Raw genomic sequence first — 64,024 nt, 5'->3', positions numbered from 1 at the left:
TAGAAAAAGATGATTATGATTAGTCTCTCTTATGGTGGGTTTCAAATTATATAGAAATTAATAAATTATAAAGTTGGTTTATAGTCTAGTTATCCATAAGTAATCAAGAGACTCATTTATGTATTTTCGAATCGTATTAACATATACTTTGTATTTCAATAATATTATATTATAATTTAAGCTCTTGTTTTTGTAAATTTTGGTGAAAAATATTCTGAATCATTTGAAGAATAATATTTTTTTTAATAAAACACAATTATACACTTTTCTAATATAAAAATTTGCAAATTATATATCTGTAATTTTTTTAATTAACATATAATTTTATATTTTTCAAATCCAATGAGATTTCAATTGATTTTTTCAATAATATTTTAATAGCCCCAGAGAAGTCGAAATAAATAATAAAGAGTATATCTGAACTTCTTATAATTTCAGAAATCCACATAATCTGAAAATAGGTACTGTTCCTGTCTGGAAGCTGAGAAAACGAACCTGCCGGTGTGACGTGTCTGGAAGGTTGACCGCATCCCCATGACCCGGTTGATGATCTGTCCGCTGCGTTGACCAAGTCGTCTGAAGTCCTCCTCCACCCTCCTCCGGTCAACTACCTCGGTGCTCGAGGCGAATCCACAGATGCATAAATATCAGGATAATAATAGAATATTGAAATAAATGTAAAGAAGGTACGAGCGTGGCCTGGGGGCGCCCTCGGATGGATGAGTGAGTGGTCGGTGGCCGAGTCGTCGTGACCGGAAGGGTGGATGCCTCCAACCGATCAAGAGGAGGGTCCGGAGGTGACAGCGGAGCAATGTGGCATGAATCAAAGGTGACACACAATCGAATACAGCGACACGGCGTACGACATCAGCTCGCAGGCCGGAATGTGACAACGGCGCGTAGGCCGGAACACTAGGCAAAGTCGGCACCAGGACTGCCGGTAAGTGTCGGAGGAGGGTTGCTCTGCGTGTAGAGGCTGCCGGCGAGGGAGCTACTGTGCGCGCGGAGGCTGCCGGCGAGGGAGGAGAAGAAGGGAGCGCCGGCGGCTTCGTCGGCGCCGGCGGAGAGCTGGAGAAGGAGAGAAAGTCTCCTTGATGGCTGGCGGCGGCAAAAATCACGAACAGAACCCTCTTTTCTCTCTCCCTGGCGGCGCCCCCCCCTCAAAACGCGAGGCCTCCTCTCCCCTAAAGAAACCTAAACATTCAATTACCCAAATGCCCTTTGACCTCCCCTTAATTCCTCCCATGCCACATTCATATCCGGAACACAAGCCTCCCCTTCAAGTCTAGTCGAAGGAGGCGTGAGTCCGACTGACTGGACAAGTCTATCGCCCAGGGCTGAACCGCTCATGATATCAAAATCAAATCGCTGAACCCAAAGTATACTGTCTCCAGCGACCGGTCGCTATAATAATGGTGTCGCATGAGATAGTACTCGTGCTGAGCGGATCAAATCTGTAACCGGACCAATGCCTAGTACGCAGCCACGAAGATACCGACCGGACGATCGAAGTGATGCCGATCGGGTGGATAGACGCTGAGCGAACGACAACACGCTGAGTGCTCGATATGTAAACTGACAGCCAACCGAGCGACACGTGGGACGCTGAGTAGACCGGCACGAGGTCGGGCGTGCGACCTAGATCAAGCGGTGTGGCCGAACGGATGATCGGAAAGATGTCGATCGAGTGAGTAGACGGCGAGCGGACAACGCCGAACGGGCGACAGAGAAAATGACGATCAGTCGATCATGAAATGCTGGCCTGACGTGCTGAATGAGCAGCATCGAGAATGGTCAACGAGCGAACATAAAATGCTGGTCCGGCAGTCGAGTAGCGAGGAGTTGGCAATGCTAAACGAGTGATCGGAATGATGCCGATCGGATGGATAGATGCCGGACGAATGCTGTCGTGCGAACGATCGTAGTGCTGCCGATCGGATGTATAGATGCCGGATGGATGATGCCATGCGTGGTGACGTCGATCGGTCAGATAGATGCCGGGCGGACAATGCCGCGCGTGCGACTGCGATGACGTCGATCAGTCAGATAGATGCCGGGCGGATGATGTCGCGCGTGCGACCGCGGTGAAGTCGATCGGTCAAATAGATGTCGGGCGGACGATGCCGCGCGTGCGACTGCGATGACGTCGATCAGTCAGATAGATGCCGGGCGGACGATGCCGCGCGTGCGACCGCGGTGAAGTCGATCGGTCAAATAGATGCCGGGCGGACGATGCCGCGCGTGCGACTGCGATGACGTCGATCAGTCAGATAGATGCCGGGCGGACGATTGCTCGACCCCGAACGGGGGAGATAGATGATCATGAATCTGGTCCGTGACCAGTGAAGGCCGCTCAACCCCGAACGGGGGATATAGACATATGATGTGCTGGTCCGCTGAACTGGTCCGAAACCGGTGATGATCGCTTGAATATAATCCTCCCGGCCGATCGGCTCGGGGGTCTTCGCCATCGAGCCCCTGGCTCGTATATAATCCTCCCGGCCGAACGGCTCGGGGGCCTTCGTCTTCGAGCTTGTGGCTCGGATATAAACCTCCCGGCCGAACGGCTCGGGGGCCTTCGTCTTCGAGCTTGTGGCTCGGATATAAATCTCCCGGCCGAACGGCTCCGGAACGGCTCGGGGGCCTTCGTCTTCGAGCCTGTGGCTCGGATATAAACCTCCCGGCCGAACGGCTCGGGGGCCTTCGTCTTCGAGCCTGTGGCTCGGATATAAACCTCCCGGCCGAACGGCTCGGGGGCCTTCGGCATCGAGCCTGTGGCTCGGATATAAACCTCCCGGCCGAACGGCTCGGGGGCCTTCAGTGATAACTCGACCCCGAACAGGGGAGAGAATATATGATATGCTGGTCCGTGCAGAGGTCTTCAGCCCGGGAGGTTTATAGTCGCCGGCCCGACTGCATCCCGACTCTTGGTCGGTCGCCCGGGAGGTTTATAGTCGCCGCTTGGTCGGTCGCCCGGGAGGTTTATAGTCGCCGGCCCGACTCTCAATTTTTAACGACGGTGCTCGTCGGTCTCCTAGTGAGACTACACACCCGGCCGAACGGCTCGAGCCTTCGTCGTCGAGCGCTTGGCTCGGAAAACCATATACCCGGCCGACCGGCTCGGGCCTTCACATCGAGCGCTTGGCTCGTATATAATCCTCCCCGAGGTAGTCTCGGCTAAAATGTACTGGCGGCGGCTCGGGCCTGGGTTGAGCCCGGCTGGATATAAACCTCCGATCGGCTCGGGGCCTTGACCGAGCACCGTGGCTTGGATATAAACCTCCGGTGAGCGGCTCGGGGCCTTTCGAGCCCGTGGCTCGATATAAACCTCGGCGAGCGGCTCGGGGCCGCCTCTTGAGCCCGTGGCTCGATATAAACCTCCGGCGAGCGGCTCGGGGCCTTTCTTCGAGCCGTGGCTCGATATAAACCTCTCGGCCGAGCGGCTGGGGGCCTTCGACATCGAGCCTGTGGCTCGGATATAAACCTCTCGGCCGAGCGGCTCGGGGGCCTTGGTCTCGAAGAAATAATACAGATCATATAACTAACCGAGAACAGAAAAACTGACCGTGGTCATGAGGATGGCAGAACTATCCGGCGTCGTTCATCTTCACGTTCCAGATCAGGCGCGTTCCCACAGACGGCGCCAATTTGATCCTGTCTGGAAGCTGAGAAAACGAACCTGCCGGTGTGACGTGTCTGGAAGGTTGACCGCATCCCCATGACCCGGTTGATGATCTGTCCACTGCGTTGACCGGATCGTCAGAGGTCCTCCTCCGGTCAACTGTACCTGTATCCAGCGACCGAGTTCCCCCGGTCTCTGGTACCTCGGTGCTCGAGGCAAATCCACGAATGCATAAATATCCGGATAATAATAGAATATTGAAATAAATGCAAAGAAGGTACGAGAACGTACCCTGGCCCAGGGGGGCGCCCTCGGATGGATGAGTGAGCTGGTCGTGAAACTGACCGAGTCGTCGTGACCCGGAAGGGTGGATGCCTCTGAACCGACCGAAGAGGAGCTGGGTCCGGAGGTGACAACGCGGAGCCGAATGTGGCATGAATATGAAAGGTGACACACAATCGGAATACAACGGCGACACGACCGGCGTACGACATTGGCTCGCAGGCCGGAATGTGACAACGGCGCGTAGGCCGGAACACTAGGCAAAGGCGGCACCAGGACTGCCGGTAAGTGCCGGAGGAGGGTTGCTCTGCGCGCGGAGGCTGCCGGCGAGGGAGGCGCTGTGCGCGCGAAGGCTGCCGGCGAGGGAGGAGAAGAAGGGAGCGCCGGCGGCTTCGTCGGCGCCGGCGGAGAGCTGGAGAAGGAGAGAAAGTCTCCTTGATGGCTGGCGGCGGCAAAAATCACGAACAGAACCCTCTTTTCTCTCTCCCTGGCGGCGCCCCCCCCTCAAAACGCGAGGCCTCCTCTCCCCTAAAGAAACCTAAACATTCAATTACCCAAATGCCCTTTGACCTCCCCTTAATTCCTCCCATGCCACATTCATATCCGGAACAGGTACAATCAGAGCTCTCTAAATCAATTAGTGAAACTCGACCTAAATAAGCTAAAATCCTAAGTTAAGCCTTATAGGAATTCATATTAGGCTCACGTCTAGTCAAAACTCACTGATTAATCTAGAGAGTTTCGATTGCACCCATTTTAGATTCTATGAATTTATAAAATTACAAAGAATTCAAATATGTTATCCATTATTTATTTTGACTTCTCTAGATGTATTAAAATATTATTGAAAGAATCAGTTGAAATTCCATATTAGGCTTGATATGAGTTCATATCAAGCTCATGTTAGACCTTATATAAACTCATATCAAGCCAAATGCGGGATTTCAGTCAATTTATATCGAAATCCACTAATTGACATAAAGATCTCCGTTTATACCCATTTTAGGTCCTGTGAATTTTTGAGGTTACAAGATATCCAAATATACCATCTATTATTTATTTTGACTTTTCCGGATGTGTTAAAATATTATTGAAAGAATCATTTGAAATCCTATGTTGAGACAAATATGAGCTCATATCAGGTCCAACGTGGGCCTAATATGAGTTCATATCAGGTCCAATGTGAGATTTCAATCGATTTCGATAAAAATCTACTAATTGACCTAGAGAGCTCTGATTGTTCCCATTTCCAGTCTTGTAGCTTTTTGAGGTTGTAAGGAGTCCAAATATATCCTCCATTGTTTATTTCAACTTCTTTGGAGGTATTAAAATATTATTGAAAGAATCGGCTGAAATCCCACGTTAGACCTAATATGATAGATTTCAGCTGATTCTTTCAATAATATTTTAACATCTCTAGAGAAATCGAAATAAATAATCGAGGACATATTTGGACTCCTTGTAACCTCAGAAATCCATAGCACCTGAAATGGGAACAATCAGAACTCTCTAGGTTAATTAGTGGATTTCGACTGAAATCAACTCAAATTCCATGTTGGGCCTGATATGAATTCATATAAGGCTCAATGTGGGATTTCAATCATTTTTTTCAATAACATTTTAACACTTTCAAATACTTCGAAATAAACAATGGATAACATATTTGAACTTTGCAACCTCAGAAATTTACAGGATATAAAATAGATGCAATCCATTGATTGACCTAGAGAGTTACGATTACACCCATTTCTGGATCTTTAGCATCATCCATAACAACATTAACTATAGGTTTTGTCACTTCCTCAATTTCTCCATTTTCAGAAGGATTAGAGATATCTTCTATTGGCAAATGAATTGTTTGGTCTTTGGTGACATCTTTTGATGACAAATCATGATCATTAACAAATTTCTTCTTCATCATCATAAACTGACTCATTAATCTCTTTAATTTTGCGTTCTAAGTCTTCATCATATGGTCTATAATTAGTTTATTGATATAATTTAATAAAAGGTTATGAATTACTTTGCTAGATAGAACATGAATCTAGAATGAATAAAAGATCATCATCAAACACTTCATCCACTCTATAATATTCATAAACTGGATCATTAACCGCCTAGGTCTCGTCTCCCATGTTTTCCTCAATCAACAAACTCTCACGAATGATTAAAGTCTCGGGACCATCACCACCATAAAGTACCGCATTAACTTCTTTTTCCAAATCATCTTCAAACCCATCAAGGTCATTTTGGGCGTCGAAGCTATCATTCTCTACAGTAAAATCTAATAATTACTGGAATGAAGTTTGAGTGTAACCAAAGGGAAGAAAGTGATCTTTCATCTTTTTCTTCATCTTCTCCCAATCTCTAATCTTAGCTTTGCCCTGTCAGTCTTGTGAGCACCGTGAGTGCTCCCACCACATTGATACTTGACTCTTGAGTCTAATGGCAATCAATTTGACTTTCATTCGATATGGAACTTGCTTATAGTCGAAGATCCGCTCCACTTTGTTGATCAAATCAATAAAATTATTTGTCGATGACATATCAAAAAATTCAAGTAAATCAACTCGAAAATCGAGGTCTCTATGTATGATCGAAAGAGTGTGATAGAGGGGGGATATTGCGCTTTTAAAAAATTTTCTTTTAATCGTATAAATCAAAGTCATGCAACGAAAAGTAAAGAACAGGTTCGGTTACTTGGTTCGGAGCCTAGGTCGACTCATACTCCAAGACTCGCGATCCTTCATCGTACCGTTGGGCAATCCACTAAAACTCTTTTCTCCGAAAACCTCAGAAAGAAGCAGATCATACAATGAAATGAGTAAAATAGTAACAACCTACTATCTTACTTTAGATTAAGTACAAAACAAGCTAAATAAATATACCGCTTCCTTAGAAATGTTAGGGTCGAAATTATGGGGTGAATAGCTCATCGCGCGCTCGTTGCTTGCTTCGCCAATGATGATGTGCAGCGGAATACTCTCAAAGCAAGTTCCAAAGCTAACAACGTAGATTTACTTGGTATCCACCTCAAGATGAGGTGACTAATCCAAGGATCTACACACGACGCACTTCTCCACTAAGAAAATAGCTCATTCTCGACCGCAGACGGAGGCGAAGAACCCTCGTACAAGCTCACACACAAATACAAGAAGAGAGAAACAAGAAGCTAATACATAAGAAATCTTACAAGATTACATAACAAAACGTTAGCTTCATCTTCTTCTTGCTTGAGTACACCTCTTGAGATGCTTGGGAATGAAACAACACTCCTCTCTAAGCTTCTAAGGACTGGTGCGTGTCACTGAGCTCGGTGGAGAAGAATCGGTGAAGATTCGGGAGTAGAACTGCTGAAGAAAATGCTCGCAACGACTTTATTCAGCGCCAACGGTCGGATCCCAATCGATTGAATTACTTCCAATCGATTGGAGAGGCTTTGGATCAATCGGTTGATCGATCCAGAGTGCCTCTGTGCTCTCGGAAAGTGCCTGAATCGATTGCCCGATCGATTCAGCCTTTATCGCGCGATTTCCAGCTTCCCAATCGATCGGATGATCGATTAAAGGTTTCAATCGATCAACTGATCGATTCAAAAGCTCACTGTTCGCTCAGAAACTCTCTTAATCGATTGACCAATCGATTGGGGAAGTTTTGATCGATTACCCAATTGATCCAGACAATTTCTGCATGAAATCGTGTCAATCAATCGATTAACTAATCGATTGAACCCCCCAAATCGATTGGTCAATCGATTGGCAAGCTAAAAAATGTGTAGAGCTTGAAATGAGCTTCGTTTCGCATCTAAGATCACCTCATTCCGATATCCGAGTCAAAATTTATGGCCTTCAGAAGTTTACTACGTCCGAACTTTTTAGTTCCATGCCAACTCCCTATTGGACTTACGACCGCTAAGTGTTCGATCAACTTTTGACCCATCTGGACTTTTTCTCCTCGTGCCAAGTGTTCGGTCAACCTTGACCCACTTAGACTTACCATCTCGTGCCAAGTGTCCAGTTCTCCACGACCCACTTGGACTTCCTTCCACCAGATGTCCGATCACCCTTGACCCATCTGGATTTCCTCTTGCCAAGTATCCGGTTAATCATTTGACCTACTTGGACTTCCAAACACTAGGTATCCGGTCAACCTTGACCCACCTGGATTTCTACGTGTTTGTCTTCACTCACCAGGACTTCCCTTCTGCCTAACTTCACTCACTAGGACTTCCCATCTGCTTTGCTTCACTCACCAGGACTTTCACCTAGCTTCACTCACTAGGTCTTTAATCTGCCTAGCTTCACTCACCAGGACTTTAACAACTGCCTAACCTCCAGTTAGGACTTTTTCAGTCAAGTATCCGATTAACCCTTTAACCTACTTGACTCTTCTTCACTTCTAACTGGTCAACCTTGACCAGAGGGGAATTGTACCAACAATCTCCCCAAATGAACGATTGCATCTGCAATCTCCATGTATTGTCAGTCTCCATATATTGTCAAAAATCGAAACCCAAACATCAAAACTCAAGCTTGAACCTTCTCAATCTTAGTCAACCAGGTCAATGTTAACCTAGGGAATATTGCACCAATAATCTTCCCATTTTTGATGTTTGACAATACCTTTAAGTTAAGCTAATCCTATAGTCTTAACTTTCTTCATGTCAATGTATGAATGAGGGCTCCCTTCATTCTCCCCCTTTCCTAGAGGGCAAACTCCCTCTTTAAGTAATGAAGGTCTAACTTAAACCACACATTCTCCCCCTATTGGCGCATATCAAAAAGAACTCTCCCCCAAAGTATTAACCAATACTCACCCTTGAACATTAACCAATCCAACAATGAGGGTCACATACCCTTCACTGTATTAAATACTCACCCTGGAGCATTATTCCACATTATGATGCTCATCCTAGAGCATCCATAACCCCACAATGAAGATATCCACTCTCCATTGTTTTGCAACGCTCAACCTTGAGCATTGTTTTTCTAAATGAAGGTTTAACCACCTTCAATGGTTTTGGAAAATAAGTTCCATGTCCTTAAAGAGTAACTCTCTCTAAAGACATGCTTCAAACTTTTGTCATTGCACCAACAATGACTTGGAATCCCTAAATCTTTAGGAACCCCAAAATTTAGAAGTTTTGAGGTTCAAAAATTCAATAGTGAAACCAAATCTCAATCTAAACTTCTACTTAGTCTTCATTAACCAATCCAATCTTGTTTTCATCATGAAAACTCCCCCTAAATATAAACAAATATATTTTGAGGGGTTAGGAATGGTTATATGGACGTAAAATGGTTTAAATCGCTGAAATTAAGTTGTCCAGCCGAAATCAGCACTTCAATCAATCAATGGATCGATTTAAGCAGTGTGGATCGATCGGTAGATCGATCCACTAAGTTTCTGTTCGCGTAAAACACCTTCTCAATCGATCGCCCGATCAATTGAGACACTTCAATCGATCGGGTGATCAATTGAAGCACTGAAATTCTGAAATTTCATGTCAGTGAATTTCAGAAACTCCCCAAATATTCTACAAAATTCCAAAATTCATAAAAATTATTGTAGACTTAATTTAGGGTATATACTATCAAGGAAAAATAGTTTTCTATGAAAATACTTCCTATTTTCAAAGATTGACACAAACTTGAAAATTTGTAAAAACTTTAATGTTTTTTTCAAGTTTGTGTCGAACTTTTCAATGATTATTACTATCAAAAGATAGTTTTCACCGAGGTTTTCCAAAGTATATTTAAAATCATTTTCAAAACCAATATCCAACCATGTTCTTTGGCTCAATGCACATGACTTGTACATTAGCTTTCCCAATAATTGGAGTACACATAACTATGTGTTTTGATGAACCTAAAACTCAAAAGAATGCACTAAATCAACATCTTAAGTTTTGTTTATCATCCTAACATCTCACTTATATCTAATGTGTACTAAAACACATACAATTCACCTTATGGTTCTTTGTGAGATGTAGAGTTTGGTTTTGCCCTAAATTAGGGATCATGCATTTCTATCTAGGCATTTTAAAAAGTTATGAACATCCACCAAAGATGTCGCTTATTAATAAATATCATTTGTCCTTAATTGCAAGGAAATTAAATTAATGCATGATGATTTATGGCATACATCAAAATGAATAATTTTCAAAAGAAAATTTGCTATAACTACATGATGTATGTATGACATGACATGGTATTTTTGTTTATTTTTCATAATAAGCATGAATGCTAAACATGATGTCATGGCATGTGATGGGCAAACAAAGTATGGTAATTTAGCTTAAATAATATACATAGATTATCTATCCAAGTGTCCTTAAATCCTGAGCTAAACCTAAAAATAATCTTAGATTGCCCATATTCTCTTAAGAAAATGGTCAAACCCAACTTGTCATTTCTTTTACTTTTAATTTGTTGTGCCAATTAAAATTACACATAATTCCTCAAGGTTTGACACACTTTACTTTTTCAAAGAGTAATCATTTTAAATTAAGGGCTAACTTGCCCTAAGAAAATATCAAAATCCCAACTTGACATTTCTTATCCTATTCTAAATGTGTTAATTTAAATTATGTCCAATTCCTCAAATTTTGACATATTTTACTCTTCCAAAAAGTAAACAAATTTAAAATAAGGCTTAAATTTACTCTTAATTCCTTAAGAAAATACCAAAATCTCAACTTGACATTTCTTGTGCTCTTCTTATTTGTGCCAATCAAAATTTAATTTAATTCCTCAAAGCTTGGCACATTTTATTCTTCCAAAGAGTAAACAAGTAATCTATTTCATTTTCAAAGGTTAATACAAATCTTGAAAATGCTCTCCGAGTGTCAACTTCATCATCGTTGGATTAATTATCCTTCCAATTAGAGTTGACACTCTCTAACTCATCTAAGGGGTAGAAAAAATGCTCCTAGGAACCCAAAATTTATTGGTGCTCCTTAGATGCTCTAGGTACTCACTAGAGATAACTTCCCTAGATACCTTCCTAATGACCTTGTTAGGTTTCTTAGAAGTCTTGATCACCTTTTCTAGGTCAACTACAGGGATTGCTTCCCTTGTGACCTTCTTAGTGACTTTCTTAAACTTCTTAGAAGTCTTAGTCACATTTGTTGTTGCAAAGATACTCCTAGGGATAACTTCCCTTGTATCCTTGACTTAACCCTTAGACTTATAGTTGGTTCCATAGCTATATGGAACCCTATGGTAAGAAACTACATCCTTCTTAGTCTTAGATTTGTATCCCAAACTTTTACGACCATTGGATGACTTTTGTACTCCTAGCCCTAGGTTTTGATTCTTGGACCCTTGTGTTTCATTTGCGATTCTTCTAAGGGTCCTCTCCAATTTATCAAGTCTTGACCTCAAGACTTGATTTTCTCTCCATAATACCTCAACCTTAGATTTTTCACTAACACCTTGATTTTTCTTTGTCTTAGGCAAATACCTAGAATCCTTAGAGTTATTGCCTAAATTATTTTCTACCCTACTAACCTTAGGTTGAGTGGTTTTAGCATGATAGACTACATAATTTTTCTTAATTCTATCATGCTTCCTATTTTTATGGTAAATAACATTTAAATGATATAAACTAGAATTAGCATGCTTTTTACCAAAATTCAAGGGGATAGGCTCAATAAATGATACCTTGGATTTTACCTTTGAAGCTCCCCCTTGACTCGTGCTTCCTCTATTAGACTTGACCAATTTCTTTCCCTTTGGACATTGACTTCGATAATGTACTTTTTGATTGCACAAAAAGCACACTATGTGCTTCTTGCTCTTTTTCATTTTGGGGGTGGTTTCCTTGGGCATCTCCTTGCCCTTTAGTGCCACTTGGCCCTTCTTCTTGGCCAATCTAGGGCACTTACTCTTGTAGTGCCCATGTTCCCTACACTCAAAACATATAATATAATTTTTATTTTTGATTGAAATTGTTATACCTTTGCTTGTAGGGGTGGCATCTTCTCCTTTTGATCCGGATGTAGAGGCTTCCTCTTGATCCGACAATGATGATCCTCCAATTGATTTGACTTGACTTTTGGAGGTGAAAGCTTCTTCATCTTCATCCCTTCTTGATCCGGAGATGGAGGCTTCTTCTTCTTCTTCATCCTCTTGTACATGAAACAAGGAATATGCTCCCTCCTTGCCCTTCTCATTGCACTCCATTGAGGATGAAGTTTCTTCTTCTTCCGATGTTGAGTATCTCTCAACCTTGGTGTCCTCCTTCTTTTAGTCTTGCTCCAATGAGTTGTCCTCTTTGGACTTCTCTTGATTTGATGTAGTGGAGGGTTCTTCATGAAACTTGGCCAGTTTGCTCCACAATTCTTTTGCATTTTCAAATTCTCCAATTTTGCATAGAATTGTGCTAGTCAATAAACTAACCAATAATTTGTTACCTTATCATTCGCCTCGCACCTTTGGACTTGCTCTTGGCTCCACTTGCTCTTCATGAGAATTTTACCTTTGCTATTTGTTGGAGCTTGGAAACCTTCCATTAGAGCAAACTATTGCTCTATTTCCATCATCAAGAAATTTTCGATTCTTGATTTCCAAGAATCGAAGCTAGTCATTGTGAATGGTGGAGGCACCCTCGTGTCGAATCCGAGTTCATCTCGGAATTCGATTTGAAGTTGAGCTTTTGTTGAAGTCTTCGACTTTATGGATTTTGCTCCAACTTCTTCACCCTTTAGCTTTGTTTCCCCTTCCGGCGATGATTCTGGTGAAGAGCGACCTCGCTCTGATACCACTTGTTAGGGTCGAAATGTAGCTAGAGAGGGGGGGTGAATAGGTCGTCGCACGCTCGTTGCTTGCTTCGTCAATGATGATGTGCAGCGGAATACTCTCAAAGCAAGCTCTAATGCTAACAACGTAGATTTACTTGGTATCCATCTCAAGATGAGGTGACTAATCCAAGAATCCACACACGATGCACTTCTCCACTAAGAAAATAGCTCCTTCTCGGTCGTAGCCAGAGGCGGAGCACAAGAAATACAAGAAGAGAGAAACAAGAAGCTAATACATAAGAAATCTTACAAGATTACATAACGAAACCTTAGCTTCCTCTTCTTCTTGCTTGAGTACACCTCTTGAGATGCTTGGGAATGAAACAACACTCCTCTCTAAGCTTCCAAGGACTGGTGCATGTCACTGAGCTCGGTGGAGAAGAATCGATAAAGAATCAGGAGCAGAATTGTTAAAGAAAATTCTCGCAACGGCTTTATTCAGTGCCAACGGTCGAATTTCAATCGATTGAATTGCTCCCAATCGATTGGGGAGGCTTTGGATCAATCGGTTGATCGATCCAGAGCGCCTCTGTGCTCTCGGGAAGTGCCTGAATCGATTGACCGATCGATTCTGCCTTTATCATGCGATTTCCAGCTTCCCAATCGATCGACTGATCGATTCAAATGCTCACTGTTCGCTCAAAAACTCTCCCAATCAATTGATCAATCGATTGGGGAAGTTTTGATCGATTACCCAATCGATCCAGACCATTTCTGCATGAAATCATGTCAATCAATCGATTGATCAATCGATTGACAAGTAGAAAAATGTGTAGAGCTTGAAATGAGCTTCGTTTCACATCTGAGATCACCTCATTCCGATATCCGAGTCAAAAGTTATGACCTTCAGAATTTTACTACGTTCAAACTTCCTAATTCCATGCCAACTCCCTATTGGACTTACAACCGCTAAGTGTTCGATCAACTTTTGACCCATCTGGACTTTTTCTCCTCGCGCCAAGTGTTAGGTCAACCTTGACCCACTTGTACTTACCATCTCGTGCCAAGTGTCCGGTTCTCCATGACCCACTTGGACTTTCTTCCACTAGATGTCCGGTCACCCTTGACCCATCTGGATTTTCTCTTGCCAAGTATCCGGTCAATCCTTTGACCTACTTGGACTTCCAAACACCAGGTGTTCGGTCAACCTTGACCCACCTGGATTTCCACGTGCCTGGTTTCACTCACCAGGACTTCCCTTCTGCCTAACTTCACTCACTATGACTTCCCATCTGCCTAGCTTCAATCACCAGAACTTTCACCTAGCTTCACTCACTAGGATTTTCATACTGCCTAACTTCACTCACTAGGTCTTTAACCTGCCTGGCTTCACTCACCAAGACTTTAACAACTACCTAACCTCCAGTTAGGACTTTCCCAGTCAAGTATCCAATCAACCCTTTGACATACTTGACTCTTCTTCACTTCTAACTGGTTAACCTTGACCAGAGGGGAATTGTTCCAATAATTTCCATAAATGAACGATTGCACCTGCAATCTCCATGTATTGTCAGTATCCATGTATTATCAAATATCAAAAAAACATTAAGACTCAAGCTTGAACCTTCTCAAACTTAGTCAACTAGGTCAACCTTGACCTAGGAAATATTGCACCAACAAGAAAATGCAACTCGATCGGTACCTCTTGGATGGTACAACAGCTTGCTTAATGGATGCATAGAAGAGTAGTAGTACGAACATCAGCTTGCACAGAGAAAAACTTCGAACAGATCTTATTTTTCGTTACTCAGCCTCAGATCTCGAGCTCACTTTCATAAGAGTCGTCGACGTTTGGTTGACCGATCCCTAGGTTTAATCGATCGAACTAGCTCCCTTCCATCTTCGCTGAGATCTGATGCTGATTTGATCTTTGACATTTAATGACATTAAAGTGTTCAGTCGACCGATCCCCTTGTTGGATCAATCGAATAGAGATCTTTCCCTGTTCGTCGAGATATAGAATTAATGTACCATAAGTGATAATTGTTCGGTCGATTGATCCCCTGGTACGATCGACCGATCAGTCGCTCTTCTTTCTTTGCTTCTGCTCGATCTGAACTGTGTTGAGTAATCAGGGTTCGGTCAATCGATCCTCTAGTTCGGTTGATCGATCAAGCTTTGATCAGACCCTACTCTGTTTTGGTCTAAACTTGTGTCTGCTCTGAGTTAGCCTTGTTCGGTCCACCTATCCTTCTGTTCAATCGACCGATCAGGCCGAACCTGCAAAACAGTGTTAGACAGTATACTCTTGCAAAACAGAGATTAGCACAGTAATAATATATATGATGCATGAGTAGTATTAGACAGTAGAACTATCTTGATCTCAACTTGGAAACCTTCCCGGTTTCTTCAGTTGGATCAAAGACCTTAGGTTATTCCCTTTAGAAACACGACCTCACCATCACTCCTCCAGTTGTTTATCTCAACCTACCTACCAAACTTTGATCCTCCAGATCTGTTTGGACTTTTCACTTAGCCTTAATCGGCTCGCCAGGACTTTCTCTCGATCTTCGATCCTCTAGACCTCTCGATCTCACTGCCAAGTGTCGGGTCCTCTCGACCCACTTGGTCTTTCCACCTGGGTTTCACGATCTGTTTCATGATCTGCTAAGACTTTTCCTACCTAACCTCCAACTAGGTCTTTCCCAGTTGAGTAAACAGCCTGCACACTTAGTCAACTTGTTAGATCACAACAAGACTTAACTTGAACCTTTGACAACATCAAAACTTAGGTTTGATTTTAGTGCAACATGCACCAACAATCTCCCTCTTTTTGATGTTTGGCAACTAAGGTTCAAAGTTAAGTTAAAATATGTAAAAAAAAATACACAAGCATTTTTAATTTTAACTCTTCCCCTGAGTTAAACATATCCCCTTGAATTCACTATCTCTCCCCCTTTGACACACATCAAAAATAGGGGAAACAACCACACTTAAGTGAAATTTGATTTTGAAAATTTATAAAGGAAAATTTTGAGAATTATATAAAGGCAAACTTTTCAAATTTGTGTAAAGTAATAATAAGAGAAAATTTTGAAAATATAGTGAAGTAGAAAGCATTTGAAAAGTTTAGTGAAATTGAAAAAAAAATACATAAAGTAATTTATTTTTTAAATTTGAGAGTATTTGAAAAGATAAAATGTCGAAAAGAGTCTAAAGGAAAGAATTGAGAATATTTCAAAAGTTTTAGTTAAGTGTAAATTTTAGAAATTTTAGCAAAGTTAAAAGTTTGAAAGATTTTCAAAATTTGTAAAGGAAATAATTTTGAAAATATTTGAAAATATAAGTAAAGGTAAAATTTAAAAAATTACTAAGGAAACATTTAAAAAAATATTTTGAAAGTGTTTGAAAATTTTCAAAATTTTCAAAATTCAAAAGTAAATAACTTTCAAAATATTTGGTTAAAGGTTTCAAAAAAAATATAAAGGAAAGAGTTTTGAAAATTTGTAAAAAAAATTGTCTGAAGCTCCCTCTAAAATTGATAATTTTCTAAAAGTCCAAGCACGGTTTAAAAACTAAAAAAATGACCCTATGATGAAATGTCCAATCTTTGTACAAAACTAACTACCACAAGATAGTAGTTATTGACTCGAGTTGGTCAATTTGAACATTTGGGATTAACTAGGTTATTACTAGCTAGTAAACTCAAATTGATCAATGTATGTTGTTTAAAGCCCAAATTTATAGCGATGCATTGACATAAGCATTTGAAATCTCAGGTTAAGTCCTAATCATCTCATCCATTCTAAGTTTACAAGCAAGAAATCCTACTGTGCTTGTGGAATGCTGACTGCTAAATCTATAGGATCATGCAAATCTACGGTAAGATCTATGCTATTCCAAAAAGACAAAAGATTTGAAATAGTTTTTGAAAACAAAATTTTGAAGAGGGAATTTTTTACAAACATAAATTTTGAAAAACTAATAGTTATTATTTTTCAAAAATATGTGGAGAAATAAAGAAGCCTATTCTATGTAAAGAATAACTAAAAAATATTGAAGGAAGGTAATAACTAAAAAGTACCCAAAAGCATACATAGTCATAATGCAAAGTATCCAATAGGCACAATAAGTCAAAAGTAATAGTTCCTAGAGGTCACTCATCCTCATCCTTATCCCCATCATCAGCTTGAAGATAATCAAACATCCTTCGTTGCTCCCTCTCTAATGCATCAGTACAGTCAGTCATCTCCTGACGAAAATCTGCAATTTGTCCTTGGAGAGAGTTGTACTGATCATTCATCATCGTCTCTAAGGAGTTAAACCGACTAAAAATGTCATCTCGAAGATGGCTAATGAAATCACTAGGAGGAGGCGCATAGGAACTGCTCTGAGCATTATCAAAATAAGGTGTTAAGGTATATCCTGGATCAACAATCAGTGGAAGAGGCACTTCGACTGGAATCAGATCATCCTCGGCAACATCTTCCTCGGCTACAGGTGCAATAAACCATGGATGGTTGCGCTTATAAACAAGTCTTTCAGCACTAGTCCTAATTCCAACCAAGGGCAACTGACGAATCCCAACCAGATCAAAATTAGACAACTCAATTAATTCACCACGGTGAACTCCTACCCCTAAAGAAGCAATGTAAGCGGTGAGGACATGACACTGGATCATGTAAAGTTTGTTAATCAAGTTGGTTGAACCGTTTTTCTAATTGCTCCCCCTGAGTCATAGCTTAGATATGGTTTATCTAAGTAGTGAATCTAACTTTTAGGGATCAAGTAGATATTTGGTTTAATTGGTTTGATTAAATATTTTATTGAAACTCATACTTGGACTTGACTTCTAACATTTTGACTAATTAAGGACAAATATGGTTTGTTTGTTTTATTTGATTTATAGTCAAGTCTTGACTTATTGTACACGACTTGTTGCGATCCAAGTACCATGTTTAAACACTTGGATCCCAGTTTAAACTTTTCCAATATTTTCTTGAGTCGCTCGACTTGACCTTTCAAGTTGGAATTTTCTTCCTCAAGTTTTGCAACTTGAGTTGAAGTTCCGACTTGAACTTGGTTAGTCGAGTCACTCAAGTTAACTTGCTTCTTACGATGGTCTATTTCCTTAAGTAGCGAGTTATTTTGTTTTTCAAATTTTGATAAGTTTTTAAATAAACATGTAACTACTTTAAGTAAATTTGACTTTGAATAAATCGTTATCATATTTGGACCTTCGGAAATGGATGTGAATCTGTGGCTTTTCTCGGACTCGATGTCAGTCTTGGATTCATATTCTTCCTCGGATTCGGAATCTTCGTTTCTTGCCATAAATGCAAGATGGCTCAAGTGCTTCATTTGCTCTGTGTCAGATTCGTCGGAAGATGTCTCATCCCATGTTACTTGGAGGGCTTTCTTTCTTCTTGTCGACTTGGGCTTTTCTTCCTTCCAATTTGGGCATTCGTTTTTGAAATGTCCCTTCTTGTTGCATCCGTAACAAATTATTTCTGATTTGTTTTGCATTTGGTTGATTGGTATCCTTTTGATGCTTCTTTTGAATTTATTCTTTGTTAGCAATCTCCGGATCATGTTGACCAATTCTTCTTCATTTGTTGAATTAGAGTCTGACTCACTTTTTGATTTGATCTTTGTTCTTGATTTGGTTTCCTTCCTTGGACCTACATACAAAGCGACTCCTTTCTCGACTTGGCTCAAGTTGGATTGTTCATGTAATTCTAATTCGCAAAATAACTCATCTAGTTTAAGAATTGAAAGATTCTTAGAAACTTTGTAAGCATCTACTATTGATGCTCATAAAGCATTCCGCGGAAAAGCATTTAGTGTGTACCTTATTATGTTACGATTCTTCATATTGTGTCCGATCAGATGGAGGTCGTTGAAGATGTCCTTTAGTTGAGTGTATAGTTGCGAAGCCGTCTCTCCAGGAAGCATTTTAATATTAAATAAATTATTTAAAAGTAAGTCTCTTTTATTTACCTTAAACTCATCGGTCCCTTCGTGTAGCTTTACCAGACAGTCCCATAGTTCTTTAGCATTGTCGTATGAACCAACATGGTTCAACTCCTCCATTGTGAGCCCGCACTGAATGGTGTTGATCGCCTTGTAGTTTAGTTGTACCTTCTTAATCATTGGGGGAATCCAGTCTTCTGGTTCTAGTGGCATTCCATCTTTCGTTGGAGGTGTATAGTCTTTCAGTATTATGAATTAACCAAAGCTCGATGTTGAACTTAAGATAGCACTCCATTTTGTTCTTCCAATAACTGAAGTTCTCCCCTTTGAATAGTGGAGGCTGGACGGTATTGTATCCTTCTTGGTAGAAGTTCATCATCCTTGTATCAAAAAAATAAGACAAGCAAATTTCCAAGACTCTCGTCTTGGGATTAGTAGTGCTGGAAAAAGAATTAAGAAAAAGAATAAGGAAAAAGAAAATTTTTTTAAAAGTGCTCGAAAAACGATTAAGTACTTTCAGAACTACAGGGCTCTGATATCAATTGTAAGATCGAAAGAGTGCAATAGAGGGAGGGTGAATATCGTGCTTTTAAAAACTTTTCTTTTAATCGTTTAAATCAAAGTTGTGCAGCGGAAAGTAAAGAACATGTTCGGTTACTTGGTTCGGAGCCTAAGTCAACTCCTACTCCAAGGCTCGCGATCCTTGATCGCACCGTTGGACAATCTACTAAAACTCTTTTCTCCGAAAATCTCAGAGAGAAGCAGATCGTACAATGAAATGAGTAAGATAGTAACAACCTACTATCTTACTTTAGATTAAGTACAAAACAAGCTAAATAAATATACCGATTACTTAGATATAAGATGCAGCTCAATCGGTACTTCTTGGATGGTACAGCAGCTTGCTTGACGGATGTGTAGAAGAGTAGTAGCATGAACAACAGCTTGCACTGAGATGAACTTCGAACATATCTTATTTTTCGTTACTCAGCCTCGGACCTCGAGCTCACTTTTATAAGAGTTGTCGACGTTCGGTCGACCATTCCCTAGGTTCGATCGACCAAACCAGCTCCCTTCCATCTTCGTTGAGATATGATGTTGATTCGATCTTCAACATTTAATGACATTAAAGTGTTCGGTCGACTGATCCCCTTGTTGGGTCGACCGAACAAAGATCCTTCCCTGTTCACCGAGATCTAGAATTAATGCGCCATTAAGTGATGATTGTTCGATCGACCGATCCCCTGGTTCGGTCGACCGATCAATCACTCTTCCTTCTTTGCTTCTACTCGATCTGAACTGTGTTGAGTCATCAGGGTTCGGTCGACCGATCCTATGGTTTGGTCGACATATCAAACCTTGCTCTGTTTTGGTCTGAACTTGTGTCTACTCTAAGTTAGCCTTGTTCGGTCGACCGATCCTTCTATTCGGTCGACCGATCATGCTGAACCTACAAAACAGTGTTAGACGGTATACTCCTGCAAAAAAATATTAGCACAGTAATAATATATATGATGCATGAATAGTATTAGATAGTAGAATTATCTTGATCTCAACTTGGAAACCTTCCCAGTTTCTTCAGTTGGATCAACGATCTTAGGTTGTTCCCTTCAGGAACACGACCTCACCGTCGCTCCTCCAGTTGTTTACCTCAACTTACCTACCAAACTTTGATCCTCCAGATTTATTTGGACTTTTCACTTCGCCTTGATCGGCTCGCCAGGACTTTCTCTCGATCTCCGGTCCTCCAAACCTCTCGATCTCATTGCCAAGTGTCGGGTCCTCTTGACCCACTTGGTCTTTCCACCTGGGTTCCACGATTGGCTAAGACTTCTCCTGCCTAGCCTCCAACTAGGTCTTTCCTGGTTGAGTAAACAACCTGCATACTTAGTCAACTTGTTAGATCACAACAAGACTTAACTTGAATCTTTGACAACATCAAAACTTAAGTTTGATTCTAGTGCAACCTACACCAACACTCTCGACCATGTACCTCACGATCTTTAAGATTTTGCATCGGCCCCCAGGGCGTAGCGCAGACGGTGGACGCATAGTATCTCTGGCGTAATGACCAGGGGTCGATTCTCAAGAACTGACGACCTGGGGTTTACCCCGCCATGCGCCTATGGCCTGTGTACCTTCATGAACCTCCCTCTATATCCGTGGGGGCGGTACTAGGGGGGCCGCTAAGGTAGCGGATCTACCTTTTTTAAGATTTTACATCGCCACCGCTATACGTTGGGTTAAATTTGTGACTTACCTCTGTAAATCCTCAATTTTCACATGCTGGGTTAAATTTGTGACTTACCTCTGTAAATCCTCAATTTTCACATGCTGGGTTAAATCTGCAACTTGCCTCTGTAAATCCTCAATCACGTCTTGGGTGTTACGACCATGGTGCAAGACTTCCTCAACTAGAACTTGCCTAGCATGACCATGATTACTACCACGACGGTCTTGCATTGAATCTGATGCTCGACTTTCTCAATTGGATACTGCCAGCTCTGATATTAATTGACGTCGGGTAGGGTAGTAATTATCTTGCGGGTTGATGAAAAGGGAGTTTGAGGATAATGCAAGAAGAGGTAACCTCTGTCTTCTAAATTTTTTCAAAAAAAAATATTATTTAACAACCGAGGGTTATCCCTCAAACAACTAAACAAATACTTATATAGACTACAACCCTAAGACATAAAGAAAGAAAAGAACTTTTAAATTATAGACCTCAATTCCTAACTTATAAATAAAAGAATGAGATCCTAATGGAAAAAATAAATTTCTTAACCGACTCACAATTCTAAAAATTTTAAATAGATTCAAAATTCAAAAAATACCTTAAATATTTAAAAAATTATCAAAAATAATAATAAAAATTTTTAGATCCTCCTACATCAATATTTTAATAGCACTTGATATAAATACATACGGTAATTTACCAAAAGGTATACTTAGATTTTTGAATTTACTAAAAGACGTACGCTACTTTAGTATTTACCAAAGGGAGCACTTTTTTATAGTGCTCTTCCCATTCTATCCTCTTGACAAATTTGAGTGTTTTTCAATTTTCTTTTTCTCTTCCATTTCTCTCTTTCTTCTCTTTTCTCCTATGCATGCAACATCTCTTATCTTTCCTCTCCTATTTTCTCTTTCCTCTTTTTTGCATGCATGATAACGTGAGCTTAAAAAACCTCTTTAAAAGCTAATTTTTTAGTCGATTCTTCTAAAAATATTTTAACACTCCTGAGAAGTCAAAATAAACATTGGATAGCACTGTTTGACTCCTTGCAGTCTCAGAAATCTATAGGATCTAAAATGGATCCAATTGGACCTATGTAGGCTCATTAGTGGGTTTTAGTCAAAATCCACTGATAGACCTAAACATGTCTGATTGGACTCATTTCAGATCCTATGGATTTCTGAGGTTGTAAGGAGTTAAACGGTGTTATCAATTGCTTATTTTGGCTTCTCAGTAGTATTAAAATATTTTTAGAAGAATCAGCTAAAAAATCCCATATCATGCCCACACTGCGCCTAATATAGAATTATATCAGGTCCAATGTGGACTTGATATAGAATCATATCAGGCCCATGTTGGGCCTAATATAGAATCATATCAGGTCTATTGTGGACCTGATATGATTCTATATCAGGCCCACATTGGAATTTTTTTGGTTGATTGTTCCATTAATATTTAACACCTTTCGAGAAGCCGAAACAAGTAATGGATAACACCTTTTGACTCCTTGCAACCTCAGAAATCTACAAGATCTGAAATGGGTCCAATCAGACCTATTTAGGTCCATCATTGGGTTTCTGTCCGATTGGACCAATTTTATGTCAAAATCCATTGATGAAACTAGAAATGTCTGATTTGACACATTACTATTTTTGTCATTCCTAGTGGTCGTTCAAAAGTTTAAAAAAATAAATTCTTTTTTTTTTTAATTTTTTTTTCTCAAACCTATTATGGGAGATTAAGTCCGCATTGGACCTGATATCTCCCCATATCAGGCCTAATAAAAAGGGGGGGGGAAAAAATAGAGTGACACAGTGAGGGTGGAGAAGAGAGGGAGAAGCAAGCACAGGTCCAAGCAAAGGAGGAAGAAAAGAGGAAAATTAATTAATAAAATAGGGTAAATGATATCTATCTCTTTTAGTAGTATTTGGGCATTTTCCTTCCGTTTGAAATCGTCATTTTAATGTCCAATCCTTAATTAATTTAAATTGGGACACGATACTTAAACTTAGAAAACAATCTTTAAATCTCGAAGGGTCTGATTTATTTTATTGGATTTGATCTCCTGTAACAAGTTTAAGAAAAAAATTAAAAAAAATTTTAAAAAAAAAGAATTTATTTTTTTTCAAAACTTTTGAACTATCACTAGAAATGCAGAAAATAGTAATGGGTCCAATCAAACCTTTCTAACTCCATTAGTGGGTTTGGTCATAAAATTAGTCTAATCGGATCGAAACCTACTGATGGACCTAGATAGGTCAGATTTGACCCATTTTCAGATCTTGTAGATTTCTAAAGTTGTAAGGAGTCAAAACGTGTTATCCATTACTTGTTTCGACTTCTCAAAAGTTGTTAAATATTAATGGAACAATCAACAAAAAAATCTCAATATGGGCCTAATACAAAATCATATCAAGTCCACATTGAGCCTGATATGATTCTATATCAGGTTCAATATGAGACCCACGTTGGGTCTGATATAATTTCATATCAGGTCCAACATGGGCAATGAGATTTTTTAGCTGATTCTTCTAGAAATATTTTAACATCATTGAGAAGCCAAAATAAGCAATAGATAGTTATTTGACTCCTTGCAGTCTCAGAAATCCATATAACCTGAAATGAGTCCAATCGGACATATCTAAGTCCATTAGTGGATTTTGATCGAAATTCACTAATAGACCTCTGCACAGGTAAGATTAGACTCATTTCATATCCTATGGATTTCTAAGACTCAAAAGAGTCATATGGTGCTATTCATTGCTTATTTTGACTTCTCAAGAGCATTAAAATATTTTTAAAAGAATCAGCTAAAGCATTGGCTTCTCAAGAGGCTTTTTAAATTCACGTTATCATGCAAAAGAGAAGAAAGAGAAAATAAAAGAGGAAAGAGAAAAGACATTGTATGCATAGGAGGAAAAAGAAGAGAGAAAAATAAAAAATAATCAAATTTGTCAAGAACATAAAATGGAAAGAGCATTATAAAAAAAAAATACTTTCTTTAGTAAATATCAAAGTAGTATGTCTTTTAATAAATTCGAAAATCATGCCTTCTAATAAATTACTAAGATACATATGCAATGTCATGGCAGGCATAATTAAAAAACCAAATAGACGGTTTTTAGAAAGAACATGCTCCCTTTCTTACAAACAGCAAAAATTTAGTTCGGTAAGATCTTGTTTTATTTATTTTTTCAGAGAAAAAAACATTCAAAAACATAAAGTTGGTATGTGTGGGATAGTGCCACAATTATCATGGTGTGGCAGCAGGGCGAGGGGCTACTCCTCAATCACTGTTTTTTTTAATAATATAATTCAGGTTCCATATTGAGTCCGACTAATTTGGAGGTAAACGTTCTTGATTTGGTGTAGTGATAAAGCATTTAGGTGTATATCCATGATCTAAATATTTTCAGAGTTTCCCTTGATTCTTCCCACTGGACCTTGTCTAACTACATAATGATATTTATTAATTGTGCATTCCAGTCTTAAAACACTATCTTAGGGCAACCTATTGTGGCCTGCTTCATTGCTGCAGACATGCAACTCTGATCGGTTCTGTTCTCTAAGGAAACTGCACCATGAGGCCCTCAGTTCTGTTCATCAGGTATGGCGTAAACTATTGAATTCATTGATTTGAACACTTTGTGTTTAGAAATAATCTTCTAAGATTTAGTAGAATACCAAGAAAAAGGTAATAAAATTCGTCATTCGAGAAAAGAGAATGGCGTGGCTGAAAACTATTATGGATCATTATAATCCAAAACAAGATACCTTCATAATCTCTTGATCTCGAAATATGCTTATCTTTCTTACATTGTTCATTGTGAAAGAGATCGATAAATTCATTTTTTGCTATTGTGTTTCACAAAACTTTTGTTACGAGTTCTTGGATCAAATTTGTCACTAGCTCAATTGAAAAAGAAGCACACAATCTATTTCAGCTTCTTTGAACCTGCGTTTTCTTTCGATCCAACATGTATATTTTGTGAATTGTTTGACCTGATTTCTCCCTTTTATTTCGAAAAAAAAACAAACATAAAACTGATTTTCGAACCATCAAGATGACTCACAAGTGAGATCCTTTGTGTGGTCTCACTTGTTTCCACTAAATGCCACAATAATGTATGAATCGAAACCTAGCTACAAAATAACAATTTCAACAGATTTTAATTTCCTAGTGATCAAATGCTTTGCACATTACAACAAGCAACGCATGCAGTGGTAGAGAAAAACAGATTCCCAACTAGACATTTTTCTCGGCGGCCGTTGCTTTCGACAAGCTTCCAGACCTCCTCCTCAGCATCTGCTTCATGCCGTCGGCGACGCGGACGGCCGGGTTGGAGTTGTGCCTCCTGCAGAAGGCTATGTGAGCCTTCACGGCCTCCTCATGGCTCTTCCTCTCCCCCTTGCCGAACTCATATCTCACGGCTTCCGAGCAGAGGCCGCAGAGCCACTTACCGCCGAAGTCTGCCTTCACACTGCTTATGTAGTCGCAGGTGCAGTCTTCTTCCAGCCCACAGCACTCGCACCTGACTGACTCAACCTCCATCCTCAGGCTCGGATTTGTAGGAATAGATGCTGATGAAGGCATTATATATGTAGGACTTTGTGCCCTCCATTTTGCAAAGTGGGACACGGGACAAGGTCAGTTGGAGGGCCTCATGGTTGGCCATCGCCCTGCATTAAGGGGAGGATTAAGTGGGATAGGGCAGAGGGTGGGGGCTGGAAATGGATTCTCTAGGTTTTTGTTTTCTTGTTTTGGTGATTTGACGTTATTGTGTTAGTTACATGCTGTGCGATTGACAGTTTCCTCTGGTTTGATAATATCTTCTGAGGGACAAGTCCATGTGAAGTCACCGGGCACCAAGAATTGTTTCCTCTCATACTGCGTGCCATATGCAGTGGGTATACTATGTATAGCATCTCATCATGCACCGGATTGTTTGGGCTGATTGGCAAGCGTCGTCTCCATCTGCATTGATTGCCAATCGTTTCCTAACGAATCAGTGTGTCAATCAATCAGTAGTTGATTTTAGTGATCAGATGAGATTGCAAATTGTCGTCTGGCTTGCGGCCAAAGGGAGAAGAGATGGTCTGACAACCCGTTTGAATATGAAAGATAATTCAAATCATATATATATATCGAGCACAAGGAAGGGTAAACAAAATAACTCATAATTCAACTGCAGTGGACTGACTCTGAGTTTACTGAAGGAGACACGTGAAAACAGCGAGGAAGAGGACTGAAACAAACAGAGGACCAGTAGGCTTGTAAGAAACAGCTTTTGAGGTCGTCACCGGAGTTGCCTTCGATCCACCTCCTTCATCATTTAAAAAACAACATTTCCAATTTTTTTTATATGAATTTCTAAAACAGGGCGCAGATTAAGTATAGAAGGGGGCATTCATTAAGCACCTGCCGCCGGAGGTGATGGTGTCGAGGAGGGAGTCTCCGGCGCAGTTTTGGCGGGTGCCGCCGATGATCCTGCTCCATCTGTAATAAACACGCGCGCAACAAGCAATGGTTAACTCCGGGCTGCACATACCGCACTTTCGTAGGCTGCGAGTGAAACAGAGCACTCACCGTTGCACTCGCTCGCTGGCGGAGTTTGGACGCCGCATGCGCCGGGCATCGCCAAGGCCCGGGTCTGGTTCACGGTGACGCCGAGCGAGGAGGCGCCGCCGTCGAGCACCGAGCAGAGGCACGCCGGCTGGGACTGCACGACTCTGGCCAGCTGCGAGCAGCAAGAGGAGGAGGGCGTGGAGGCGTTGCCGCTGATGTAGTTGAGACAAGGCGCCAGGCTGATGATCACGCTGGTGCAACTGGATTGCGCGGAAGCCATCCCCAAGAGCATGCACATCGCGGCCGCCATTGCGAGGCAGCTGCCGGAAAACGACGCCGTCTTTTGGTCCGCCATGTCTATCTTCGTCGTCGTCGGAGTTCGATGGATGCGAGAGCGCATAAATAGTGTTGGTGACAATTATTTGGTGGCCAACTCTTACTATTGTATGTGTTTGGACCGTTGACCGTTGAGGATGTGGGACGTGAGTCGATGAAATTTGATGTTTGGGCCGTTAGAAAGTTCGGTATAGTCTGATGTGGTGCGTGTTATATGTGTAGGTCAGCTAACTCTTCTACTTTGATTATCTAATCAATTGATTGACCACAGGGTGATTTCATTTCTCAATTGATATTTGATTTAGGTTTCATCCATTAGTTGCCCTCGAAGGTGAAGGTGAGCTATAGGTGGACGGATTGGTACAGTAAGTTTATCAGATTGTGCAATTCAAATGAGCTGATCGGTTTAGTTAGTTGAGTGAGCTAATTGGTTCGAGTGAGCCAATAACTAAAAGCAATTTAGATTTAGTGAGACCGTGTGCATTGGAGTCCAAAGGGGTGAATTGGTTCAATAGTTTTATCAGATTGTGCAATTCAATTTAGATATCCTAATTAAGTTAGTTGAGTGAGCCAATAGGTTCAACTGAGCCAATAAATATAGTCAATTTAGCTTTAGTGAGACACCGTGTATGAATAAAAGCCGGAGTTCAATTTGGAGTTTTGTGGTGGTCAACTCTTCCCATCATCGATGTTTACGAGGGAGGAGCCACGTTTTGCCCTACCCGGCTTTAGCCCAGGGCAGATGATGTTGAGGAGGAGCTCGAGTTCGGATTTGCTACAGGAGAAAGAAAGAATGTAGGAGAGAAAGAGGAAGCTTATTCCGGCCTTTTTTTCGATTAGTCTGCTCGATCCGGATCGATCGAGGGCTATAAAATTTCTGATTCTGTCATTGGTCGTGCTTGAACTATCTGTAAATTTAAGAGACATCATTAAATCTAAAGAACAACATTTGAGCCCCGAGTGATGATGTAGATAGGGGCAGTCAAATCGAGCAACATATTTATTGTTGGATATTGGGACTTTAAATGGACCAAAATGATTTAGAGGAAGGAAGTCATCAATTGTTGAAAGTCGTAATTGACTTCAAAATTAAAATCTACGATTCGCGTAGATAGATTTAGAATATTAATTTGCTCAAAACCGATTAAGGGTGAATGAGAAATTAATGTTTAAAGTCAGCCCAAAATAACATTTATTATTCATTAATAAAGTACATGGGAGAATAGTCCCATATCGGAAATTCTCGATGTGTATTTTCTACTTATTAATGAAGATGTGTTAATGGAATTAACACAAAAATAAAAGGACAGGTTACCCCTTAGCCCAGGGCGAGCAGTTGCTCGCACCTGTGAGCCCGCCACCCGCCACGTGCACACGTGCGCAATGGGCGCAATGGGCGCTTTGTGGCACTCGGGTGACGTGTCAGGCTGGTACCTGACGTGGCAACACCTACGCACGTGCGCAATGGGCGCTTTGTGGCACTCGGGTGACGTGTCAGGCTGGTACCTGACGTGGCAGCACCTATGCGGCATCCTCGTGGGCAAAGGGAGATGACTGGACAGTTGACTTAGGGAATGGATGGCTACCGTTGATCAACGTTGATCAAATAGGTATGATGGATTGCTTGTGATGCGATCTAGAGCGTTGGATCGCAAAGAGTAACGATCTGACGGCTTGGGATGAGACTTGATCTGAAGCATCGAATCAATGGATCCAGATCCGATGGCCGATGACAATAGGCGGGATTTGAGGGTCACAACTCCTCAGATCTGATGGATGAGATTGAAGTGGGCTTGGTGAAGGGTTACAACCCTTCAGAATGGATGATCTAGATCGATCCAGCCCAAGGAGCACATCCACTCACCCAAAGGACAATCAACCTCTTCTTTCAGTATAAATAGAACCCTCCAGATGATGGAAAATTCACTTAATCTCTCAATCCTCTCTTCTCTTCCTCAAGCATTCATCTCATCTTGTGAATTCAAGAGTCCAAGAAGTCTACTAAAAGGTTCGCTGGTCTCGGAAGTCGGAGTACTACGATTCCGAGACGTTCGTCGTCGTTGTATCTTGGGAACGAATTGTAACAATCCCTTAAGCACCGTAGCGGAGCAATATCGTTTACGGAGATAGTGTCGAACACTAGCCTCGACGATCAGTTTGCATACTCCAGAAGCTACCCGGGGAATAACAGTCGTAAACGATATTCCGTGCAAACTGATATGGATACCAACGACATTCCGACGGCCGTTCCGACCATCGTTCCGACTGCCATTCCGACAACCATTCCGCACGGAGAAAAGCCGGAGAAATTCACCGGAACCAACTTCAAAAGATGGCAGCAGAAGATGTTGTTTTATCTAACAACGCTAAACCTTGTACGATTTTTGCACGAAGACACGCCAGCCGCTACGGAAGGTAGTAAGGCGGCTAGCGATGCGTGGTCTCACGGAGATTTTCTGTGCCGCAATTATATACTCAACGCCTTGGACAACACGTTATATAACGTATATTGTTCTCTGGAGACGGCACAATCTTTGTGGGAATCCCTTGAGAAGAAATACAAGACCGAAAATGCTGGATTGAAGAAATTCATCGTCGGTCGGTTTTTGGATTTCAAGATGGTGGACTCAAAAAGCGTCTCATCTCAAGTCCAAGATATGCAATTAATACTGCATGATATGGACGCCGAAGGCATGAAGCTGAACGAGACATTCGCAGTTGCTGCGGTAATTGAGAAGCTCCCTCCGTCATGGAAGGATTTCAAGAATTACCTAAAGCACAAGCACAAGGAGATAGGGCTGCAAGACCTGATCCTGAGGCTACGAATAGAGGAGGATAATCGAAAGTTATCCGACTCCAGAGGAACCAAACGGACTATAGACGAAATGTCCAACCTGGTCGAGCCGAACGCCAAAAAGCCAAAGCAGTTCAAAAAGAAGGCTCAAGCAAAGAAGTTCAAAGGCTCCTGCTACAACTGTGGAAAGGCAGGACACCTATCCAAGGACTACAGACGCCCAAAGAAGCCAACTAAGGGGCCAAAGGATGTTGCGAATCATGTCGCAACCTCTCTTGAGGACTTGGATCTCACTGCGGTTGTATTTGAAGCCAACTTGGTGGATACCAACCCGAAGCAGTGGTTCATTGATACTGGAGCAACTCGTCATATCTATTCCGATAAAGCGATGTTCTCCAAGTATACTCCAATAAATGACAGGAAACTCTATATGGGTAATTCCACGACGTCGCCAATTGTTGGACTCGGAAAGGTTGTTCTGAAGATGACGTCCGGAAAGGAGCTAACATTCATTGATGTACTCCATGTTCCCGACATCAGTAAGAACCTAGTTTCTGGAGCGGCATTGGTCAAGGCCAGATTTAGGCTAGTGTTCCAGTCAGACAACTTTGTACTTACGAAGAATGGTGTCTTCGTAGGAAAGGGGTACCTAGAAAAGGGTATATTCAAAATGGTTGTAATGCTTGTACTCCGAAATTTTGATGGTAATAAAATAAATGCTTCCAGCTATGTTGTTGAGTGTTTTAATTTATGGCATGATCGACTCGGACATGTGAATAATAATACTCTCAAACGTCTCGTCAAATTAAATTTATTACCAAACGTCAATGTTGACGGAACACACAAATGTGAAGTGTGCGTGGAAGCGAAAATGACGAAACTACCTTTTCATTCGGTGGAAAGGACAACAACTCCTCTAGAGTTAATACATAGTGATCTATGTGACTTGAAATTTGTACAAACTAGAGGAGGTAAAAAATATTTTATTACTTTTATAGATGACTGCACAAAGTTCTGTTATGTCTTTCTTTTAAGAAGTAAAGACGAAGCCCTAGAGGCGTTCAGAACCTATAAAACAGAAGTTGAAAACCAACTTGACAAACGAATTAAAATAATTCGAAGCGATAGAGGTGGAGAATATGGTGCACCGTTTGATGAATTTTGTACAGAATCTGGCATTATCCATCAAACAACGGCGCCTTACTCACCTCAATCAAACGGTGTTTCCGAACGTAAAAATCGGACACTAAAAGAAATGATGAATGCCTTGTTGATAAATTCAGGCTTACCTCAAAACTTGTGGAGGGAAGCAATATTATCGGCAAATCACATTCTCAATAGAATCCCTCATAAGAAAAATGATAAAACTCCATATGAACTATGGAAAGGCCGCGAGCCATCGTACAAATACCTGAAAGTGTGGGGGTGCTTGGCAAAGGTTGAAGTACCTAAACCAAAGCAAGTAAAGATCGGACCTAAAACGTTCGATGCGATATTTGTCGGATATGCCCATAATAGTAGTGCATATCATTTCCTAGTTCACAAATCAGACATTCCTGATATACATGTGGGAACAACTATAGAATCTCGGAATGTGATATTCTTTGAAAACGTATTCCCAAATAAAAAGGGAAACGTTGAAAGTGATAACAACGAAAGTTCAAACAAAAATGACGTTACCGAACTTAGCTGTTATAAAAGGACTATTGACGATCAAAGTGAAGAGCCACGTCGTAGCAAACGGGCTAGAGTTGAGAAATCGTTCGGGCCAGATTTCATGACTTTCATGTCAGAAATGGAACCAAGAACATTAAGTGAAGCTCTCTCTAGACCCGATGCTCCAATGTGGAAAGAAGCTGTCAATAGTGAAATTGAGTCTATCTTGAATAATCATACTTGGGAATTAGTAGACCTTCCTTCTGGTAATAAACCATTAGGTTGTAAGTGGATACTAAAACGTAAGTGTAAAGCTGATGGATCAATTGACAAGTATAAGGCCAGACTTGTAGCCAAGGGGTACAAGCAAGAGGAAGGCCTTAATTACTTCGATACATACTCACCGGTGACAAGGATTATGTCCATACGAGTGCTAATAGCCATTGCAGCACTGTATGACCTTGAAATACATCAAATGGATGTTAAGACTGCGTTCTTAAATGGTGAGTTGAAAGAAGAAATTTATATGGAGCAACCCGAAGGGTTCATGGCTCCTGGAAATGAGAAAAAGGTGTGTCGACTTGTTAAGTCGTTGTACGGACTTAAGCAAGCGTCTAAACAATGGCACGAAAAATTTGACAAAGTAATGCTGTCAAATGAATTCAGAATAAATGAATGTGACAAATGCATTTATGTCAAAAACACACCTGAAGGCTATGTAATTGTCTGTCTATACGTAGACGACATGCTAATAATGGGCAGTAATCATGATATAATCATGACTACAAAGAAAATGTTGACCAGAAATTTTGATATGAAAGATATGGGTCAAGCAGATGTTATATTGGGAATTAAAATTCTCAGGACATCAGAAGGGATAGTTTTAACACAATCCTATTATGTAGAATCTGTATTGAAAAAATTCAATGCGTACGATCTCTCTACAGTGAAAACACCTATGGATCTAAGTCAACACTTAGCGAAAAACCATGGTGAGACCATATTGCAGTTGGAATATTCTCGGATAATAGGCAGTTTGATGTATCTCACAAACTGTACACGTCCGGATATTGCCTGTACGGTCAACAAACTGAGTCGTTTTACGAGTAATCCAAACGACACCCATTGGAAAGCATTGATGCGAGTTCTCAGATATTTGAAATATACTATGAACTATGGATTACATTATGGAAAATATCCCGCTGTGTTGGAAGGATATTGTGATGCTAATTGGATATCAAATACAAAAGACTCCAAATCCACTAGTGGATATGTATTCACGATCGGTGGGGGAGCAGTATCTTGGAAATCCACTAAGCAGACTTGCATTGCTCGGTCAACTATGGAATCCGAGTTTATAGCACTAGACAAAGCAGCTGAGGAAGCTGAATGGCTGCGGAATTTCTTGGAAGATATTCCTAGCTGGGTGAAACCTGTGCCTGCCGTACTAATCCACTGTGATAGTCAATCGGCGATTGGAAGGGCACAGAGTAATATGTATAATGAGAAGTCACGACATATACGTCATAGACATAATGCCATTAGGCAGTTGATCTCGAATGGAGTGATTGCAATCGACTATGTTAAGTCCAAAGATAATTTGGCAGATCCTCTAACGAAGGGATTGAGTCGAGATCAAGTATACTGCTCATCAAGAGGAATGGGATTAAAAAATCTACAACTAAAAACGACTGTAGCGGTAACCCAACCTTGTTGACTGGAGATCCCAAGATCTTGGTTCAATGGGACAACGAAGTTACAGAAGTTGTGGTCCAGCATATTAGATAGTTTATCTCTATCCCAATCCTAGGATGAATTTGTGCTATCCTACCTCATGTAGTGAGGTTAAGCTTATGCTTTTAGTGACTTCTATACCTGATAAGGTGGAGTATGGTAGGATACTCTTGATAGAAGTGTCACCTATGTGAGTGTGAAGACAGGCCGCTTCAATGAAACACTCATGAATCCAAGATGGTATCCATGGCCGAAACGGAACCAACCATGAGAACCTAAAGTAGGTGAGATAGATCTCTGTGTTGGTGTTATTGTCTCAGTATACACCAACAGCTGAGCAGTTCAAGACATCACGTTCACTGCGCAGCCTAGTATACTCGATAGCATTTCACTACGGAAGGTTCAAAGCCACAAGCTACCTCTCCCGATGCAGTGACTTATCGATTGAACTCTTGTAAAATGTCAACATGCATACACGCATTGCATTAATTTCCATTCATGTGGGGGATTGTTGGATATTGGGGCCTTAAATGGACCAAAACGATTTAGAGGAAGGAAGCCATCAATTGTTGAAAGTCGTAATTGACTTCAAAATTGAAATCTACGATTCGCGTAGATAGATTTAGACTATTAATTTGCTTAAAACCGATTAAGGGTGAATGAGAAATTAATGTTTAAAGTCAGCCCAAAATAACATTTATTATTCATTAATAAAGTGCATGGGAGAATAGTCCCATATCGGAAATTCTCGATGTGTATTCTCTACTTATTAATGAAGATGTGTTAATGGAGTTAACACAAAAATAAAAGGACAGGTTACCCCTTAGCCCAGGGCGAGCAGGTGCTCGCACCTGTGAGCCCGCCACCCGCCACGTGCGCACGTGCATAATGGGCGCTTTGTGGCACTCGGGTGACGTGTCAGGCTGGTACCTGACGTGGCAGCACCTATGCGGCATCCTCGTGGGCAAAGGGAGATGACTGGACAATTGACTTAGGGAATGGATGGCTACCGTTGATCAACGTTGATCAAATAGGTATGATGGATCGCTTGTGATGCGATCTAGAGCGTTGGATCGCAAAGAGTAACGATCTGACGGCTTGGGATGAGACTTGATCTGAAGCATCGAATCAATGGATCCAGATCCGATAGCCGATGACAATAGGCGGGATCTGAGGGCCACAACTCCTCAGATCTGATGGATGAGATTGAAGTGGGCTTGGTGAAGGGTTACAACCCTTCAGCCTTCAGAATGGATGATCTAGATCGATCCAGCCCAAGGAACACATCCACTCACCCAAAGGACAATCAACCTCTTCTTTCAGTATAAATAGAACCCTCCAGATGATGGAAAATTCACTCAATCTCTCAATCCTCTCTTCTCTTCCTCAAGCATTCATCTCATCTTGTGAATTCAAGAGTCCAAGAAGTCTACTAAAAGGTTCGCTGGTCTCGGAAGTCGGAGTGCTACGATTCCGAGACGTTCGTCGTCGTTGTATCTTGGGAACGAATTGCAACAATCCGTTAAGCACCGTAGCGGAGCAATATCGTTTACGGAGATAGTGTCGAACACTAGCCTCGACGATCAGTTTGCATACTCCAGAAGCTACCCGGGGAATAACATTTATACCGATCCGAATCGAATCGAAAAAAAAAATCTCCCGGATATAGGATCGGATGTAGTGTCTTAATATTACATTATCCGATGTAATAGGGTCGGATAATTTTTTATCTCAATAACCGAACCAACCCGATTCGCGATCACCCTTACTTGTAACAACTACTGTCGATAAGTTGCTATATGTTATAGTAACTACTGCGGATAAACTGCTACACGTTGTAGTAGCTACTGTCAATAAGTTGTTACACGTTGTAGCAGCTATTGACGATTAACTACTACAACGTGTAATAAGTAATGTCTATTATCATTTTAAAATATTTTATTTTTTTATTGTTTTATATTTATATTTTATATTTCATTGACTATAGGGTCGGATATCCAAATAACTGACAATCCGTCGGATATCTGATACATAATAATCGCTGGATATAAGGCTGGATGTAGGTCTTAATATTATACTATCTAATCTAGTAGGACCGGATAATTTTTTATCCTAATAATCGAAACAATCCGATTCACGACCATCTCTAGATGTAGATAATTTTTATTGGACCGATTGATCATCTAGAATTAATCGACGTAAACAAATAAATAAGATACCAGCTACAAATTAAAAATAATAATAATAATAATAATAATAATAATAAAACATGACATTTGAGCAGATGTGTAAGTTATATAATTAACTATTAGGTATAAGATTATGAAATCAAATGTAGAGTTGATATGTTGTGTGACTTTGCATCTATGCTTATGTGACTTTCTCTGTAGCAGTGTTCCGTCATTTTTTTAATTTATTTTTTCTATTGTAGCACTGTCTCATCGTAAATTAAAAAAAAAATCCTAAACCCTTCGTCTCTCTTTCCCTCTAAAAAATCCAAGCATTTCAAACCCTTCGTCTCCCCTTTCCTCTCAAAAACTCAAACGCTACGAACCCTTCTCCTTTGAGCCCCCTCGTGCTGTTTTTCACCATTTTTGCTGATTAACTCTCTCGGTGCCAACTCACCTCGCCTTGCCTGCCTGTGTTGTTCATCTGCATGTACATGCCCATATTTTACTATATATCTTTTAACTCTTTGCTTCTGCCTTGTCTTAGGGTTTAGGGTTTAACACGTTGTAACAACTATGATTTGGTAGTTGCTACAACATTCTTGTTCTTGGAAGTTTTGGTGTAATCATGTTGTAGCAGCTACAATTTTATAGTTGTTATAACGTTCTTGTTCTGGTCAGCATGTTGTAATAGCTATCAAATCATAGCTGCTACAACGTTCTGGTCTAACCACATCATAGCAGTTATTAAACCGTAACTGTTACAATGTGATAGGACCACAAACAAGAACGTTATAGCTACTACAATGTTCAGATTTTAAATTCTTTAAATTTAAATGCTTAATAATATCTTTAATTTATAAGAACTTGCACATTTCCGTGATTATTGTGACTTTAGTCGTATAATAAATGTGATGTAACTTTAGTTGTATAATATATGAGATATGTTATTGTTGAGTCACCTATTGTCATGTAATGTTTAAAGCAGATTGATAATCTAGAGCAAAACATCTACTTCTAGTGTACAAGTTTGAATTTTTATGTTACAATAAGACCTAGTTCAAAACTTTAGATAATTAATTGAAGAATTTGAAATTCCCTAGCAATGGAAAAAAATGACGGTGAGGGGCAGTTATACATCTCCCAAGTTACAGATGATCGAAAGCTAGAAATTGGGATGAAATTCTTATTACTAGAGGATGCATTTTCATTCTATAACCAGCATGTACGAGAAGCCGAATTTAATGCAAGGATAAACAGTAGCAAGAAAAATAAGAAGACAAATGAAGTTGTCTGAAAAATATTTGTATGCTTTAAAGAAGGTGTTGGCGTAGTGGGGCCGGCAAAAGGGACATGAATTGCCTGTCAAAATAAAATAAACACCTTTCTCGTTCTTTCAACTCTAATTAAAAGCAACTATAATAACAAGTGAAAATAACAACTTAAAAGATAAGGCACAAGATGTACTAGGTTACAACCTAGGTGGTTGTTAATCCAAGACCAATGAAAGCACTAAAAGAAAATCTCCTTCGTTGAAGGCGAAAAAATCTCTTACACTCGTTAAAACAAGAGTTGATTATTTATTTCCTAGGTTCAGGGGCCTTTTTATAGCCCATGGAAAATCTTATCCGTAACTTGAGGACACCTTTCATAGAGCTGGAAGGTGCCTCCAGCGAGACGCGAGTGGATAAAAATTTATCCACTACCAACGGCAAAATCTGCCTAGTCGAAGGCGCATTCGATGACTGGCTGAAGGTGCCTTCTGCCTAAAGGTTGTTGAGGCGCCTTCCACTCTTGTTTAAGGCACCTCCAGCAACTCCATAGCTCTATTTTAACTCTTCTGCTGCTCTGATCGCTTAGGTGATATCGGTCAACTGAAATAGGGTTCACCCGAACCCAATTTTTGCCCTTCTTCCTCGAGCAGGCTTTTGCTCTAGTTTCTCATCCATCGAACGTTGTGTACATCCTTCTCATCCACCGATGTACTTTTCCGCAGCACCTCGTCCCTTGGATGTACCGATGCCATCAGTTCCCTTTCCGAGTCATCCTTCTCACTAGCTGCGTCTTCCGCTCGACTTCTTGTGTTCCTAAGCTCCTGCACACTTAGACACAAGGATCAAAATATAACAGAACCTAACTTAACTTGGTTGATCACATCAAAACTACCACAGGGTCCAACAGAAGGTCATACAAATTATCAACGGAATAAAAAGGCAAAAGGGGATCAATGAAAAAAAGAACACTTGGTGAAGTAAGAACTGATTATATGTCAAAGATTTCAATTGTCAAGGAACAAACTGAACCTAATTGGGTTGTCACTAACTTCAAGCAAGAACTGGTTATATGTGTATTTGCTACACTCACATCGTAATGTTTCAGCAGCAAAGAAATCATTGACTCAATAGTTTCAAATGCCAATGTGTTAACTTTTCAACAAATGTGATTATTAGAGATAGAGTTTAGAGGACCTAAGCGGGTAGGTTGCACAAAAAGATATATTAGAAACTTTTTAGAGGTCATAGTGTGTTAACTCACAACTCTTTCAAAGGTGCATTTGTTATGCTCACATCGTAATATTTTGGTAGCAAAGAAAGCATTGATTTAACAATTTTTATAGGTCAATGTGTTAACTTGTTAACAAATGTGATTATTAAAGATAGAGTTTGGAGAGCCTAAGCAAGTAAGTTGCATATAAAGATATATTAGAAACTTTGAGAAAGAGCAAAGGGATCAACAAAAGGGTATCGATATAGAAACATTGATTGAGTTATTTGTATATGAGAAAGAGAAGAATTCAATTTTTTTCTTTGATTACGAGATTGATTTAGATAACATATTTAGTAGAAATTTTTGGATGGATCATATATCAAGGATGACTGATAGTGTATTTGGTGATGTAGTTGTATTTGATATGACATATAACACCAACAAATATGTATGGGTTAATTTTTGCATCATTTGTAGAAGTTAATCATCATGATGAGATAATTATTTTTTGTTGCGGAGCAGAGAGATAAAAGATAGATAATAGAATATAAGCATGTACATACAAATGAACAACTGCAGGCATGCAAGATGAGGTTAGGTGAGGCGAGTTGATCAGTAAGACGGTGAATGGCAGCATGAGGGAGCTCGAAGGAGGAGGGTTCGTAGTATTTGAGTTTTTTAGAGGGAAAGGGGAGACGAAGTTTTTGAAATGTTTGGGTTTTTTAGATGAAAAGGGGAGACGAAGGGCTTAGGGTTTTAAATTTTTGACGTGGTGGTGCTATAATAGAAAAATAAAAGGAAAAAGTGACGGGGGTACTCTTATAATGAAAGTGGCGCAACATATATATATATATAGACACATAGAGAATTGATATACTAAGCGACGCTTCGTGCGCGACCGTGAATGACATCCAACGTGGGTGATCTGATACGACCAAAATTTAATTTTTTTTTAATCTCTCTCTCTCATCTGTATGCAATAACTTTTTTTTCCTCTTAAATTAAAATAAAATTTTATCTTCCTTACCCTATTATTACATGCAACAATCATTGTGGTACTGATGTTACAATGCTATAATAGCTATTATGCAGTAGCTGTTACAACTTTTAGTAGTTACTATGCAGTAGCAGCTATAACTGTACAGTAGCTACTACAACTAAACAATAGCTGCTACAACTTGTAGCAGTTACTATGTAGTAATTGCTACAATTTGTAGTCGTTACTATACAGTAGCTGCTACAACTTGTAGCAGTTACTATACAGTAGTTGCTACAACGGTGCAGTATATAAGTACCCCGTGATAGTTTTGATGTGATCAACCAAATAAAGTTAGGTCATGTTGGTATTTAACCCCTGTGTCTAAGTGTGCAGGAACTTAGCAGCACAGGAAGTTGAGCGAAAGACGCAGCTAGCAAAAAGGATGGCACGGGAGAGAGTCGACGGGCTTAGTACGTCCGAGATACGAGATGCTGCGAAAGAGTACGCGGACGAACAAGAAAGAAGCGCGCGATGTTTTCGAGGGACGAGAAGCCGAAGCAAAAATTTACTGGAATGTCGGAAGTTGAGTTTGGATGAGCCCTATTTTAGATGGTTAAGATCACTCAGCGGAGCTGAAGCCTGAGCGGAAGACTCGAACCAAAGCAAGCGGAGCCGGAGCGAAATAACCCGAACCAAATAGTTAACATGTTGTTAACTTGGGTCTGGGTGCCCAGAGCAAGCTTTTATCCGGAACGTGACGTGGTGTATTCCGTTGCTACAGGCATAAAAGTTTATCCCCTTCCAAGTGTCTGGAACCCTTCCAGGCACCCTGACCATGGCTATAAATACAGGCTTAGTCCCAGAAGCGAAGACACAACACTTGTAATTCATTTCTTTTCAATCTTGTTCTGTAACTGAATGCTTTAATTACTGTAAAGAGGTTTCTCCGTCTGAAGGAGAATTTAGTGCGCTTTCATCTTCCTTGGATTAACAACCTCCCCGGTTGTAACCAAGTAAATCCATTGTGCCTCTTATTTCTAGTTTCTTGTTTTTTTATGTAAGTGTTAAGTTTAATTAAGTTGTAAAAGTTAGAGGAAGGTTCATTTTTGTTTGCAGGGCTATTCACCCTCCTTTAGCCGGCGCCAAGGGAACAACAAGTGGTATCATAGCGGATTCGCTTCAGAAGGAGTAAACTGACTTCGTGGTAAACGACAAAGCATAGTTTCATCTGTTGAGCGTCTTACTATCACAAGAAGTCAACCAAATCAGAGCCTACGAGTTAGCCAAGGAGCTCTGGGAGAAATTCCTAGAACTACACGAAGGGACCTCAGAGGCAAAACTAGCGAGACGGGACCTGCTCAAAAACCATATCAGCAACCTCCAGTTAGAAGAAGGCGGAACCATCATACACTTCCACTCAAGAATCAAGGAGCTCATTACCGGACTCACGAATCTTAGAGAAAAGGTAACCAACCGAGATTCGCTAAGGTACGCACTTAACGCATTTCCTAGGACTCCGGAATGGTTGTCCTTAGTAGATGCGTATTTCATCTCTAAGGATTTAGAAGTAAGTACTTTGGAAAAACTTTTTTTAACTTTTGAAATTCATGAGTCAAAAAGTGCAGGTCTAAAGAAGGAATCAAGGCAAAACATTACCTTAAAAGCTAAAACTGACGAACCAGATTCTGAGACATCACTTGACGATGATGAAATGGTGCTAATGGTAAGAAAATTTAAAAAAAATATTTAAATCTAATAAATTTAATCAAGTGCAAGGTACAAAAAGAAAAAAAGAAAGTAAGATGCTACCACTACAATGAAGAAGCGTATGTCAAAGATAATTGCCTAAAGTTGAAGAGCAAAGACAAGAACAAGGAAAAGAACAAGAAGCCAGCCCGACTCAAGTATAATCTAAAGACGACGTGTGATGACACATCATCCGAATCAGAGATAGAAGCCCTTACCGAACTTGCTCTAGTAGCAAATCACCAAGAAGACGAAGATGAAGCAAGCTCATCTGAAATGAGCATGAGAGCATCGATGAAGGGGGAGCTGTTGGATCGTAAAGTTTGCTAGAGAGGGAGGTGAATAGTTATTGTCGAAAATCATAAATTAAATCAAGTACGCAGCAAAAGAAAAAAATAGAAGCAACGCTAACAAACCAATTTTACTTGGTTTGGAGCCTTCGTCAACTCCTACTCCAAGGCCTGTACGTGAGAGTACTTTTGTTCGGCAATCACTAATAATTCGCAAAAAATATCACACAATTTAGTACAAGAACTATAAAAAAAATACCAACAACAAGAAAAATGAAATTGAGTTGCAGGTTATCGGAGGAGCTTCGTAGCATCACAGGAGCGTCTTTGGAGCATCGCGTAAGAGAGCACTCGTAGAAGAAGTTGTGTTTGGCTCTTGGTGGAAGACTGCTTATATAAACAATTCCGGGTGCTCGGACCTTGACATTAACCCATCCAATCAGCGCGCTTCATGCTGGTAACGAGATAACTTTTGGCATTCCGAGCGCTTGGACCCCCTTTTCCAGCAACTTTTTTTCCTGCAAGAAAAGGTTAATCTGAGACAATAAAAAATTATACTACCCTACAAAATAAAGTTAGCACAGTATAACAAATAGAGTAGTAATTAGATTCTGTCTCTTCGATACCAGAATCTAGTCAAGATCTCAACATAGATTTCCAAAATGGATCTAAATTGGATCGACGCCTACTGTTCCCTCAAACGGGGAGCGCAACCTCACCAAGTCACTTTCCTCTAGTGACTTACCTTAACTTACCACTTTGCCAGATATCCGGTCAGCCCATCGACTTGTCCAGACTTCGTACCAACTATACAGTCAGCCCGTTGACCTAGCTGAACTTCGTGCCAAATATCCGGTCAGCCCGTCGACCTATCTGGACTTCGTGCCAGCTATCCGGTCAGCCCGTCGACCTAGCTGGATTTCTTGCCAGATATCCGGTCAGCCCGTCGACCTAGCTCGATTTCCTGCCAGATATCCGGTCATCCCGTCGACCTATCTGGATTTCTCCTGCATACCTAGTTAACTTGTTAGATCACAATAAACCTAACTTAACTTACTTTGTCATTCATCAAAACCTGAGTTAGACCGTTAGTGCAACCTGCACCAACAGGAGCGACATCAGAAGAAAGCAGTACTTCAAGGGAAGCTTCAGATTGCGGGATCGACAAGGTAAGTCAGATATGAACTCTTCCTCCTAATAAGTTATTTCAATTCATAAAAAATATTATCGAAAAACTGTTATAAGTTAGAAAAAGAAAAGAAAGAGCTAAAATCAATCTTAGCTATATCTTATCGAATAGAAGATTTCAATAAAATAAAAATAGAAAATGAAAATTTTTAAAAAGAAATAGAAAATTTGAAAAGTCATGCATGCTCAACTTTTATTCGTTTTAATTTTAGAAATTATTCAGGATTAACTAGTATCTCAAAGACTATAAGGGTCAAATTAGAAAAATAACCCAGAAATATATTCCCCAAAATTTTTTGATTAACCCTGGAGGAAGGAACCTATTTTGGGTTCTAAAATCATACTTAGATTAATTATTATTTAGTTTTCAGATAGAAAGTTAAATATTTAATTTTTTAAAAGGCTTTTGTCTAGAAAGTACTTGTTGCTCCAATATCCAAGAAGGTCCAGTGTCTCGTCATAGCCTGGAAGCCAATTATTAAAATAAGTATTTAATTAACTAACTGATAATTAATTAGTTGTTATAAAAATACTTTTTCAAAAAAAATTTAAAAATTATTTAGAAGTTAATTTTTTCGAGAAAAATAACTTTATCTATAAAAATATTAAATTTTTCTTAATGTTAAATTTGTTTTTGATAATTTCAACTTTATATTATATGACTTATATATGTTAATTTTTTTAATTGATAAATCCAAACTTTAATTTTTCCTTAGACTTTTGTGTTAGATTTTCCAAGTAATGTCTTTAAAGATATCCTATTTTTATGTGATTAAAAGGGAGAGTAGTAAAGTTTACATTTAGGAGAGGGTAGTACAATTTTTATAATTTTATAATTTTTGTACTTGCAATTTTTTTTTTACTTTCAAAATTTGAACTGTTATTTTATAACTATTAAATTTGTGGTTTACCATAACTTAACTTGGGGTTTGCTCACATCAAAAAGTGGAAGATTGTAAGTACCCCCTGGTAATTTTGATGTGATCAACCAAGTAAAGTTAGGTTCTGTTGGTATTTAACTCCTGTGTCTAAGTGTGCAGAAACTTAGCAGCATAGGAAGTCGAGCGAAAGACACAGCTAGCGAGAATGATGGCACAGGAGAGAGCCGATGTGCTTGGTGCGTCCGAGGTACGAGGTGCTGTGGAAGAGTATGCGGGCGGACGAGAAGGAGGCACGCGACGTTTCCAAAAGACGAGAAGTCGAAGCGGAAGTTGGGTTTGGGTGAGACCTATTACGAATGATAGAGATCACCCAAGCGGAGCCGGAGCGGAAGACCCAGACCCAAGCAAGTGGAGCCGGAGCGGAAGATCTGGACCCAAACAAGTGGAGCCGAAGCGGAAGAACCCGGACTAAATAGTTAACATGATGTTAACTTGGGTATGGGTGCCCAGAGCAAGCTTTTATCCGGAACCCGATGTGGTGCATTCCGTTGCGATAAGGATAAAAGTTTATCCCCTCCCAAGTGTCTGGAATCCTTCTAGGCTCCCCAACCAGAATTATAAATACAACCTTGGTCCCAGAAGCGAAGACACAACACTTATAATTCATTTCTTTTCAATTTTGTTCTGTAATTGAATGCTTTAATTACTGTAAAGAGACTTCTCTGCTTGAAGAAGAGTTTAATGCGCTTTCATCTTTCTTGGATTAACAATCTCCCTGGTTGTAACCAAGTAAATGCATTGTACCTCTTATTTCTAGTTTTTTAGTTTTTTTATGCAAGTGTTAAGTTTAATTAAATTAACGGTAAATTAGAGAAAAATCTCCCATCACAATGTTAACTTTGCATGCAATCCCCATGTTCAAAAAACCTTTGTTTCCACTCCCTGCATGCAAAGTATTACTTGCTTCAACTCCCTCATGTAAATATTATTACCTAAATTGCCCCTCAGATTTTTTAGGTACAAAAAGTCTAAAATTGAATACAAAAAATCCAAAAACGAGTATAATTCCTCTTAAATTCAGCACTTTATATTAAAATCGAGTATATTTTCTATCAAAATTGTCATTCTTATTTTTTAGGTATAAAAAATCTAAAAACAAGTATAATTCCTGTTAAATTCAGCACTTTACACTAGAATCCAACACTCTATACTAGGATCGAGTATATTTTTTCTATCGAAATTAACCCTCATATTTTTCAATACAAATAGTCTAAAAATGAGTATAATTCCTATTAAATTTAGCACATTAAATTAAAATTGAGTATATTTTGAGATGAAAAAAGAATCATACTCAATTTGATAGAAAATATACTAGATTCTAAGTTAATATACTCAATTTAAGAGGATTTATACTGATTTTTAGACTTTTTGTACCTAAAAATATCATGGCCAATTAGGTAAATATGTTTGACTGGGGAGTGAAAACAAAGATTTTCATGGATGGGGACTGCATGCAAAAATTTATTTACCAATAGGGACTGCATGCAAAATTACCCTTTAATTAAGCTGTAAAAATTGGAGGAAGGTTCGTTTTTGTTTGCAGGGCTATTCACCCCTCTAGCCGATCGCCAAGGGACCAACATAGTAGTTGTTATAACAGTGTAGTAGTTGCTACACAATAACTACTACATGTTGTTACAGTTATAATACAATAGCTGCTATAACACAGTAGCTATACAATAATTGCTACACATAGTAGCTACTACAACGTGTAACATTTATTGTGTAGTAATTGCTACAATATTGTAGTAGGATGTTGTAGTAGCTACACTACTTTTAAAAATCAACACTACAATAATTATTGTATGCAATCATATGAGAGAGAAATGTTGTTTATTTTAATTTAAAAGGAAAGAAAGAAAAGTTATCGTATGCAAATAAGAGAGGGATTAAAAAAATTAGATTTTGACCGTGTCAAATATCCTATATCGAATTTTACTCATGGGTCATACACGAAACGTTGCTTAACATATCAATTCTATATACACATACCTATCGTGTGTATTTTTTTATATTTGATTTTTTTTTTCCGTTTGCCAATTATTATCTATCAGATCAATCTAGCTAAATCTGGGCCCACACATGAGACCCAGGCTCATTCAATAGTGTTCCTCGCATTTGGCCCATTGACTAGGTTTTAAATCGACGTGCAGATACATTTCACCCACTCAGATGGGATGGGCCTTACTCAATCTATCCCGATCTATAAATATTTGAGTTAATTTTGCGCTTAAATATTAAAAATATTTTCTAATTTGTTTTACTATTTTTTAAAAAGAAATTTCATCACCTGAGCCTACCAATGTAAAAAAAAATTAAAAATTAAAAATGTTATTATAAGTTATGCCTAACCCGATCTATAAAACATCGTGTCATATCCAATCCAACAGGACATCCAAATTAGTAGGCCTAATCTAAATCTAGCCTCTAGGAATCTACTCTCGACCGGTGCGACCACTATCTAGGTGAAAAATATTCGAACAGAAACAAGCTAGTCATTGACCTTGTCCTTTAGTCTACGCATCTTTGCCTCCAAAACAAAATCTTTCAAAGATATCATCAATTTAGTCTGCTTGATATCCGAGAATAATGTGGCGTCGTGGTGTCATTCATTTGGCCCCCTTCGAGTGGAGGGCAGAAGATCGGTCAAGTGGCGCAATGAAAACATCCGTGCGCACGTGGATTCGATTATATCGCCGAGCAGGCGGGCCCACGGCTGGAAGCACCCACTAAATGCGTGGATGAATTGTCGTGATTGTATCGATGGCACGTCCAAATCTTATATCAGGCGGTCTGTCGTCCCTTGGCCTCTGTTTGGATGGGGTAAGATAAAATTCATTAATAGAAAGGGATGGAAGGGGATGGGAGAAAAAGGAAGGAAAAATAATATATTTATCTTATCCTTATTTAGAAGGGAGGGAAAATTTATGTGAGAGGAAATGGATGAAATGAAGGTTAAATATACAAATTTACAAAAATATCTTCTTATTTTTTTAATAAATCTGTATGTGAAAAAATAAATAAGGATATAATTGTAATAATTTCTCCTTACCCTTCCTTACACCCTAATTTGGGGTGTAAGGAATTTTGCTTATTCCCGAGCATGTAAGGGGAAGCTTTACCCTTCTCTCCCCTTCCCCTTCATAGCTCACTCTCTCCCAAACAAGGGTAAAAATTCATTTTACCCATATTTACCTTTCCCTCCCCTTTATTCACCTCCTCCCAAACAGAGGGTTAGATGAGTCTTGTAACTAACGCATGAATTATTATCATCATAAAATTTGAGATTCGAATTTTGATAAAATTAAAATAAATATTTTTTTATGTGTTAGTCATTATTCTAAAAATTAATATCATTTATATTTTACCTCCTCCGTATTGATCTTGACATGAATTGACGGTGCCACATGAGGTCGCGGGGTCGAAACTCGGGGTAATCGGAGCGTAAATCCCCGGTCCCTGTGCAACTTACCCCATCTGTCATATGCTCGCTCAGGATGCTATAATTTACCTCCCTCGTGATGGCCTTAGGTCGGGTGCGGCGAGAGCACTGGGAGCGAACGATTTCGCCTTTTGCCACTTGATATGAATTGACGGAAATATTAGGGATAAATGTATTTATCTTTTGTCACCATTACGAGGGTCTGTCACCGAAAATTTTGATTTAGTTGAAAAATAGATATTTTAAAAATTCAAATTAAAATTTTATATTGATTAAATGTGATCGGTTATTTCAATTTAATTAGAACTGACATCATACGATGAAACGGTCACTGGTCACTGGTCACTTCCAGCTCCAAGAGAAGTGTTGGAGGCCCACGAACTGACACATCATTATCGATATTAATCACCATTTTCCTCCTTAGCTTGCGAGATAACGCCCCATGGACGTGGAGGGAAGGCCCACCGTCACAGGCCAGTGCCCTGGCCTCCCTCGGACTGTTGCTCTCTGTTTTTTTTTATAATTTAAATATCTAATTTTTTAAAACGATTAATCATGGAGGGTACCCTTCTATTAATGGACAGTGAGCATTATAATCTCGTTTTTGACATTAAAACAACTATCGACTGGCCCCCTGCCCACTTCGCTAATTTGTGGCCTTAATTCCATGATTCGGACACCAATTCATTTTTGTTTTGTTTCAATATCTAATGGTAGAGCTCGCTCACATAAAATTTTCTTAAATGCCTTTTATCTTATGTGAAATTTTTTCTTTTATTTTTGTTATCGAATCTGAATTTACTACAATAATATTTTGTAAAATCCCATATCGAATATAAAGCCTAACTTTGATTATTAAAAGAGTTTTTTTTAAATATCTACAAAATCCAAAATTTAGTAGATAAATAGAGCCTGCTTTTTCTATAATGATTTTGATCCAAGTTTATACATTATGTACATTTATTACAAGATAAAGACCAGTGAAAGAGACAATAAAAATTAGAGGTGTCCTTTTAATAATAATAATTATTATTATAATAAGACATTTTTAATATTTTCAATAAAACATTCCTAAAGAAGCAATAATTCTATATAATTTTACTGAATATAATTTTTCAAAACATTGACCATGAACAGGGGGAAGATCAAGTTGGGAATGGTATTGGTGCAGGTTCTTTATTAGTGATGGGAGGCCATCACTTTTGCCATGGCCCGATGTTTTGCCACTGGAATCCATGTGTTTTCTCCTAATTGAGATGACTTAGTGCAATGTTTGCTGGCTAATCTTGAGTTTGGCACTGTTTGATGGCTCCAAGAACAGTCTTTAGCAATCAATTCGACTGTACTGATCATTGTTGAGAGTTCTGTAAACTGAATTCGGATTCAATTGTCGCTTAGAAGTTAATCTCAGCAGCAGAATTCACTGTCTGAGAGGATTGGCACTCAGAAGAAGAACATGGATTCCCCTGGGAACCCACCACCTACTTGATTCTAACACAGTTTTATTCATCTCGGAATTCCAGAAGCCAAAGCAAAGGATTGTCTTTATCTTTTTGTTCTTTGAACTGCTGCTTCCTTTTGCTACGGTGAGTCTCTCCTCCACGGAGAAGTGTACGTCAAGCTGACCTAGGACAGGGGCGTATGCCAATTTTTCTTCTATTTATATATTTTTGTTATTGTTTTTGTAATATTTTAGTGCATTTCCCTGTTTGGGTTAGCCTTGGATTTGGTCCGAAGATCGCCTAGAAAAGGAAGGACGCAAGGCACAATTTGTGCACTTTATTCTCTCGCTCGCTTGCTCGCTCGCAAATGGATGCTTTCTTTGCTGCGTTGTGAGATGGGTTGAAGGTTTTCAGCTTGAAGACGAGAGAGTGTCGTCCCGTTCATGCTTCTGCTGTTGCTGTTGCTGTTGCCTTCTCTTCCGCTCGTATTTCTGCTGCTGCTGCTGCTGTTTTGGCCCTTTAGCCTGCATTGTTCCATCGCCTTCCTCGTCGGATTTTGAGCTTATTTAACTTGGCCTTGGATCGAACCCCAGATTCTGGATTGCTTTGCTTCAGGCTCACGGTTTTAGATCCCAAACCTTGTGAAGAAGGGTCAAAAGTTCCCTTTGTTTCCCTTCTGATTTGAGTAGCCGACTGTGTTAATAATGTAGTACGTTCGGAAGATCATAGCACGGCTCCTTGTTCTAAGCTTATCCATAGCTTTGTCCTCTTCCTCCTTACAAGTTACTAGTGCTTCTCCCTCTTTCGCCCTGTGCCTTTTCAGCAGCAGAGACAGTGAAGGAATTTTTTTTCTGGGGAGTTTGTTTGCCTTATTTTGCTTCTACGAGATTCAGATTGCTGCAGATCCTTGGGGAAGTGTTTGGGGAGCTAACTCACCATAGCTGTATGAAGGAGTGCTGCAACGATGAGAGATTATGATTCAAAGAAAAGCAAGGTTTGATTTCTCTCCTAGAGTTCTGCTCTCTTCGTCTTTAAGATGGCTGATTTGGGCATGCTTTCTTTCCTCACTTTCTTGGGAGCAGCTGTCATGGTCTAAGGCCTTCGTCAAAAAATGGTTCAGCATCAAAAGCAAAGGTCAGGAGAGCCATGTCGACGAGATTGATAGCAAAGGTATGCCTGGTTTCTGCTTCTTGTTCAATTCCAGTTTCCTTGCAGAACTCTGCAAGAACCCTAAGCTCTGTGTTCTCTGCCAATTTAATTGCTATAAGCTCTTGAAGATGGTGCATTGAATTTAACTGTATCTGATTCTGTTCTTACATTCTGGATTTGGCCTAATAGGTAGTAGTCAATGGAAGGCCGACATTTCGGAGAGGGAAGCATGTATACTCAAGAAAAGTAGAACAGGTAATAGTATTCTTCATTTGGTTATAGATTTTGGACCACAACTACATACCTCATCTTTGTCTTCATGTCCTTTTCAACTTCCTTTCTAAATTGTTATCCTTTTCTCTTCAGATAGAGTACTGCAAGAGATCGATCAAGTTCAGAAAGGAAATTTTGATCCACATTCAGCTCAAATAACAGATATTCAGGATTACAAGTAAATCTGCACTACCTTTGCTATGAGATCCTTAACGAACGTGCTAAATGATCTTAAATTACCTTGATGTTTTGTCCTTTAGGATTTTCGCTGCAACTTGGAATGTGGGTGGGAGATCCCCACCAAAGAACTTGAATCTCTTGGATTGGATTCATGCATCTTCTCCTGCCGATATATATGTTTTAGGGTCGGTCTTTTGTATCATTCTTTTAGACATTAATCAAGAAGAAGTCGTAACACCAAAGAACCATTATACGAATACAATTCTCAGGTTTCAAGAGATTGTTCCACTCAATGCTGGAAATGTGCTTGGATCAGAAGATGATGGCCCGGCTAAGAAGTGGTTGTGGCTTATTAGAAAGGCTCTCAACAGTCCCGACACATGTGGCTCTGATAGCTTCCACACACCCTCTCCTGTTCCAGATCCTATCTTGGAATTAAATGCTGATTTTGAGAGGTCATCAGCAAGGCAGAAGAATTCAGCATTCCTCCACCGGCGTTCCTTCCATTCTCTCAGCCGTAGCATGAGGATGGAAGGGGATACCATGTTTCCTCACCCTGTGCTGGATCACCGATTCAGTGTTTGTGAAAGAGTTAGTGTTGGGAGCAGGCCAAGTGATTTTGATCCTAGTCCAAGGGGTGAAGGCCCCGAAGGATCATCTGATGGTGAAAACATCGGCGAGGAATCACCTTCTGAGCTCTTTGTTTCACCATTTTACGGTTATGGTGCTCCTCTTGATCCTGAAGAAAGATATAGGTTATCTGTAAATTCCGGGTATCCACTTTCTTAACTTTCACATAGATCTTATGTCTGTACAATTAGCCTTAATTCATTATAATCTGAATGACATCGATCGTTAACCTATGTCAGTCTCAGGTACTGTTTGGTTGCGAGTAAGCAAATGGTTGGAGTATTTCTTACAATTTGGGTACGCAACGATATTAGAGACGATGTCAGAGAATTGAAGGTTTCGTGCGTTGGTCGGGGGTTGATGGGTTATCTTGGAAACAAAGTAATGGCATACTTCTTCTTGGATTTTCATTTCTAGCATCTTGCATGATAAACATTCCTTTCTATACCTAACATGACTAGGAACATGACTAGGAGTACTTCTTACAGGGTTCTATATCGATAAGCATGTCTTTGCACAAAACAAGCTTCTGCTTCATCTGTAGTCACTTGACTTCTGGGCAGAAAGAGGGAGATGAATTACGCCGAAATTCAGATGTCATGGAGATTTTGAAGAAGACTAGGTTTCCCAAGGTCCAGAGAGGTGATAATGAAAAGTCACTCGAAACAATTTTTGATCATGAGTAAGTCCATTCCTCATGTTTCACTTGGATTCTTTCCATTTGTGATGACTGTGACAAAGGGATTTCGATGAACTTGCCTCCATTCCTTCTCTTATCTCAGTCGCATAATATGGCTTGGGGATTTGAATTACCGCATTGCTCTTTCTTATCGGTCAGTGAAGGCTCTAGTTGAAATGCGAAACTGGAGAGCATTACTGGAAAAAGATCAGGTCTTTTACCAAATACTTTCAAATCACCGTAATTGTTACTTGCACGGCTATGTTTAAGCTATTCGAAACTTGCTTACACTTTGATAGCTATAAATCAGGAAGGTTTAGTAACATAACTTCACATGCTGCATTAAACAGCTCCTAATAGAACAACGGTATGGCCGCGTGTTCAAGGGTTGGAAAGAAGGAAGAATTTATTTTCCTCCAACTTATAAATACTCAAACAACTCAGATCGATATGCCGGAGACGAAACAAACCCAAAGAAGAAGCAGCGAACGCCCGCATGGTAAAATTATGTCATGTGTAGTTATGAGTATTCTCAGATTACAAACTCTAACCTTTTACCAAATGTTTTATAAAGGTGTGACCGTGTATTATGGTTTGGAAGAGGTCTTAATCAGTTGGCTTATGTCCGAGGAGAGTCCAGGTTCTCCGACCACAGACCTGTTTTCAGCATTTTCACCGCAGAGGTCGAAATGAACAACTATAGTTGTAGCAAAAACATGGGTTTCTGTAGTTCTCGTGTCGAGTTGGAAGAACTTTTAGCATACTCACAAGGTTATAGAGGAGTAAACTAGTACTTAAATGTGTCAACGATCCATTCATAAATTCAGGTACAGTTCCATTTCCCTGAATTGCTTTTTGTTTCTTGATGTTGAGTTACCCGGTTATCGTCTTTTTCACGAAATTGTAGACTTGCAGTAACATTGGATAAATGATCTGATATCAAGCGGCAAGCAAGTTCTTCTGATCAAGCAAATAGGTATTCATTTTAGTTAATTGAACCACTAAATCATGCTCCAACATGCATATGATTAATTCCTTGCAAAAAAATTTCAGCTGGAGGGCATTGTAATTTTGATGCTGACCAGATTGTTGCCAAAGAAGCTTCAGAATTTGAACCCTTAAAAAACACACAAACATCTATTTAACCAGTTTTTTTTTTTTTTTGTTACTCAAAACACAAGCATCCTCACCATCAGTGGAACAAGAGTGATCCTGCAATAAAATCGACTCTCAACACTCCAAGAAGAGAAGAGAAGAGAAATGGTTCCATCAACAAGCTACAAAGTGGATGGACATTTTCTGCAGAGTGAGAAGTAAAATACACTCTGAATTCATTCATACTCATTACAGTGATGCAGAGAAGCAATTGTGTTGTTCAGAGAGCATGATGCCTGTTGTCTGCTGAGCAAAAAGCTTGTGCCACTCCTGTGATGGATCAGAGTTTTGTGTCCTGAGCATATTTTACATCTTAATTTATATAAAAGGAATTGTAGAGGACAAAAGACTGGCAGCCAGAGGAGGAACATGAATGATGATGCATTCTTGGGGATTAAGCATTGTCAGAAGGATCAAAGTATCATTATATTAATTTCATGCACAATAAATTATGCTTGGAATTTATGCATTTATTTATTTTTCTGAAACTAATTTTATAAATTATGCACAATAAATTATGCACAAGGAGGAGGAAGAGCATGAGCAAGCAGTGACTCATCTTTGTGGCAAAATGTTTTTGTAACTGAGATGGAATGCAAGAGGAAGCTTCTTTCTATATATAGCCATTAGGCTACAGAATTTGACTAGGAAAACTTTGTTGGCATTAAATTACGAGAAATTCCGATGCAACTTATCGAAAAGTTTCAATGAAATTTCTTACGGGAAATTCCGATGCAATTTATTGAAAGGTTTTGAAAGAAAATTCTTCATCAAGTACGTGTTATTTATATATTATATGCCTGATTCAAAGTTGGCCATAGGGCGGCATTATTTGATAGGGGAAATAAGTCCAATCAAGACGAGTCTATAATAAATCGAGTCATTAATACGATAGTTCAAATTTTATTTGGTTTCTTCTTTATAAATTTTATATACCATAGAGAACTCTAAATTAAAATTTATTTGATTGTTTGAAATTTTTATATTTTTAAATTTATTTGATTCGTAGTTGAATTTGATAATATAAATTTATTTTATTATTTTAAAAATTTCTTTATTTATTTAGTATATCAATAAGAATTTTGTTAATAAATATGATTTATAAATTTTATATATAAATATTATTCATGAATGAGCTGAACAAAATGTGACTTGAAATATGCTCGATTGAGATTACTGCTAGCGCATAGGATGAATCAAAAATCAATAGATGAAAAAAATATATGTAGGAGTAAAAGATATTTCGCTCAAGTGACTCAGCATCATTGATCCTATGATAAGATACAAGTAGATAAATCAGGAAGAATTTTATCCTAACATAACAACTCTTTATACCAAGAGGCTTGACATCCAATAATATATTTTATATTCATTCAAAATTAATTCAAGACTTATTAGAGTAAATATCAAAATATATATAATAATGCAAGATAATCATACTCATCGCAAACTTATGGATGAAAAAATATATATATTGATAACCGCACGGTACCATTTCAATTTATTTTATAACTTGAATGAGAGTATTACAACACGTAGACCTGTATAAATGAAACCCTAGCTACACAAAAGAAGGAACAATGCAATAATGAAGCTACAATGCAATAATTTGTCTTATTTATATTTATTTTCTAATATAATTATTTCTTTCCCTAATGATTATGAGAATCCTTCAAGTTGATAAATTGAATATCAATTCAACCAATGTTTACTTTGGTGGTTGCCTAGCTTGGCGGGGTAGGAGGGCACGGGCCACCTGGATTATTGGGAGTATTAGTACAGCCTGATGGACCTGAACCAGGTGCTGAAACTTTCTTAAGCTCAAATACCAGCGCACCAGCTTCCCCGACGACGTCGAGCGGCACCAACCGGCGTCCATGACTCGGTGCCGACGATGCCACGAGGAGAAGGAAGACCATGATCAAGCAGTGGTTCATCTTTGTGGTCTCTGTGGCAAGATGTTTTTGTGACTGGGATGGTTTCTGATCTGTGGAATGCATGAGGGAGGTTAAGGCCTTTGTATAGCCATTATAGGCTACAAAGGTTCTTAATTATCATTTGAGGGATTCAAACTTCAACCCGGCATTTTACGTGAAGAAGACTTGGACCGGACCAGAATGTCCGGTGCGATAAGCGGCATATTCCGTGAGCTCGAGAATTTGACTAGAAAAACATTTTGGCATTAAATTATGAGAAATTCCAATGCAATTTATTGCAAGGTTTCGAAGCAATTTCTTCATGGAGTGAGTGTTTTAAAGTTTAGAAGACTTTAAACTTTGAAGATACCTAGTATGATTTATATATTTTACATATAAAAAATACATTTTCTAGAATCGAACTTCGAAGGGATGAGTAACATTATAATTTTTACTAGCAAAATTTAATTGAAATAGCTAATAAAAGAAGAACATAATTAAAATAACACAACGGAAATGAAAACTAACTTAGTAGTTAAATCATAAATCGACACGCGCAATCATAAATCGACACGCAATAAGAAATTGGACTTGAAACTTCAACCCGGCATTCTACGTGAAGAAGACTTGGACCGGACCGGACCGGAATGTCCGATGCAATAAGAATTTGACTAGAAAAACATTTTGGCATTAAATTATGAGAAATTCCAATGCAACGTATTGCAAGGTTTCAAAGAAATTTCTTCATCGAGTGCGTGTTTTAAAGTTTCTAAATAGAACGCATTAAATTTTGAATATACCTATTATATGATTTATATATTTTATATACAAAAAGTGTAGTAAATTATATTATTTGTACACTTAATGTTTTACAAAAAATAATTTTATTATTGTTCTCATTAAAATTATATATATGAAATCTAATTAATTGGGTAGGTGAATAATAAGGAAAAAATATATATTAATAATACAAACTAAGTTAGCGGGAAGTCCGTCAATTTTTTGAATTGATGCAAGGAATAACGACTTCCCTCTATTTTTTTCTCTATTCAAAGTTGACCTTGAGAGGGGAATCGTTCGTGAAGTCGACGATTATTGGAAAATAATAAACAAAAGTTATTTAAAAGTGTCTGTGAAGAAGTTAAACGACTTGCCGTTTGTTCCGGAGTTCGTTGGTAGGGTAAAGTAAGAATAGGGACTGAGTCGGCTGCTCCGTCTCAATTTTTAAATATAAGAAATATATGAGATATAAAAATAGAGAAGGAAAGAAAGGTGAATAAGAGATAACGATATAATCATCTCCCTTCAATATAAATATATTTATTTTGCCCCTTGCCCCCTCGATATAAATTCTTGACTCTGTCCCTGAGTAAGAATAGGGAGATAGAAATGATATTTTGGGTGATTTATCTTGTATAACCATTGGCGACATCATATGTGGATCATCTGACGTGATTAAAATTTTAAAAAAAATTCTTTCATCTGCATGCAATTCTCTTCTCTCTCCTGTGTGCATATAAGTCTCTCTCATACATGCACATTGGTGTTGGCATTTATATGCTCTGTTTACCTAAAGAAGTTGATGATAGATGGATAAAATAAATCTAGGGGCAATAGCGAATCTAGAAATTCAAGTATGGAGAGGTGATTATTATGTAGAAAAAAGACAATATCCTCTATCTCCACCGGTGGAATCCCATAATACTTGGGATTTCATAGCCGGTAAAGGGGGGCAACCGCCGATGCCGCCCCCCCCCCGGCTGGATCCGCCCCTGTCGAGGGGCATAGGAAGAGAATGGAAAGGTAAAGAAATTTCTGACTCTGCATGCTTGTTTACCTTGATTAAGGAAGGTAGGTATATGTGGTATAATTTTTGTATCGGAGAAAGGGTATATGCATATTTTTTTTTAGATATATAGCATAAATATGTGAGTAAAAAATGGTACGTGCATTATTTTTTTTGAAATATGGTGTAATTTTGTGAATGAAAAGGGGTACCTGCATTATTTTTTTCCCATCTACTACTTTCCACCCAATTTTTAGATAATTGATTTTGGCTCCCAAAACTATCCGCTAATTGATTGTGTTTCTCTTTTTTCTTAAAATTTTAATAAAGTAAACGACGAAAACTTTTCACTATGAAAACTTTTCCTTAGTTTGTTTTCCGCTCTCCCAAGTAAACAGATCATTAAAGACCAGTACGAAGATGGAAATGATCTTTAAAGACCATCACCAAGGTGGAGCTGATCCTTAAAGACCAACTCCATGTTGGTGCGGGAAGCATCCAACGATCGAATCAGTATTTTGATAATGGCAAAGGATTCAAAGTTAAGGTTATGTTGTGATCTAACAGTTTGAATGAGCTTGTAGAAAAGTCCTAAGTGTACTTAGGCAAAAGTCCTAACTGAGGTTAGGCAGGTGGAAAACTCTAGGGGGTGGTAACCCTAGGTTATAGGGGTGGTAACCCTATACGGAAAGTCTTGGTGGGTCGGGCTTCAGGCAACAGTCCTAGGGGGTGGTAACCCTAGGTGGAAAGTCCTGGTGTCGCGAACTAAGTGAAAGACTGGACGGGCCGAGAAGCGGGCGTCCAACAGAAAGTCCGGAAGCATCGAATACTGAGCAAAAGTCCAGTCAATCTGGAGTATCGCACTGGCAACAGATAACTCTCCTAAGTGGAGTAGGTGAGGACGTGTTTCCCGCAGAGGGAACAGTAGGCGTCAGGTCGACCTAGGATTTCTGGTTTGAAAATCCGAAGTCAGACCCGGACAGTCCGTTAACTGTCGATATTTCCTTAAGTATACCTATTATGTGCTAACTTTGTTTTGCAAGGTATGTATTTGGGACTAACACATTTTGCAGGAACAAAGAAGCAACTCACACCTCGGATGAACAATGTCCGAGGCGCCTCCATGGAGCTTGAAGGCACCTCGGGTGCAAGCCGAAGCCAGCTGTCCAGAGGAGTTGGAGGCGCCTTCACTACTAGAAAACTAGGCTTTTGAGACACAACAAAATATGTCTTAAATTATAAATTTAATGTCTCAAAATGTTTTTGAGACGGTGATGAGACGGTAATGTAGTTGTCCCTAATACAAGCGTCTCAAAAAAATATTGAGACAGTTGTACTGTCTCAAATGCTATTTAAGACGGTAATGAGATAGTTATTCAATTGTCTCAAAAGTATTTAAGACAGTTATTGTTTTGTCTCAAATGTTATGTCTTATCCTGTGAAAAAACTAAAGACACTAAATCGAGATGGTAATGTGCTGTCTCAAATAGAAGTGAAGACAGTAAATTATTGTCCCTAATATTTCAACTTGTTAGATGCAATAATTATGACAAAAATTAATAATCTTTAAAGAACATTTATTATACAAATTAATCTAGATTAAATTTATTAAATTGTCATTTCAAAACAAAAGGAAAAATTCTCTTTTATAAATTAAAAATAATATCCATAATATAAAATTCTATAATCATTAATTGAAGTGCATCCAACATTCATCCAATAACAGAAATATCTACATATCTATCATTAATTTGATAATAAAAAAATAACTATTCCCATGAAAGTTACACAAAAGAAAGTCTAAAGAACAACTCCTCGTAATCTAGAGATAACTTCTATAATCCTTCTTCACCAGAATCCTGAACATAAAAAAAAAACTCTTATTAGAGGTAAAGATGATTTATAATATATACTGTTAAAAAAAAATCAAAACATTTCAATAAGAAATCTCATCATCTAACACATAATCTTCTTTCTTGCAACTATATATATATACAACATAAACAACCTCAAGTTAAACAAACCTCTTCATCTCGTAATAAGAAATGATGGTTTATGTGTTTGTCAATATCTTTGTGTCTTTCAAGTTGTTGCACCTGTAAAATAAATTTATCTACAGCTTAAAAATATGTACACTACTACATCACCAAAATTGTTAATAAAACTAAAAAAAATTCTTATGAAAACATAATATTAATATTATCCGCACTACTATAAGCTGAAGTGTGATATGAACTATGTAAAAGAGGAAACATCAGACCATTTAGAAAACCCCATTATATTAATATTATCCAACCTTGGTTGATGAAAAATTATTATTGGATAATGAGTATTATCTTGTTTGGTTAATGCTACTACAATTATCAGGAGGATTCATGTTGATTTATATAACACATAATAATAATAAAATAAAATAATAAAGAAAGGTGACAAACTAATATTGGTACTTTTTAAACTCACCACAAAATTATAGCTATTAGATCCGTTCTTAGTGTCTAGTAGGAAACACATGCACTTAGAGTATCTAGAATTTTCAACTGCTTTAACTTCTATTCTATTTGCTAATTTTGTTAATGGTCAATAGGTCTTTAAGAATCAAGCAAGTAAATGTACACAAATCTTTTGAAATCATTGTGGAGACTATTTCATGCATACCATTAGATAGAAATACACAAAATATATTACTAAAACAATAATTAATGCAACTATTGCAAATTGAAGCATATTACCAAAATAACAATTGATGATGAAATTATCTCAAAAAATTAATTATGATGTGAAGAATGGAATGATTGCTGCTCTAGGAAGTAAATGATTTCATTTCTACATCATGACTAATGAAATATTCATGTGGCAGGAATGGGAATGGAGCTAGTTGAATAGTCATCAAAGAAAACCTTTACTTTAAAGGAAGGTTAACTCAGATTTAAGTGTTTGGAGATTTCACTTATGTCAGGGTTTATTTATTTATTTTTTTAATACCAATGCATAAGGAGTATTATATATATATATATATATATATATACATATTCAAATTTTATTTATACAATTCATAGTTTAAATTATAGGGATAGCTCTGTCACTAGTTGAGCACGATAAAAACTCAGAAGACTTGGCTTGGTTCTTTTATAGACAGCTAAGACTTCAAAAGTACCGCTGTATCAAGTTGCTCGATCCCTATATTAAATGTTTGAGGATGCCAAACATACAACAGCACACGAGTATTCTGTTTAACAATTTGATTCATTCTCTTTTGATTGTTATGGGATATCAGGCCATTCCCTTTTGGAAGAGAATCAACAATGTTCTTCTAAGTTCTAATAGAAAAATTATATGCATTACTAAATGACTTACTAAGCACAATTCAAGCAAATCAGATGCAACCAAAATATAATATGAAACGCGATACCATCAAGGAAAGAGATCCTTGCAAAAAGCAGCACCTTTGGGATTGGGCATTCACCTGTCTGTCACAAGGCAAAACCTTTGAGGTAACTGGGATCCTTCCGGGCTCGCTCCTGGAACTTCTTGAACCACCGGTCAAGGATATCCATGGGCACGACGAGCCGGCTTCCGTCAATCCCGCAGAAGGACTGCATGAAATTGAAGAGGTTCTCGCCAACCCTAAGAGCGAGTCGCTCGGCCTTCTTCTCCGATCCGGCGTCAGCGACGGGTGGCAAGGAGGCGAGGTCCTCGACTGATACGCCGATCTTGGCGAAGGTGAGCGCGAGCTGCAGGGGATTAGGGTTAGGGTCAGGAATGGGGGGTTCTTCGGAAGAACTAAAGAAGTACCTGAGATTTGCCGTGGAGATCGCCGTTCCTCTATCGCCCTCTTCGTGGAGATCGCCGTTGCCTCCGTCGCCCTCTTCGCTGTCGCCGTTGCCTCCGTCGTCCTCTTCGTGGAGATCGCCGTGTTCTCTTTTGTCGCACGAAAGAGACAAAAGAAACCTTAAATAAACTTATAACAAAACCTTAAAATTTAATGTTAAACGAAAGAGATATCTTAAAACCTTAAATAAACGAAACAAATTTAAAACCTTAAATAAACGAAAGAGATAATAACAAATGTAAATTTAATGTTAAAATAAAAACCTTAAAACCTTTAATTATATTAATATAGATATATAATAAATTTATTATTTATTTCAGTATATACCCTAGCCTATCAAAAGATAGTATATTATTAAATATTTAATATATTTTTTTTCATAATTTTTAAATTATCAATAATCTAAACACAAATTAAAAATTAAAAATTAAAAATAAATATTAAGTTAAATTTGTAAATGTATTTTTCTATGTTATATATATATATATATATATATATATTCGATCCGTGTCGTGACCGTTCCGTGAAAGATATTGGAACTGGAACGGTAGAGTCTGTAACAATTATCGTGACCATTCTGACGAACCATATTCAAGATAATTTGAGACAAATATTTTTTTACCGTCTTATTTGAATGTCTTATATAATTATATTTTTAATCGTCTTTATTAGGTGTCTTATTTAGTTGAATTTGAGACAAAATCTTAAATACTGTCTTAAATTTAATGTCTCCATATAAAATTTTGAGACATCTATTATTACTGTCTTAATTACTTAGTATTTGAGACGAATTTTGTCACTGTCTTAAAATTTTTGTCTCAAAAGCTTAGTTTTCTAGTAGTGCTTCATGGGGGCTGAAGGCGCCTTGGACCGTGGCTTGGAGGCACCTTGGAGTGGCGTTGGAGGCACCTTCAGGAGGATAATGAGCAACGGTCAAAGCTTGATCGACAATAGATTAATCGGGATAAAACCTTGGGTTGAAGGCGCCTTGGAGCTTAATGAAGGTGCCTTGAACACCCTTTATAAGGGTGTCTCGAAGCAATAGCTAATACATCTTCTTCAAAGCGATCTTTTTGCTACAAACTGCTAACGAGACAATCCCGAAGTGCTGCAACGAGATCCCGACGACCCGAAGCTTCAAAATTACACATTCTTGTTGTCGGTATACTCTTTCAATTCAAATAGATTGTAATAATTCTGTAACCATTATTCGAGCTTATAGTTGTTGCCCACCGGAAGCGATCAACGATCGCGGGCCTTGGAGTAGGAGTCGTCACAGACTCCGAACAAAGTAACTCCTCGTGTTTGATTGTGTTCTTTTAATTTTCACTGCATTTATTACTCGAGTTTTACGATTTTGAATCGATAAATTAAATTAAATTAAATTAAGATTAAATTAAATTAAACTAAATCAAATTAAAATTAAATTAAATTAAAATTAAAATTAAAATTAAAAATTAAAATTTATTTAACTTAATTATCTTTCAAAATTTTATTAACTTAATATTTTTCAAATTTAATTAACTTAATATTTTTTAAATTTAATCAACTTAATATTTTTTAAATTTAATCAACTTAATTTTTAATTAACTTAATAATTTTTCAAAATTCAATTAACTAAAACTTTTTTCAAAATTAATTAACTTAAACTTTTCAAATTTAATTAACTTAAAAACTTTTCCAAAATTAATTATTTTTTTTCAAATTTAATTAACTTAACAACTTTTTCAAAATTGATTAACTTAAACTTAAAATTTTCTTAAACTTAATATTTTTCAAATTTTAATTAACTTAATATTTTTTAAAATTTAACTAACTTAATAATTTTTTTTTTCAAAATTTGTTAACTTAATAATTTGATTATCTAATTATCTCACAATCATCCATAGAAATAACTGATCGCAAAAACCTAGATTGGGTGAGATAAAAAATCAAGGAGCTTATTTCAATCGAACTATCTTTTAATCCATTAAAAAGAATCCAATTCAAATACCTTATGTGTAGGAATTGGATCAATGGATGTTGGATAGTGGATGCTCCAGACATATGACTGGAGATAGGTTGAAGTTCACAAAGCTAAAATACAAGAACCTAGGATCAGTTGCATTTGGCAATAACGGTAAACTTAAGGTAATCGGAAAAGGTAATATCGAACTTAATTCCGATTTCATTATTCAAAATATTTTATTACTTGAAAATTTTAACTTTAATTTACTGAGTATAAGTCAATTATGTGATAGTGGCTACTTAGTTATTTTTAATAATTCTCGGTGTTTAGTTAAAAATATTGATAACCCCGAAATCATACTTAAGGGACTTAGGAAAAATAATATCTACACAATTGACCTGCTCATATCCTCAATAAAGTGTCTTTTGAAACAAAAAGAGGAAACCAATCTGTGGCACAGAAGACTGGGTCACACCCATGTCAAACTCATTTCAAAAATGAGTCAAAATGGCTTAGTTAAAGGACTACCCAAATTAAAGAATATAGAAAATATAATTTGCCAGGCTTGCCAACAAGGTAAGCAAACCAAATCAACACACTGTTAGGGTGTATACTAAAAGCCTAGCTTTTGGTATAAACATTTATCTAGTAATAAGAATCACATTGGTCAAATGTCTACATTTATGATAAATGTAGTTGTTCAATTAATTTATATTGTAGATAACATGGTGTGTGGTGTCACACACAGAGGATCATGTTATCAGTACCTTATAAATTATAAACAGTAGCTCACGACCAAAATGGAAAGGAACAAACCATTAGAAGGTCGTAGTGTAATTAGGTATCAGTTTATCTTGACTGTATAATTACACTAGTACACTTAGAGTGTATTGAGTAGGACCATTTGAGGTCGTTTCTTTTATACTGATTTTATAAAGAAACAAAGACCTCGGTTATTATGGAAGTGTGTGCTTTTAATCCTAATATAATAACAAGCACATATATTTGATATTTATTTCTTTAATTTATCAATGGGTGAGATTTAGTTCGATGAATCAATAAGCCCGATAAGTTGGGAAATGGTATCACTTATAGTGTGTGTTGTTGATTATAGAAGGAAACTGTGTCCTAGAGATATTAGGTTGATAATGTCCTCAAGAGGAGCTCATAAGGATTGTCATGTTAAACCCTGCAGGTGGACCTAGTCCGACATGATGATAAGGTTGAGTGGTACTACTCTTGGACTAAGATATTAATTAAATGAGTTGTCAGTAACTCACTTAATTAGTGGACATTCGATATCTTAAACACAGGGAGACTAACACACTCATGATAAGAAGGAGCCCAAAATGTAATTTGGGATTGGTGCGGTAGTTCAATAATAGTTCTTTAGTGGAATGAATTATTATTGATGAAATTAAGTTGTGTGTTCGGGGCGAACACGGGATGCTTAATTTCATCGGGAGACCAAAACCAATTCCTCCTCTCGGTCCCTATCGTAGCCTCTAGTATATAGAGATTTATACCCACCGTATACCTACCTTCTTACCCATCCAATGGGGCCGGCCAAGCTAGCTTGGAACCTAAGCTAGGGCCGGCCAAGATCAAGTGGATGAGTCATGTAGGTGGCCGGCCAAAGCTTGGGTCCCAAGCTTAGGTGGCCGGTCACTAGAATATTAAAAAGGATTTTTATTAAAATTATTTCTTATGTGGATATCATGATTTTAAAAGAAAGTTTAAAAATCCTTTTATAGCTTTCTACAAAAGATTAAGAGAAGAGATTAATCTCTTTCCTTATTTGTAGTTTAAAAGGATGGTTTTAATTTTTGGTAAAAACTTTCCTTATTTGTAAATCATCTACATGTTTAAAAGAGAGTTTAAAATTTGAAATCTTTCCTTATTTGTTGATTAAAGAAGGATTTTAAATTTTAAGAAAACTTTCCTTTTTAATCATGTTCATGATTTAAAAGAGAGTTTAAAATTAAATATTCTCTTTTATAAGTTTCTACAAAAGATTAAGAAAAGATTTGATATCTTTCCTTATTTGTAGATTAAAAGAGATTTTAATTTTTAGAGATAACTTTCTTTTTATCCACATGTTTAAAAGAAATATTTTAATTTATAAAATTTCCTTTTTATTAACCACCATGAAGGGAAAAATTATTTATAAATTTTCGGAAGCAAATTAGGAAGTTTTAATTCTTGTGTGAATTAAAATTTCCTTGATTAAAGGGATTAAGGTGGTCGGCCATTAACATGATGAAAAGAAAATTATTTTAATTAAATAAATTTTCCTTTTCAATGGCAAAAGAATTAAGGAAGTTTTTATTAAATTTTCCTTATTTGCCAAGACCAAGGATTATAAAAGAGGGGGTAGAGGAGGCTTCAAGGCTAACGACTCTATTCTATTTTTCTCCCTCTTTTCTTCCTTGGGTGTGGCCGGCCCTTTGTTTTCTCTCCTCTCCTTTGTGTGGCCGAAACTTTCTCATGGTGGAGATAGCTTTGGTGGCCGGATCTAAGAAGGAGAAGGAGAGAAAAGAAGCCTCTTTTCTAGCATCCCTTGGAGCATGGTGGTGGTGGTCGAACCTCTTCATCCTAGAAGAAGTTTTGAAGGCCGAAATTTGCAAGGAAGAAGAAGGTGCTTGGTGGTTCTCATCTCGGAAGATCGTTGCCCACACAACGTCCGAGGTTAGAAGAGGAATACGGTAGAAGATCAAGAGGTCTTTCTAAAAGGTATAACTAGTAATTTTTCTTTCCGCATCATACTAGTTATTTTTGGAAATAATACCAAATACAAGAGGCATGTGATTCTAGTATTTCGAATATGTTTTTCGATGTTGTGTTCTTTTGTTTT

The 64,024-nt window shown here is 38.6% G+C and overlaps 3 protein-coding genes and 1 long non-coding RNA gene across 12 annotated transcripts; 1 reads left to right on the top strand and 3 right to left on the bottom strand.

Annotated features, from left to right (window-relative positions):
- Window positions 1-24,996: 24,996 nt before the first annotated feature.
- Window positions 24,997-25,450, bottom strand: LOC122013433. The gene has a single exon (XM_042569718.1). The coding sequence runs from the start codon at window positions 25,448-25,450 to the stop codon at window positions 25,103-25,105; it is 348 nt and encodes a 115-aa protein (XP_042425652.1). The 3' UTR covers window positions 24,997-25,102.
- LOC122013423 (non-specific lipid transfer protein GPI-anchored 5-like) lies at window positions 24,997-26,816 on the bottom strand. Its single transcript, XM_042569705.1, has 3 exons — window positions 26,444-26,816; window positions 26,276-26,353; window positions 24,997-26,180 (listed from the first exon to the last, which is right to left on the bottom strand). Exons 1-3 carry the CDS (start codon window positions 26,775-26,777, stop codon window positions 26,065-26,067), a joined length of 528 nt encoding a protein of 175 aa, XP_042425639.1. The 5' UTR covers window positions 26,778-26,816; the 3' UTR covers window positions 24,997-26,064.
- Window positions 26,817-47,358: 20,542 nt separating this feature from the next.
- On the top strand, window positions 47,359-52,164 carry LOC122038717 (type IV inositol polyphosphate 5-phosphatase 7-like). Of its 9 annotated transcripts, none has more exons than XM_042598609.1 (14): window positions 47,359-47,769; window positions 47,902-48,619; window positions 48,708-48,795; window positions 48,964-49,029; window positions 49,141-49,225; window positions 49,308-49,412; window positions 49,497-50,000; window positions 50,097-50,238; window positions 50,331-50,539; window positions 50,640-50,748; window positions 50,887-51,035; window positions 51,111-51,363; window positions 51,452-51,512; window positions 51,590-52,164. In XM_042598609.1, the coding sequence occupies exons 2-12, from the start codon at window positions 48,590-48,592 to the stop codon at window positions 51,325-51,327; spliced, it is 1,704 nt and encodes a 567-aa protein (XP_042454543.1). In that variant the 5' UTR covers window positions 47,359-47,769; window positions 47,902-48,589; the 3' UTR covers window positions 51,328-51,363; window positions 51,452-51,512; window positions 51,590-52,164. The 9 variants fall into 9 exon arrangements, with proteins under 9 accessions (XP_042454543.1, XP_042454549.1, XP_042454547.1 ...); XM_042598615.1 differs by having other exon boundaries at window positions 47,880-48,619; window positions 50,103-50,238; XM_042598613.1 differs by having other exon boundaries at window positions 47,880-48,619; window positions 51,718-52,164.
- A 4,873-nt stretch (window positions 52,165-57,037) lies between these two features.
- LOC122038716 lies at window positions 57,038-59,362 on the bottom strand. The gene is made up of 4 exons (XR_006127933.1): window positions 59,186-59,362; window positions 58,857-59,124; window positions 57,418-57,489; window positions 57,038-57,252 (listed from the first exon to the last, which is right to left on the bottom strand). It is a non-coding gene; the product is annotated as an uncharacterized LOC122038716 (long non-coding RNA).
- Between the last annotated feature and the right edge of the window lie 4,662 nt (window positions 59,363-64,024).

Source organism: Zingiber officinale, chromosome 1A (assembly GCF_018446385.1).
Source record: "Zingiber officinale cultivar Zhangliang chromosome 1A, Zo_v1.1, whole genome shotgun sequence".
Taxonomy (NCBI): Eukaryota; Viridiplantae; Streptophyta; class Magnoliopsida; order Zingiberales; family Zingiberaceae; genus Zingiber; species Zingiber officinale.
This window is presented reverse-complemented; position numbering and strand designations above follow the sequence as displayed.

Coding starts and splice junctions, on each gene's coding strand:
- LOC122013433 (XM_042569718.1), bottom strand. CDS start 25,450: ATGCCTTCATCAGCATCTATTCCTACAAATCCGAGCCTGAGGATGGAG.
- LOC122013423 (XM_042569705.1), bottom strand. CDS start 26,777: ATGGCGGACCAAAAGACGGCGTCGTTTTCCGGCAGCTGCCTCGCAATG. Junction 26,354..26,443: donor GCCAGCGAGCGAGTGCAACG/GTGAGTGCTCTG, acceptor TGTTTATTACAG/ATGGAGCAGGATCATCGGCG. Junction 26,181..26,275: donor ACCATCACCTCCGGCGGCAG/GTGCTTAATGAA, acceptor TAAATGATGAAG/GAGGTGGATCGAAGGCAACT.
- LOC122038717 (XM_042598609.1), top strand. CDS start 48,590: ATGAGAGATTATGATTCAAAGAAAAGCAAG. Junction 48,796..48,963: donor CGACGAGATTGATAGCAAAG/GTATGCCTGGTT, acceptor TTGGCCTAATAG/GTAGTAGTCAATGGAAGGCC. Junction 50,540..50,639: donor GAAACAATTTTTGATCATGA/GTAAGTCCATTC, acceptor CTCTTATCTCAG/TCGCATAATATGGCTTGGGG.